Here is a 68,950-nt window from a genome sequence, read left to right on the forward strand (position 1 = left end):
TTAGCAGAGGGAATCCTCAATAGCCTGTACCTTCCTAGTGTCCATACAAAACCCCTCAGCAGACAAAATGACCCTAAAAAGGACAATTCCTGAGTAAAAAATGAACACTTCTCTGGTTTAGCAAATAGTGAGTTCTTTCTAAACCTCAGAAGAACTGTACAGAGGTGGCCCATGTGACTCTGTTTGTCAGAAGAATATATGAGGATGTCATCCTAAATAAATTACCATGAAATGCCCTATAAAATCTGAGAAAACATGATTCATGAAATTCTGAAATACTGCTGGCGTGGTAGTCAGGCCAAAGGGTATAACCAAATTCTCAAACAGACCCTCAGAGGTGAGAAATGCAGTTTTCCACTCATCCCCCTCCCTCATACAGATGAGATTGTATGCCCCCTGAGGTCCAACTTAAAGAACCACCTGGCCCACGACATTTGATTGTACAAATAGGGTATAAGTGGGAGGGGATAAGTGTTTCTTATAGTGATTTTATTAAATTCTTGAAAATCGAGGCATGGGCGTAAACCACCATCTTTTTTCTTCAAGAAAAAGAACCCTGCCACCAAAGGAGAGACAGATAGCCGAATGTGCCCCTTACTGAGGCTATCAGAGATATACTCCTTAATAGCGGCCCGCTCAGGGGCGGAGAGATTGTACAGATGGACTTTGTGCAATTTGGCACTGGGAACAAGATCAACAGCACAATTGAATGGGCGGTGTAGTGGTAGAACCTCAGCCTCCTTTTCAGAGAATACATCCTCAAAGTCCTTCAGGTACTCTGGAATACCCTCCAGACTGACATATGACACAGATACAGTACCAAGACATTTCTTAGAGAACAATTGGGACCCCATTTAAAAATGTCCCGAGATTCCCAGTTTATCACAGGATTATGTAATTGCAACCAGGGGAACCACAACACCTGTCTTGCAGGCAGATTGTCCATAACAAAACATGATATACATTCCTGGTGCAAGGAACTCACTTTAAGGAGAAACTCCTCTGAAACAAAGTTGATGCCATTCTTAGCCATTGGTGTTTAGTCAATGGCAACAACATGAATAGGAGTCTCCAGCCTAACTGTCGCTAACTTACACCTGGACACCAAGTCAGAGTTAACAAAGTTCATGGACGACCCGCAATCCACGAAGGCAGAAGTGGACATGGAGCTATTCACACAACAAAGTTCTACTTCCAACAACATTTTTGAAAATGCAGAAAAAGGTACCTGAGTGTCTGGGTGACGTCCATGACAATCACCCAGACTCAGCCACTTATTGGTAGGTGGACAGTAGGAGCAGTTATTTTTCCAATGTCCAGGATCTCCATGATAAAAGCACAATTTTCCTTCATGCCGCCATCTCCTCTCCTTCTCCTCGAGGTTTGCGGACCCCACCTCCATGGGTTCAGATGGCGGCAAAATGAGAAAAGCAGAGAGCAACGGAATCTCTCGCTGTGCGACACCTCTGTCCCGCAGCCTCTGATCCATATGGATAGCCTGAGTCATAGCTTCCTTCAATTAGCTGGAAGGTGTATGGAGAACAGAGCGTCCTTCAGACAATCCGCCAGTCCACACCTAAACTGACATCTCAGTGCGGAGTCTTCCCAGGACACTTCAGTGGACCATCGACGGAACTCAGAGCTGTACGACTCAGCTGAGCGCTTTCCCTGAACCAGACCCATAATAGTGTCCTCTGCCACACTGACATGGTCCGGTATGTCATAGATAAGCTCTAGGGCCTCAAAGAACCTATCTACCGACATCTTCTCAGGGGCAGTAGGGGGCAGCAAGAAAGCCCAAGATTAGGGACCCTCCTTTAGTAAGGAGATAATAATCCATACCCGCTGAGTCTCAGACGATCAAGGTCTAAGAGAAAATAATTTACAACTCTCCCTGAACGTACAAAATGCATCTTTTTCACCAGAAAAGGTGTCAGGAAGCTTAACCGAGGGTTTGGGAGAGTGCACAACAACATCAACTGAATCACCAGGTCGACTAACAGCATGATGGATGGTTTCCTGCACAGTCTTAACAGTTTTTTCTGTAAGAGAGTATGAGACGTGGCAAGGGCCCAATGTTCCACCGAAAAAACCCACATGTTCTGTGTCAACCTGGACACTTGATCTGCCAAGTTGTAAAGCGGATTCATGACCAGAGGAATAAAAAATGCAAAATCCCCTTTAAATGTGTGGGTCAGCTATAATGCAATGTACTGCTGCAGTGCAGTATAATGCAACCTCCACCAGGGGGTGCTGGTGAGGGAAGAGAGATTGCACACACACAGTGTAGTAACACAGTGCAGCAGCACAGGTGTCACAGGTAACGAGTGGTCATACAAGCCGAATCAGAAACTGTCAGGAGCAGAAGTACCAAAGGTCACAGCAATACATGTAGTCAGAGACAAGCCAGAAGTCAGAGCCTACGAGGAACGTAGTATCCTAAAACGTGAGACGTAAAGCGTAGTCGGGGTACAAGCCATTGAGAGAGTGTGGTATCAGACGGAAAACAAGAGGCAGAGTCCAGAGATCAGACCGTGTCATGTAGAAGTATGTGAAGTCAGAGGCAGAAGGATGACTAGGGTATAAGGGTTAGCGACTCTAGCCTGGAAGCATGAACTATAGCTGACACTGACCCGCAGGCTGCAGGGGACTGAAATAGTCCATCCAGCTCCAAAACGAGGCAGAGGGATTAACCCCCGCATGACCAGTCCAGAGAGAAGACAGCAGAAAAACTGCACTGGATCATGACATGTGCATTAGCTCTCAATCCTCTAGAATATAAACCTATAATATTGAATTTTGTCTGTGGGCAGTACTATGAGGTTACCATTATTTTTGATTTAACGCTCAGACCCCCAGAATTTAAACTCACAATATTGAATTCCAGGTACTGTTTACAATTATTATGCACTATTTGGTGCTCTTTCTGTTTAATCTTTAAAACCTGATGTTTCTGCTTATGTGTTTCTCACCTTGAACGTACTTTCATTTAGATTGATTTTGAATGTGAATTTATAAATTATTAATGAAACAAATAGATTGTACATTTTTGATTAACCCCTTACCTACAATTGACGTAATATTCCGTTCATGTGACCATGGACCTAATTACCATGGACGGAATATTACGTCATCGCGATCAGCGGCGCCCACGTGGTGAGCGCCGCTGATCGCGGCCGAGTGTCAGCTAATTATCATAGCTGACACCCGGCACAATGTGTCAGGGGAGGTCACGGACCGCCCCCAACGCGTTAACCCCTTGCACACCACGATCAAACACGATCGCGGTGTACCGGGGGTTAAAGGGAAGCATCGGCAGGGAGGGGGCTCCCTCCGTGCTTCCCTGAGCCCCCCACGGCAGCGCAATGTGCAGCGCTGCTGCGGAGGGCTCCTTTCCTGCAGGTCCCCGGATCCAATATGGCGACGGGGACCTCCGGGGGCCTGCAGGAAGCTGGCTTCCTCAGTGCCTGCAAAGCGCAGGCATGAGGAAGCCTGTGCAGTGCCTGTGATAGATCGCTGATCTGTCACAGTGATCTGTGATGTGACAGATCAGCGATCTGTCACAGGACAGTTATGTCCCCCCTGGGACATTGTAATAAAGTAAAAAAAAAATAAAAAAAAGTGTAAAAATAATAAAAAAAAAATCGCTAAATAAATTAAAAAAAAAAAAAAATATTCCCCAATAAATTCATTTTTTGGAAATAAAAAAAACCAAAACAATAAAAGTACACATATTTGGTATCGCTGCGTCCGTTACGACCCGCCCTATAAAACTGTCCCAATAGTTAACCCCTTAAGCGAACCCCTTAAAAAATAATGATTTATTATCATACCGCCGAACAAAAAGTGCAATAACGTGCGATCAAAAAGACGCATATAAATATCCATTGTACCGCTGAAAACGTCATCTTGTCCCGCAAAAAACGAGCTGCCATACAGCATCATCAGCAAAAAAATAAAAAAGTTATAGCTCGCAGAATAAAGTGATGCAAAAATAATTATTTTTTATATAAAATTGTTTTCATTGCATAAAAGCGCCAAAACATAAAAAAAGACCTAATGAGGTATCGCTGTAACCGTACTGACCCGAAGAATAAAACCGCCTTATAAATTTTACCGCACCCGGAACGGCGTAAATGCACCACCCAAAAGAAATTCATGAAACGCTGGTTTTTGTTCATTCTGCGTCCCAAAAAACGAAATAAAAAGCGATCAAAAAATGTCACATGCCCAAACATAATACCAATAAAAGCGTCAACTCGTTCCGCAAAAAATAAGACCTCACATGACTCGGTGGGTCAAAATATGGAAAAATTATAGCTCTCAATATGTGGTGATGCAAAAACTATTTTTACAATAAAAAGCGTCTTTTAGCGTGCGACAGCTGCCAAACATAAAAACCGCCATAAATAGTAAATCAAACCCCCCGTTATCACCCCCTTAGTTAGGGAAAAATAATAAAATTAAAAAAATGTATTTATTTCCATTTTCCCATTAGGGTGAGGGCTAGGGCTAGGGTTAGGGTTAGGGCTAGGGTTAGGGTTAGGGCTAGGGTTAGGGTTAGAATTGGGGGTTTCCACTATTTGCGCACATCAGGTGCTCTCCAAACGCAACATTGCGTCTGATCTCAATTCCAGCCAATTCTGAGTTGAAAAAGTCAAATGGTGCTCCTTCCCTTCCAAGCTCTGCCATGCACCCAAACAGTGTTTTACCCCCTCATATGGGGTATCAGCCTACTCAGGACAATTTGCAAAACAACTTTTGGGGTCCTATTTCTCCTGTTGCCCTTAGGAAAATAAAAATTTTGGGGCAAAAATATCATTTTTGTGGAAAAAATTGTTTTTGTTATTTTCACGCCTGGGCGTTATAAACTTCTGTGAAGCACTTGGGGGTTCAAAGTTCTCACCACACATCTAAATAAGTTCCTTGGGGGGTCTAGTTTCCAAAATGGGGTCATTTGTGGGGGTTTCTCTGCTCCCACTGCTCCCCTGAATACAGATATGTTCCTCACCATTATTATACTATTAGCCACTCAATAATCAAAATATAAAGTGATAAGCAGCACTGCTCCGCCATTAACTATAATCTCTGCAGCCCAATAATGTAAATTATTCAGCCTCCATCTCACAAATTAACTGTAAGGCTATGTGCACACGCTGCATTTTTATTATGGGAAATATGCAAGGATTTACAGTACAAACAAAGGAATGAGATTCCTGAAGTTTCTTGCACACGTTGCTTATTTTTTTCTTGCAAATTTGCAGCTGATTAAAATCTGCATAATGTCAATTCTTGCAACGTATTTTACCAGTACTGAGAGGGGGAAAATACGCAACAAAAGCATGGCAAAAACGTGGCAAAAAAAATTATTTTATGCAGCATTCTTCCTGCCAACACAATAGGACATGCAGGAGAATTTTCTCCTGCAAACGCTGAATGTGTGCACATAGCCATGTTATTTCTTCTGGGAAATTAATGGGAATGTGACTCGCACAATAGGTCCCTGAAGATCAGATTGGGATCTACATTTAGTTAACATAGTGTCATAGCCAATGCAGGGAAAAATTTCAGCTTTGTGATGGGAATATAATTAGATTATTTGTAGATGTCACAATGAGCGCCGGTATTTTTCAAAGGGACATTGACTCATAAAAACGGATCAAGAAGCAAGGGGTGATAACTCTCCACTATTGATTACTCTGCATATAGGAATCTTAAATAAAAAAATTCTGTCTCACCCAATGCAGAATCATGGTTTGCAAGGAGGAGATGCGTTCAATAAAATAATCAGCCAACAACTTTATCTACTACTACTTTTGATATGTAACCAACAAGCCCAATACCTCAGCTCTGAAGTGTAACCATCAAGCTCTGTACTGTAATTCTGCATCATTGCGAAGTTATACACCAGTTCTAGATTAAAACTGCTGTGTCCTGTATTAGCCACTAAGTCATCCTCCAGTGGGCTACCGAAGGTTGCCAAGAGCTAGAAGGACTGAGCCAAAGTATACACTAGCGAGGATCTTTAATATGCTCTTAACAGTAAGCTCCTCTTGATATGTCCAACATTACCTGTTCCAAACTGATCTCTTTGGCTCTTACCTCCTACAAAAAAAAGGTAAGGCCATGGGCATTACTATAGCGGTGGCAAACATGACAGCTGCTGTGGGGTCCTTGAAGCTGAAGTTGCCAAATTAATATCTTTTTGGAGGAATACATCCCTGGGTATGACTGAGTTTTCAATCTGAAGATCTGAGGACAACAAATTAAGGCAGGTGATTGACCAAAATACTCCATGAAAACCAATTTTACCCTTAGGATATGTTATTTTTTGGTAAAGTGACCAAAGGCGGTAGTCGTGGACGAGCTGCTGCTCCGTAATGCCCTTGCACTTTGCAGGGAAATCATGTCCCAGCCTCAATGTGCTGTCAAACGTGAGGTGCATCACACTCACTTGTAGGCCGCAGACCTCCTCTGTCGTTAGGCCTCCATTTTCAGCAGCCGCCTCACATAACTCAGGAGACACCTGGTTCATTTAACCATCAAAAGTTTACTGGAGAGTTCATGTTCATCAGATTGAACACCCAGTGTCAGGACCAACACTTCTTATTTCTTGTTTCATTAATAAAGTGCACCTTTAGCATCTCTTCTGGACTATCCCAATGTTTATGGGTTATGTCAGCCCCAGGGATTTCCTGTCCAGTCCTGAAGTACACTCGGGATCCGTTACCTTCCCTTCACGTGGTTCGACGTCCATCGTGAAAATACAAATGAAAAAAAGAGGGGAGTTGGAGCAGCATTGCAAGAGTAATACTGTCATGAACTACAGGGGGATCCATTTGTATATCCCACTGCTCTGCCAATGTGTCAGGAATACCAGGGGGGATATTTCATCACTCCCACCCTGTAATTCAATTTGTCGCGAACTGGGGGGTGTTTGGCTGCCCCCAGTTCCTTCTTAGGGGAATTTATTATCCCACTTTCCAGTTCCGGCTTGGAACTTGCAGCTCTCTGGTGCCCCCCTTACCCTCAGGTCAGTCAGGGAATTGCACCTAGGATAAGTAGTCGCCAGACGGGCCACCTCGCTGTGTATGGGCTAATGGGCAGGCTGCAGTGAGGGAACTGACTAATCCTGTCATAGGCGGGGTATACACTTATCAAACCCTGTCCATCACTGCCAGAGTCTCCCCAAAAGCCCAGTACACACTTCGCTGCCACCAGCCCCTTTAATTAATATTGGGTCAGGGCCCAGGGCTGACCCGAACAGTAGCCTAAATTTAGCCCCAGGAGACATGAAAGTATGTTATAGAGATAGGAGAAACGAAGCTAGTAATTTTATATTTTACTCCAAAAAGTAGGCAGCGTTTACAAAAACTATACGAGATATTATGGCAGCACGGTGGCTCAGTGGTTAGCGCTGCAGCCTTGCCTTGCTGGGGTCCTGGGTTCGAATCCCACCAAGGACAACATCTGCAAGGAGTTTGTATGTTCTCCCCGTGTTTGCGTGGGTTTCCTCCGGGTACTCCGGTTTCCTCCCACACTCCAAAGACATACTGATAGGGAATTTAGATTGTGAGCCTCATCGGGGACAGTGATGAAAATGTGTGCAAACTGTTAAGCGCTGCGGAATATGTTAGCGCTGTATAAAAATAAAGATTATTATTATTAGAAGGAGATAATTACAATAAATACAAAGCAACTACAAAATAAAAGGGATGAAAATAAAAAAAAAAACCTTACATTTGTCTTATATCATTCCATGGTAAGCCATGTGGCAGGGAGGAGGAGCATACGTCCCAATGCATCAGGCACAGTATCTGCTAGGTGACTTCCTAGGCCAAGAGAGACAGAGAGAGCAGCTCTAGTCCTACCTCTGTGTCTTATACCTGTGCTCAAACTTAAGGTACTCCCACTGTGCTGACCTCACTGGGTGGCTGGGGAACTCCCCCTTTTTGAACAGTTATGAAATACTCTATTACCTATATCTTTTAGGGTGAACCTAGTAGAAGAAAGACAAAACTATCATTATGCTCTGCTCAGCATGACATGGGGGTTCATTTAAGTATAAACACGAAGTGGATACATGACCTGATTACGGAGAAATCCATTCCATGGATTCTGTTAGGTTTGGATCATAGAGGATTCAATGGGTTATAGATCTATCGGTGGACATTCGGAATATGTAACTTTTATATCTCTATCACTAATTGGATTTAAGTTATGCCCTACTATTAAGTTTCCAAGAACAAAGAAATCACCATGTGGTTTCAGAGCTGCTCTGTGGGTGGCTGTCAGCTTCAGCAGCTCACATTACATCAGTGTGTGTAGCTGGAGTGAGGGGGGAGGAGAGAGCTACAGCCTGTGCAAGGGGCTGAGAGGGTGGGTTAAATCTGCAGCATGTGTGTGTGTCCGTAAAGCAATGGAATATTTTAGAGGTGTACTTAAAATATGGCATATTTATAATATTACGACACCTCCCTCTTTTGAACTGCGCTATGGAGGCAGTATCTCTCGGTACTCCTCCTCCATGTGCACCTCGGCAGGTTTGCCCCAGTGGGCAACCCATCGGCATTGCCATGCTCACGGCTCTTTTTGTGTTTCACTGCAAAGTCATACTGTTGGAGGGCAAGGCTCCAGCATTGCAACCTTCTGTTGGTACCAGACACAGATTACAGCCAGCTCAGGGGGTTATGGTCGGTCACCACAGTGAAAGTGTATGCGACCGTACAGGTAGGGCTGCAAACGTTGCAGGGCCCAGACTATGACCAGGCACTCCTTCTCTATGGTGGAATAGGCCACTTCCCTCGGCAGAAGCTTCCGGCTCAGGTACAACACGGTGTGCTCTTGGTTCCCCGAGTTGACCTGGCTAAGCACAGCACCGAGGCGATACTTGCTTGCATCGGTCCGTACCAGGAACAGTCAACTGCTGTCGATTGCTTTTAACACGGCAGCTAGGACCCGGCCCGTGGCCCTGGGCACCCATTGTAAAAAGGGGAAAGTTTATAAGTGATTCGTGACGCCACCTGTGGTGTTCGGCAATGTAGATGTAAACTGACGCTGTAGACAGATCCTCTGGAACATATGGTATGGGGCAGCAGTGATGTTATAGCCCTCCACAGGCAGGGCTGTAGTCCCAGGGCAGAGTAGGTGAAGTGACACTTAGATGGTGTAGTGTCGGGCGCAAGGGATGTAGCCGTGCTGGGCGTGTTGGCGCGGGAATAAGTGGAGGACACCAGGGTATGTAGTTCCAAAGCTTTACTCACAGTCTGTTGTGGTACAGGTGCCCGCATCCGTGCCTTGTCCTTCGGGTCAGGAGTTCAGCCAACTTCCAGGCAAGATGAAGTACCCCTTTCCAACACTCCTCCAACATATGTGCCTTCTCTGAACGTCTCCTCTTATAGCGCCTTTGAGTGAAGTACTCACAGTACTGAGTTACACTGGAGTTCCTCCTGTCAGATATTCCTATGAACTCTACTTGTACGGCAGACAGCTGTAGCCTGCTTCGGGGACTCCTTACTACCTAGTCCCGGCTCACTATCGTTGCTGTTGTCCCCCAAGTCTTGTGTGGGAATAAAGTGGTCACTACTTCTATTCCTCCGGTGTCTGCTGCAGGACCATTAGTATCCATACAACCTTGGGGACCGGGCCCCGGCCCTGCGCTGTGAACTTGGGAAGGGTTCTCTCTTCCAACCCTGATCCTTAGTCCTCCTATTCTCCTTACGTTCCGTACTAATCCTTCCTTCCAATGGAGAATCAAGCTTCCTTTCTCTGTCTCTTTCCTGTGCCAGCAGACCCAGATCACTGTGGCCTGCTGCAGCACTTCCTTCTTCCATCCCTTTCCCGGGGATCTTCTCTTTCTCACTCTCTGTCCTTCTACATCCTCACTCACTGACTGAATGAAAGACTGACTGACTGTCTCAACTCTTCCCGCTCTTTTATGCGAACTAAACTCCACCCACCTCCCAGCACGTTTCGTGTTCCAAGCAGGGAGCCACCAAGGGGTGCTATGCTACACTCCAAGCAGGGAGCCGCCGAAGGTGCTTTGCTACACTACTTTGTGGTGTGGGGTGCAGGTGTTGGAGTGTGGTCAGATGTCTCCATCTTACCTGGATGGTGGGGCACCACACCTCAGGAGGAGGTGCATTACCTCTGTGGCGACTGAACCCTCAGGGGCGCCACAGAAACTCTTACAAAATGCTAATAAAACGCATCCCTTTACAATCCTATGGGATTCCGCAGTTGCTGTGCCAATGCAGTGCGGAAACGCATAGCAGAAAAATCTGCAGCATGTCCATTAATTTAGTGGAATTGCGGTGATTCCGCTGCCATAGGATAGCATTGAAACGCTCACTTTACGCATGTGGCTATGCCCTGGGTACCATATTCCTATAAAAAATAGAATTAAAATGAAAAATAGGGATATACTTACCTTCTGTCGGCCCCCGGAGTCCTTAGCGGCGCTGCCGGCAAGTTCCATTCCCAGGCGTTCTTTGCGAGAATGACCTCTGATGACGTAGCGGTCACATGACCGCTACGTCATCCAAGGTCATTCTTGCAAAGCACGCCTGGGAACGGAACTTGCCGGCAGCGCTGTTGAGGACCGGGATCGGGGGCCACAAGGAGGTGAATATATCCATATTTTTTATTTTATTATTTTTAACATTCATCTTTTACTATTGATGCTGCATAGGTAGCATCAATAGTAAAACGTTGGTCACACTTGTCAAGCACTATGCTTGACAAGTGTGACCAACCTGTCAATCACTTTTCCAAGCGATCCTTCAAATTGCTTGCAAAAGCGCTTCAATTCCGCAAGCTAAAAACGCTTGCAAAACGCTTGTGGTTTGCGGAAAAACGCATGCGAATTCTGCATGCATTTTACCCGCGGTGAGGAGTTGCAGGAATGCTGCGGAGAATTCCGCTTTTCTGCAACTTGGGCACATAGCCTAAAAGCATCCAAGAACTAAAAGCAATCAAGCCATAATACAAAGTATAAATAAATAGCTGTTAGTACATGAAACAATTAAGTCTGCAAATATATATGACTCTGCCCGAAGTTATAACATGTTAATGAAGAATAATATAATGCCCAGTGGCAGGTCCATCCCACAGAGATAGAGTGAGAACAAGCTATCCCAGGAGATAAATACCTGATGTGCTGAATCTGTTGAAGTGATAACGGTTAGATCAAGGAACTGACTGGTAACCTGAAGGGAAAAGCTCAGCAGAGTGATCAAGTGGGATCGTAACGCGAGAAAGGCTTTATAAATTCAGGCAGAGTCATATGTATGTTTTTATGTCAACTCTCTATTGCACTTTTTATACAATAAATTTAGAGTTTTGCACCACTTGCCTCTCTTATATGCCCTTAATTGTGTGTATTACTGGGTTATTTGGTGTCAGTCCTATGCCTTCTACATTTTCCCCTGTACACCAGAAGATAAGGCACTTTTCATAGTACCTGTATGGAGCTTTGCATTCCGAACATTGCAGAAATCTTAACAAGGGATTCCAGTAAGGCCTCCTACTGCTCTAAACAATAGGTGCATGCTGGCCCTAGCAGCCCACTGTGCTTGAACTTGGTTACTATACGTCCCTATCTGAACCATACCGAGAAGCAATCCACTTTTACTAGCACTATTCCCTTCTCACTGTGGGCTAGTACAAAACATTAACTGTATCTTATTCTATGTTTCAGCTAACTACAGCCATTATTTTATATCCGTATGTGCTAAGCAAATTACACTCTCTTATGTCCTAAATCCTAATCTATATCTAACTCTATGTTGTACAGTACCAGCACTATGCATACTGCCGCGGTCCATACCACGATTTACTCTAAAACCTCAGGACATAGTTCACATTTCACATGACACAATGTATGTAAAAGACGCATAACATTAATCACACTATATCACATGTGATAAACACGGTGACTTCAGGGGCAGGAACACAATAGTACAGTCCACCACTCTCAGTGGCACCAGTGGCACTAAGGTTTCCTTTGCCTTGGGTAACATTCAGTTAGATTACCAAGCCTTGTATATAAACACCTTGGCCAACACAGAGGAGCATCTTCGCACCCAGTGCTTCTGATATGCCCGTGTGTGGCACCATAGAAGAGGTGTGGTCAGTGGTGTAAGTACAAAGTTATTGGCCACAGTGTGAACTTTCAAATGGGGCCCCCCATGCCAAAATACACGCACATCTCCGCGCCATACACCTTGTACAGTACACATGTGGCTCCGCTCCGTACACCTCGTACACACGCGGCTCCACTCCGTACACCTCATACACACATGGCTCCACTCACCTCTTACACACACGGCTGCGCTCCATACACCTCTTACACACACGGCTCCGCTCCGTACAACTCGTACACACATGGCTCCGCTCCTTACACCTCGTACACAGGCGACTCCACTCCGTACACCTCGTACACACATGGCTCCGCTCCGTACAACTCGTACACACATGGCTCCGCTCCTTACACCTCGTACACAGGCGGCTCCACTCCGTACACCTCGTACACACATGGCTCCACTCACCTCGCACACACACAGCTCTGCTCCGTACACCTCATACACACACAGCTCTGCTCCGTACACCTCATACACACACAGCTCTGCTCCGTACACCTCAAACACACACGGCTCCGCTACATCCACCTTGTAAACCCCTCCTGACCCCACACAGAAACTTTACCTCATCCAGCACTATGACAACCAGCACAGCAGAGTCCTGCAGACAATGAGGCACCTGATCATGTGACCCCTGACTCCTCTCCTCCTGTGACCTTATCCCAGGTCCTGTGTGCACAGAAAAGAACAGCCTAGGACGTCACTGTCGGCTGTGGGGGGCTGCGGTGGGTCTGTCTGGGAGGGCGAGGATGGGGTGCATGGGGGGGCGTGGTGGCTCAGTGCAGTGCATGAAGAATAGAATCACGGGCGGGACGCGGGGGGGATCAAAAACGGGACTGTCCCGTGAGAATCGGGATGGTTGGGAGATATCATGGTCTGACCTGCCTCCCCCTGGGCCCGGTCGCAGTGGCGACTGCTGCGACCGTGGTAGTTATGCCCCTGGGTGTGGTCAACGTTTTTGGCTCATACACCAAAGGTATTGGCTTGTTATCATGAACAGGAAAAAACCCTGAATGCCAGCGGGTGCCCTTGACTCCTCTGTGACTCTCACTTTGGCGCTGATATCAGATATATTACTTATTATAGATGTGCAATATCTGCAGTCTATGGATTACTATATGTACCCAAGACAGAAGTTTCATACAGCCCGGAGATGGGCTAAAGGCACAGGTCATTTCATGCGGGTATGGCGACATTTTCCAGAAATGTTGTATTTTGCATAAGACATTAGGAAAGCGGAAGAACTCTGCTGAGATTGCTTCTTTCTTCATCTGAATCCAATCTGAGAATATGACTGGAGCGCAAAGTACTTCTGTAGACGGATACATTATAGAATGGGGGATATATTAAGATATTGCCCTGATGACAGAGAAAGCACAAGCTCTGGATACAGGAAAGGAAAATCTACATTTTGCATTTGGCTGCATTAACATCAGGAGCTGCATTCAAAGTTAGGCTTCAAGCTGGATCCAACACATTTCTATTAGCTAAATATTTCTGTAAATGGGCTGAATACTGAAAGAAATGGCCGGAGTGAGCCACCTAACCCCCCCTGGAGGAGGCGTGGGCGGAGGCCAACATGACGGGGGGTTGGAAGTTAGTGAGGAAAGGGGAAGGGTTAAAGGGGAGGGGGAGCTAAGGGGTATTTAAGGCAGGGTCTGGGGGGTGCCCGCCGTCTGTTCCTGTTTTCCCAGCTCCTGAACAGTCCCACCCTCCCTCCCTTTTTCTTTTGGGTTGGTAGTACGTGATTCTATTTTGGATCATGGCGGTTTTGGGGGAGGGGGAGTCCTTGAAGTCGGTGGAAATTGGTTTTGGAGACTCTGTGGGTAGGGCCTCCTTCGTTTAAAGGTATGCTGGTCGTGATCTGGTGAAAGGTGGATGGGGAATTTTCCGTCGGAAGAGGGCGGATCCCCAAGGAGTTTGTGGACAACATCTATTGGTGTGCTGGTGCTCCCAAGCCTGTGGGGTAACGGCTGGGAGCAAATGGTCGGGGGTTGTTCACAATATTTGGACTATTTCACCACGATCTTGTGGCTTCAAGGACTTCTCCTTCCAGGGTTAAATTCATTGTACTCATGTTGTTTATGATACAATGTTTATTGTTTGGTTATTGTTATAATAAAAGGCTGCTGTGGCCATAAAATTCCAAAAGAAATACCGGTGTCTGTGTATTAGTGGGCGCCGAGGTGGGGGTGGTCATTTTATGGTCACGGTGGGGTTTTGGGGGTAAGTCATAGATGTTTGATATCCCCTTACGAGGTAAATACTTGACAATACCAACGTCATGATTGACAGCATGAAACTTGTTTGTGTAAGACATTTGTATTTAATGATGGATTTGTTTCCCCATCATTCAGGTTAGGGACAATTTGTATAGAAGCCAATTAACCTATCAGTATATTTTTGGAGTGTGGGAGGAAACCGGAGAACCCGGAGGAAACCCACGCAGACACGGGGAGAACATACAAACTCCATGCAGACGTACGTGGTCGGATTTGCTTCCACGACCCACGTACTGCAGACACCAGTGCTAACCACTGAGCCACCGTGCCGCCCATGAGATGTTACTATGGTGGAAGACTGAGATGTGACTTTCCACCAGTCTTCTGGAAGACTTGATCTATGTGTTGCCATCTTGGCCGGGCCTATGGTCGGACTGATGATAGAGCTGGGTGGTCACTGTTGGATCTTCTCAGGTTACAAGAACCAACTTGCTATTACAGTAGCCACACCATAACCTCTTGGTGTCGAGAGAATCCGTCCAACGTCCGACTCTGGGGTAGGAGATAAAGCTTACATTAAAGACTGATCCTAAATGTGCAATCACATCCAACATCAATGACAGAGACCTTTCATGTCTGCCTGCAGAAGCCGTGAAGGAGAGAGTGATAGTAACTAACACATTCAACCTAGGACCAGCATCAGGCTCCCGTCTATCCGTGGTTTATGTGAGTTATATCTTACCTGTACGGGCACTTTGGGCATACGTATATCACCGGGTAGTGGTACTCCCAACTGTGGAGGACAGTAATGGGTGGGAGGTCAGGGTGGTTCTCTGCGGCCTTCCCACAATATTGCTCCCATAGCTGGTGATGGGCATATTCTCCATTGCCATCGATGACCCAGCATGCAGCATGACACATTTCATGGATCATTGTGTCTCGGAGTCGTTCTGAGGACAAAGCAGCATTTAATTGCAATCAGGAGTAAGATGTATAGAAGATGTCAGACAACAAATCTATAAATTGTGCCTGATGTGGAGCCTACCTGCAGAATCGCAGACTTTATCCGATAACTGGATGATGGCGTAGCGCTGCCCATTATTCTCCCGGAAGCCGGTGCGAGCAGCCGTTTTACACAGCCTTTTATTCCAGCTTATGTCCATATATGCAGGAAGCTACAGCGTAAAGAAGGAGAAAATACAGAATATAGAGGTATATGCTATTTACACTGGATACACTAACCCTATCTCTAACCCTCCATTCAATATCCCCCATATTACCCTATACTTATAGAATATAGAGGTATATACTATATACACTGGATACTAACCCTAGGTCTGACCCTCCAGTCACTATCCCCATATCATCCTATACCTATAGAGGTATATACTATATACACTGGATACTAACCCTAAGTCTGACTTTCCAGTCACTGTCCCCATATCATCCTTATACCTATAGAGGTATATACTATATACACTGGATACACTAACCCTAGGTCTGACCCTCCAGTCACTATCCCCCATATTACCCTATACTTATAGAATATAGAGGTATATACTATATACACTGGATACTAACCCTAGGTCTGACCCTCCAGTCACTATCCCCCATATCATCCTATACCTATAGAATATAGAGGTATATACTATATACACTGGATACTAACCCTAGGTCTGACCCTCCAGTCACTATCCCCATATCATCCTATACCTATAGAATATAGAGGTATACACTATTTACACTAGATACACTAACCCTATCTCTAACCCTCCATTCAATATCCCCCTTATTACCCTATACTTATAGAATATAGAGGTATATACTATATACACTGGATACTAACCCTAGGTTTGACCCTCCAGTCACTGTCCCCATATCATCCTATACCTATAGAGGTATATACTATATACACTGTATACACTAACCCTTGGTCTGACCCTCCAGTCACTATCTCCCAAATTACCCTATACCTATAGAATATAGAGGTATATACTATTTAAACTGGATACTAACCCTATCTCTAACCCTCCATTCAATATCCCCATATTACCCTATACCTATAGAATATAGAGGTATATACTATATACACTGGATACACTAACCCTAGGTCTATCCCTTCATCCCTGTATCTCCCTATTCCGGGCTGTGTGTTATAACTTAATACCTTGTTCTCAAAGACGGTCCTGTTATAAAACTTGTACAGACGCCGTATCAACTTCTCTTTGTTCTCATGGAAGTTGGTGACATATATGGATTTGGGAGAAGACAGATCCCTCAGGAAACAGTAATTGGTGGGACGCTCCTGTCTCCTGGTCACAGAACATCAGAGAGGATCACACATCAATACTGGTTATATACTAAGGCCATACACGACCTACAGACACACAGCTGACAATTTATGGGATAAAATACCAATAACAGCGCCACCTAGCGACCAGATAGCATGAACATGACCCAGATAATATTGTTATATAGGAATACATTACCTCGCTGTCTTCTCTTCTACCAAGCTGGATCGGGGAGAATTGTGCTCTGGAGAAAAGAACAAATATCGTCATTTACTTCTGTGTCGTTCAGTTTTCCTATTCAATAAAAAGTCTCATTTCTTATTTGACAGGAAGGCGTTTATGATCCTTCCAGACACTTTATTACAGACCTGACTCTGTATTTAGCAGGTGGGAGCCAGAGCCGACATCTTCATATCCAAGGCTAATTGGAGACCTTGGAATAAGTGGACGATACTGAAATAAACACAAAGACCCAAACAGTGAGACTGAGGGAGAAGCAGCGATATAGCGGTATAATCACAGAATGCGGCGTCCACCGATCTCCGCCAGATGCCCGGAGCCGCAGACAGCGCTGGAGAGAAGTGAGCGCTCACCTGACGGAGATTCTCATCACCGCTGCCGTCCTGTATGTCGGACACAGAAACTGTGCGGCATTTTTTATCAACCGGAACCTGGGAAAGGAAAAGAGAAAAATAACGACATTTTTATAACTTGAAATTTCCATAAATCACAATCACTGAGAATTCCAGGCCTGGAACTACTGCTGTGCACTGAAATATGGGCACTACTAAATGTACCACAGGGCGGTATTACACGTCACAGCATGGGCACTGGTGGAGGAACACCCAGGAGGAAAAACTAAGACTAAATCATTTCCTATCGATGCTGCCACTCACCTGGTCAATAATGCCGTCATCCTCTGTATCAGACTCGATAATAAAGCGACGTTTGCGCATATTTTTACACATTTTGCTCAACAGAAAAAGCAAAACCTTCACTCCACAAACTCTAAAAACCCTCAAAGCCTGTGACAGCGAGCGGAACTTTTATCAGCTCTTCATACTGTGACATCACAACTTGTGTGACATCAACATTCCATGTAGAACACTGACGTGACATCACCAAGCGCATCACTTTTTTCCTCCCCTTCTTCCAAGAGCCATAACGTTATTATTTTTCCATCAATATAGCCATATGAGGGCTTGTGTTTGCGGGATGAATTGTACTTTTCAATGACACCATTCATTATACCACATAGTGCACTGAAAAACGGTGAAAAAAAATCCAAATGCGTTGAAAGTGCAAAAAAAAAGTGCAAAAAAGTGCAATTTCACCTTTGTTTTTTCTCTATTAACCGTGTTCACCATATGGTAAAACTGACTAGGATTGTGTGGACACTGACAGTTGGGGCCCCTGCTGAAGAAATGTGTCTGGGCCCCCCTCCTTTTATGTAGACAAAGCTTCAGATATATATATTGCCATACACACATACATATATACAGGGCCGGTTTTAGACAAATTGGAGTCATGAACAAAATTCAAAGTGGTGTCTCCAATCCTGAAATATTCCACAGACAATGTTCATGTAAAACAAGTACGTTTTACACCGATATCGGTATCACCAGTGTTTTCAGTGTGTCGTCCATGTGCCATCCGTGTTTTTCCAGTAGAGATACTGTAAAGGAACTTAGAAAGCTTCTCACATATTTTCAATGTAAAACTTGGACGGCACATGTACAGCACACGGACGGCACAAGGACGGCACACTACAACACAAGGACGGCACACTACAACACAAGGACGGCACACTACAACACAGGGACAGCACACGTACAGCACACGGACAGCACACGTACAGCACACGGACAGCACACGTACAGCACACGGACAGCACACGTACAGCACACGGACGGCATGTTTACACGCAGGGACGGTTTTAGGCAAAGTGGGGCCCTAGGTAAAAGTTTAAAACGGGGCCCCAAATGCTAACATATTGCACATCACACAGAAGCATTTCTGTTGTATTTACATGCGCTGAATTCAGGTCGCTAAACGAGTGTGATCGACAATATTACATAGTAACATAGTTATTAAGGTTGAAGGGAGACTTTAAGTCCATCTAGTTCAACCCATATCCTATCCTAACATGCCCTAACATGTTGATCCAGAGGAAGGCAAAAAAAACCCATGTGGCAAGCAGTAAGCTTCACATTAGGGAAAAAAATTCCTTCCTGACTCCACATACGGCAATCAGACTAGCTCCCTGGATCAACGCAATATTAAGGAAACTAGTGTATATACCCTGTAATATTATACTTTTCAAGAAAGGCATCCAGACCCTTCTTAAATTTTAGTAGGGAATCACTCATTACAACATCATATGGCAGAGAGTTCCATAGTCTCACTGCTCTTACAGTAAAGAATCCGCGTCTGTGAGTATGCTTAAACCTTCTTTCCTCCAGACGTAGAGGATGCCCCCTTGTCCCCGTCACAGGTCTAAGAGTAAAAAGATCATTAGAAAGGTCTTTGTATTGTCCCCAAGTGTAATAACCTGTCTTGGTATTGCAGACCCCCTAGTTCCCTAATAACCTTGGTCATTCTTCTCTGCACACGCTCCAGTTCAGCTATGTCTTTCTTATACACTGGAGACCAGAACTGTACACAGTATTCTAAGTGTGGTCGCACTAGTGACTTATATAGAGGTAAAATCATGTTCTCCTCATGAGCATCTATGCCTCTTTTAATGTATCCCATTATTTTAATTGCCTTTGCAGCAGCTAATATTGAAGTCGTTTGCCACTTGTTTCCTGGCCTCTTTACACTGACTGAGGAAGAATGATGGTAACAGAACAATCACTATCAGATCAATCTGTCCCCATACAGTATCATGTTATCAGCAGCATATCTGCAGTTTTCACCGGCAATGTGCTGCTGAGAACAATGATTTTTGTTCTGGCATAAACAATCCAATCACTTGATGAATATGCAGCATTTTGCTTGTTTAGTATAATACACCCCATAGGCCTTCATATAATATAATGTGCCCCATAGTCCTCCATACAGATATAATTCACTCCCCATAGTCCTCCATATAGTATAATACACTCCCTATAGTCCTCCATATAGTATAATACACTCCCTATAGTCCTCCATATATTAAAAGATACTCCCTATAGTCCTCCATATATTAAAATACACTCCTCAGTCCTCCATATAGTATAATACACTCCTCAGTCCTCCATATAGTATAATACACTCCTCAGTCCTACATATAATATAATATAATACACTCCTCAGTCCTACATATAATGCAATATAAAAAAACCAAAACAGGCAGAGATGCTTACCTGTATAGACATGTGCAAAATACAAGCCAAGGAGACACCATCACATGTTTCTCAACGCAAGCAATGACTAGCCAGGTCTTTCCCTTGGAAGGAGCAACCATGGGAAGGACAGTCTCCAATGAAGGAAACCACCTATGCCCAAACATGGTATCCATCCATAGACAGCTGTTTCGGGATACTGCCCCTCATCAGTTTGGAGTAGGAAACTGGCCAGTAGGAGCAATGTCTAGTAGAAGTCTGTGAAAAATGAGGATGAATGAACTCATGGAGATCAACATCTAACACTGCGGAGACACCATCACATGTCTTCTACTAGACATTGCTCCTACTGGCCAGTTTCCTACTCCACACTGATGAGGGGGAATACCCCGAAACAGCTGTCTGTGGATGGATACCATATTTTGGCATAGGTGATTTCCTTCATTGGAGACTGCCCTTCCCATGGTTGTTCCTTCCCGGGGAAAGACCTGGCTAGTCATTGCTTGCGTTGAGAAACGTGATGGTGTCTCCGCAGCTTGTGTTTTGCATATTTTTACATATTTCCCATAAGGGATGGGGGCTTTGCTCTAAAATCACTGCGTTGAGAAACATGTGATGGTGTCTCCGCGGCTTGTGTTTTGCATATTTTTACATATTTCCCATAAGGGATGTGGGCTTTGCTCTAGAATCACTGCGTTGAGAAACATGTGATGGTGTCTCCGCAGTGTTGGATGTTGATCTCCATGAGTTCATTCATCCTCATTTTTCACATTTTTTACCTGTATAGACAGGCCTCAATACAAATGCACTAACAGGGTGCAGCGGACCCAAGTAAAATGGCAACTGCACAGGTGCAATAATACCTAATGAAACAGCCAGCCTACAATCAGGGATTGGCCGTGTGGCCCACCAGTGCAAAAAAATTAATCCGTATGTGGCAAAGTTCACACAGGGAATCCAGAGCATATGGTTCACAGCCTCTTAGTAACACCATATGGGGGGGTTGCCCAGTGTTAACTATAATGCATCCCGTGTGAACAGAGGCCACACTTTACAGAACCATTTGGGTCCAACTGCACCCTGAAAGATAAAAAGTGCACAAAAACATATCAATATATGTAAGGTATTGGTTAAACTGGCAAGTGTAAGGAACTTTGACGTTAGTTTGCCAGCTTACGTATTATGGCCATAATATTAACCAATACCTTACATATATTGATATGTTTTTGTGCACTTTTTATCTTTTCAGGATGCAGTTGGACCCAAATGGTTCTGTAAACTGTGGCCTCTGTTCACACGGGATGCATTATAGTTAGCACTGGGTTTTCATATAATGCAATATACTCCTCAGTCCTCCATATAATAGAATACACTCTTCAGTCCTCCATATAGTATAATACACTCCTCAGTCCTCCAGGTGGTAGGTGCGAGGAAGACTCACCTGAGAAAGGCACCAACAGCTTCAGAAGCACCTTATGGAATACATTGGAGATCCGCAACGACGGAGGCAAGCACAGGCGAAAGGCCACAGGATTAATCACCTCTAAAATTTCATAAGGGCCAATAAACTTGGGGCCCAATTTAGCAGAGGGAATCCTCAATAGCCTGTACCTTCCTAGGGTCCATACAAAACCCCTCAGCAGACAAAATGACCCCTAAAAAGGACAATTCCTGAGTGAAAAATGAACACTTCTCTGGATTAGCAAATGGTGAGTTCTTTCTAAACTTCAGAAGAACTGTACAGAGGTGGCCCATGTGACTCTGTTTGTCAGAAGAATATATGAGGATGTCATCCAAATAAATTACCATGAAACGCCCAATAAAATCTGAGAAAACATGATTCATGAAATTCTGAAATACTGCTGGCGCGTTAGTCAGGTCAAAGGGTATAACCACATTTTCAAACAGACCCTCAGAGGTGAGAAATGCAGTTTTTCACTCATCCCCCTCCCTCATATGGATGAGATTGTATGCCCCCTGAGGTCCAACTTAAAGAACCACCTGGCCCACGACATTTCATTGAACAAATAGGGTATAAGTGGGAGGGGATAAGTGTTTCTTATAGTGATTTTATTAAAGTCTCGAAAATCGAGGCATGGGCGAAAACCACCATCTTTTTTCTTCAAGAAAAAGAACCCTGCCACCAAAGGAGAGACAGATGGCCGATTGTGCCCCTTACTGAGGCTATCAGAGATGTACTCCTTGATAGCGGCCCTCTCAGGGGCGGAGAGATTGTACAGACGGACTTTGTGCAATTTGGCATCGGGAACAAGATCAACAGCACAATCGAATGGGCGGTGTGGTGGTAGAACCTCAGCCTCCTTTTCAGAGAATACATCCTCAAAGTCCTTCAGGTACTCTGGAATACCCTCCAGACTGACATAAGACACAGATACAGGAACAAGACATTTCTTAGAGAACAATTGGGACCCCATTTAAAAATGCCCCGAGATTCCCAGTTTATCACAGGATTATGTAATTGCAACCAGGGGAACCACAACACCAGTCCTGCAGGCAGATTGTCCATAACAAAACATGAAATACATTCCTGGTGCAAGGAACTCACTTTAAGGAGAAACTCCTCTGAAACAAAGTTGATGCCATTCTTAGTCATTGGTGTTTAGTCAATAGCAACAACATGAATAGGAGTCTCCAGCCTAACTGTCCCTAACTTACACCTGGACACCAAGTCATAGTTAATAAAGTTCATGGACGACCCGCAATCCACGAAGGCAGAAGTGGACGTGGAGCCACTCACACAACAAAGTTCCTCTTCCAACATTTTTGAAAATGCAGAAAAAGGTACCTGAGTGTCTGGGTGACGTCCATGACAACCACACAAACTCAGCCACTTATTGGTCGGTGGACAGTAGGAGCAGTCCTTTTTCCAATGTCCAGGATCTCCGTGATAAAAAAACAATTTTCCTTCATGCCGCCATCTCCTCTCCTTCTCCTCGAGGTTTGCGGACCCCACCTCCATGGGTTCAGATGGCGGCAAAAAGAGAAAAGCAGAGAGCAACGGAACCTCTCGCTGTGCGACACCTCTCTCCCACAGCCTCCGATCCATACGGATAGCCTGAGCCATAGCTTCCTTCAATTAGCTGGAAGGTGTATGGAGAACAGAGCGTCCTTCAGGTAATCCGCCAGTCCACACCTAAACTGACATCTCAGTGCGGAGTCATCCCAGGACACTTCAGTGGACCATCGACGGGACTCAGAGCTGTACGACTAAGCTGAGCACTTTCCCAGAACAAGACCCATAACAGTGTCGTCTTCCACACTGACATGGTCCGGTTTGTCATAGATAAGCTCTAGGGCCTCAAAGAACCTATCTACCGACATCTTCTCAGGGGCAGTAGGGGGCAGCAAGAAAGCCCAAGATTAGGGATCCTCCTTTAGTAAGGAGATAATAATCCATACCCGCTGAGTCTCAGACGATCAAGGTCTAAGAGAAAATAATTTACAACTCTCCCTGAACGTACAAAATGCATCTTTTTCGCCAGAAAAGGTGTCAGGAAGCTTAACCGAGGGTTTGGGAGAGTGCACAACAACATCAACTGAATCACCAGGTCGACTAACAGCATGATGGGTGGTTTCCTGCACAGTCTTAACTAGAGTTGAGCGAAACGGGTCGGTCAATTTCAAAAGTCGCCGACTTTTGGCAAAGTCGGGTTTCATGAAACGAAACCCGACCCTAGGATGAGGTCGGCCACGAGGTCGGCGACTTACGCGCCAAAGTCGCGTTTCAAAAGTTTGTTTTGCGCTCTTTTTCAGCCAATCAGGATCCACGAACACTGTGGGCAACGTGATGACATAGGCACGGGTCACCACCATCCTTCAGAAGGGCATGCAAGAGATTGGCTTGCTTTGGTGGGCGTCACAGTGGGTATAAAAGGGCGTGCACGCCGACCGCCATCTTACTTCTGCCGATCTTAGCATAGGGAGAGGTTGCTGCTGATTCTGTAGGGAGAGCGTTAGGGAGGGAAGAAGAAAAAAAAACTGCTTCTGCTGTGATTGTGCCTGTACAACACACCAGTCACTGTGTGTGCAGTGCAAGGGGAGGCTATATTGTGGTGTATCAGTGGTGTTGGTTGTTGGGCTGCCTTCTAAGGCTTCCTGACAGCTGCATTGCTGTTTACCCACTGCTCTGCAAACTGCTTTTTAAAAAGCAATCCCAATTTTTTTTTTTTGTCCTGCTGAGGTACTGAGCGTGCATTTTTTCACACCATACAGCGGTGTACGCTCCTCACACAGTACCGTGTAACGGCTGTTATCACAGCCACAGTGAAGCTATCTGTGTCACTCTGTGAGAATAAGTCGAGGACATGTTCCGTTCTTACAGACCTGCACTCTAGGGAGATTCCTATTCTGGCCAATTCTACATACACCTTGTAGTTTGTGATACACTAGCCAATTTCTGCCTGTGACATAGCGCTCAGATATTCAGTGGGCCTCACACAATCCAAAAGTGTCCAGTGTCTGCAGAAATTTAAAATCTCACTTATCCTCTAGTCACTTTGGTCACAGCTGTGCCATCGAGCCTGTGACATAGCGCTCAGATATTCAGTGGGCCTCACACAATCCAAAAGTGTCCAGTGTCTGCAGAAATTCAAAATCTCACTTATCCTCTAGTCACTTTGGTCACAGCTGTGCCATCGAGCCTGTGACATAGCGCTCAGATATTCAGTGGGCCTCACACAATCCAAAAGTGTCCAGTGTCCACAGAAATTCAAAATCTCACTTATCCTCTAGTCACTTTGGTCACAGCTGTGCCATCGAGCCTGTGACATAGCGCTCAGATATTCAGTGGGCCTCACACAATCCAAAAGTGTCCAGTGTCTGCAGAAATTCAAAATCTCACTTATCCTCTAGTCACTTTGGTCACAGCTGTGCCATCGAGCCTGTGACATAGCGCTCAGATATTCAGTGGGCCTCACACAATCCAAAAGTGTCCAGTGTCTGCAGAAATTCAAAATCTCACTTATCCTCTAGTCACTTTGGTCACAGCTGTGCCATCGAGCCTGTGACATAGCGCTCAGATATTCAGTGGGCCTCACACAATCCAAAAGTGTCCAGTGTCTGCAGAAATTCAAAATCTCACTTATCCTCTAGTCACTTTGGTCACAGCTGTGCCATCGAGCCTGTGACATAGCGCTCAGATATTCAGTGGGCCTCACACAATCCAAAAGTGTCCAGTGTCCACAAGTGTCTGCAGAAATTCAAAATCTCACTTATCCTCTAGTCACTTTGGTCACAGCTGTGCCATCGAGCCTGTGACATAGCGCTCAGATATTCAGTGGGCCTCACACAATCCAAAAGTGTCCAGTGTCTGCAGAAATTCAAAATCTCACTTATCCTCTAGTCACTTTGGTCACAGCTGTGCCATCGAGCCTGTGACATAGCGCTCAGATATTCAGTGGGCCTCACACAATCCAAAAGTGTCCAGTGTCCACAGAAATTCAAAATCTCACTTATCCTCTAGTCACTTTGGTCACAGCTGTGCCATCAAGCCTGTGACATAGCGCTCAGATATTCAGTGGGCCTCACACAATCCAAAAGTGTCCAGTGTCCACAGTAATTCAAAATCTCACTTATCCTCTAGTCACTTTGGTCACAGCTGTGCCATCGAGCCTGTGACATAGCGCTCAGATATTCAGTGTGCCTCACACAATCCAAAAGTGTCCAGTGTCTGCAGAAATTCAAAATCTCACTTATCCTCTAGTCACTTTGGTCACAGCTGTGCCATCGAGCCTGTGACATAGCGCTCAGATATTCAGTGGGCCTCACACAATCCAAAAGTATCCAGTGTCCACTAGTGTGAGCAGAAATTCAAAATCTCCCCTGTTCTATAGACACCTTGTACCTTGTTTTACATTACTATATAGTTTGTTGGATTTTGTCTACATTTCTACCAAAAATGAGGAAGGCTGGTGGAAGAGGCCGTGGAATTGGGCGGGGGTTGGCAGCTGGTAATGATGGTGTTGGTGGTGGATCTGATGGTAGTGGCAAGAGCAAAATAGGACCGAATGCAGGAGGTGTTGAGCCTACGTCATCATCTGGCTCCATAAGGCTTCGAAGGCTTAGTTTTCTAGGAGTTGGCAAACCACTTTTAAAGCCAGAGCATCAGGAAAAAGTTTTGTCTTACATTGCTGACTCAGCCTCCAGCTCTATCGCCTCCTCTTCTTCAGTTGTAAAAAGTAAAAGCACTGAGTCGTCATTGGAGGCTCATGTTCATGAACCACACCTTTCCTTGTGTCCTTCACCCCAACCAAGATTGAAGGATGACGCAGGCCATACTACTGATTACTCCATGGAGCTGTTTTCACATACCATGCCTGGATTATCAAGTGAAATGGTGAATTACCCAGGCCAAGATGAATCTGACATGGAGTGCACTGATGCACAGCCACTGATGGATGATTCTGCTGGTACATTCACTCAGAGCACTACATTGTCCTCGCAGTGTACAGAGCCAGATTCTGACCCTGATGAGACTCAGGTGCCCCTTCCCGCACACTATACCACCATACACGGTGAAACAGAGGAAGGTGCACATGACATTGAAGAGGAGGTGATGGATGACCCAGTTGTTGACCCAGATTGGCATCCATTGGGGGAAGAGGGTGCTGCTTCCAATAGCTCAGATGAGGAGCATCCACAGCAGACATCGACATCGCAACAGCTGTTATCTGGCAGGCCCGGAGCACTCCAAAGACAGGTTCCAAAAATCAAAAGAGTTGCTGGACAGCTTGTCCAAAGGGTCAAAACATCACAGCGTGCTAGGCCGCAAAATGTCTGCCAAAGTAGGAAGAGTGCAGTGTGGCACTTTTTTGAACAAAATCCTCATGATCAGGCCAAGGTTATCTGTAAGACGTGCGCAAAGACCTTTAGCCGAGGGAAAAATCTGAAAAATTTGAATACCAGTTGCATGCTTAGACATTTAACCAGCATGCACTTGCAAGCGTGGACACAACACCAAACCTCAAGTGCCACATGTGCAACTGATCACAAAGAAGGTAGTCAGCAACGCTACATTGTTTCCCCCACTGTAAGCCCACCGGTTAGCACAGCAGCAAATGTTGAGGTGTCGTTGCAAGGCCACAGCAGTCAGGGAATCCCACTGTTATATCAACGAAAGACTGATTCTAGGCCATCAGAAAGAACACCAACTCCATCACCATCATCAACCCTCTCTCAGTCCGCCCTGTCCACCGCTACTTCCACCATATGCAGCTCTCAAGTCCAGCTCCCCCTCCCAGACACTATGAGTAGGTCAAGAAAGTACTCAGTCTCTCATCCGCGTACACTGGGTTTGAACGCCCACATTGCCAAACTAATCTTGTTTGAAATGATGCCCTTTCGGTTGGTGGAAAGCGCAGCTTTCCGGGAACTCATGGCCTATGCAGTACCACGCTATGACCTACCCAGTCGTCACTTCTTCTCTCGCAAAGCCATCCCAGCCCTCCACCATCATGTGAAAGACCGCATTGTCCATGCACTCAAGCAGTCAGTGTGTGGAAAGGTGCACCTCACAACTGATGCATGGTCCAGTCGGCATGGCCAGGGCCGTTACGTGTCCATCACTGCGCACTGGGTTAATGTGGTGGATGCAGGGTCCACAGGGGACAGCGGTGGTGGGACAGTGCTGCCTAGCCCACGGTATAGGAAACAGTTGGCTGTAGGCTTTCGACCCTCCTCCTCCTCCTCCAGAAGCGAAAGCTCGTCCACAGAGCGCAGTCGTACGAGCACTCCATCTGCAGCTGCCACTGTTGCACACGAGGTGTCCCCCTATCGAGCAGCTAGTGGAAAGCGTCAGCAGGCTGTGTTGCAGATGATGTGTTTGGGCGACAGACACACCGCCGAGGTGCTGGCCGAGTACTTGAAGCGACAAACTGAGTCATGGCTGGGCAGTGTACATCTTGAGGCAGGCAAGGTAGTTAGTGATAACGGCCGTAATTTTGTGGCAGCCATAGCCCTTTCAAAACTCAGCCACATACCTTGCTTGGCTCACACCTTGAACCTGGTGGTGCAGTGCTTCCTCAAAAATTATCCGGAGTTAACAGCCCTGCTCCAGAAGGTGCGAAGACTGTGCGCGCACATCCGCCGGTCGCCTGTACACTCCGTTCGTATGCAGAAGCTGCAGCGATTGCTCCACCTTCCCAACCACCGCCTCATTATCGACATTGCAACAAGGTGGAACTCCACCCTGCACATGGTGGAGCGGCTGTGCGAGCAGAGGCAGGCCATAATGCATTTGTGGGAGGATACACGGCCAGGCACTTTGAGAGCAGACATGGAGTTGACAGGTGTGCAGTGGTCGAAGCTGAAAGACCTCTGTAAAGTCCTTCAGTGTTTTGAGGAATGCACACGGCTGGTAAGCGCAGACGACGCCATCCTAAGCATGAGCATCCCACTTATGCGTCTGCTCATGCAAACTTTGACGCACCTTAAGGAGCAGGCTTCTGCAGCCAATGTTGATGAGGAGGAAGAGGAGGAGGGAATCCTTGATGACATTCAGCCACTGTCTGCTCAGGGACCTCTCCTGGACGAGGTGGAGGAAGAAGAGGAGGAGGAGGAGGATGATGGGGATGATTACTTAGGGGAGGAGGATGCATCTCGTGGGGCAAGTGAAAATGTTGGCGTGGCAAGGTCTGGTACAGGGTTTGTGCGTGACTGGAGGGATGTGGATTTGCCAGAAAGTGCTCCTCCAACCAGCACTCACAGTGCATCATTGAAACCGGGAACATTGGCCCACATGTCAGATTATGCCTTGCAGATCCTAAAAAGGGACCCCCGCATTGCCAAAATGATGAACGATGACGACTATTCGTTGGCCAGCATCCTGGATCCACGCTATAAAGGCAAATTACAAAACATCATGCCACAGGAGAACCTTGACCTAATATTGGCTAATAAACAAGCAACTCTGGTAAATCGGTTGCTTGAGGCATTCCCAGCACACAGCAGCGGTGATGGTTCTCACACGAGCCGTACGGGCCGGGGGCAGCTTGGCAGAGGTGTTCGTGGTGCACACAGCAGAAGTGGCGTTGGAGACAGGGGTTTCATGACAATGTTGTGGACTGATTTTTCAAGTACCGCTCACACAACTGGTAATACTGCATCGATGGAAAGTGACAGGAGACAGCAGTTGTCAACTATGGTTACAAACTACTTTTCCTCCCATATCGATGTTCTCCCACACAGGTCATTCCCCTTTGACTATTGGGCCGCTATACTGGACACCTGGCCTGAATTGGCACAATATGCCTTACAGGAGCTCGCTTGCCCAGCTGCAAGTGTGCTATCGGAAAGAGTCTTCAGTGCAGCTGGATCAATCCTGACAGAAAAAAGGACCCGTCTGTCAACCCAAAATGTGGATGATCTAACCTTCATTAAAATGAACCATGCATGGGTTTCCAAGGATTTTGTCCCACCTTCCCCTGATGGCACATAGGGTGACAGAAAAATGGCTTGCTTTGGTCCACCTCTTCCTGGGACTTGACCTATTTCGCCTTTTGCATCAGCTGAATGTCCAACATCAACATAGGCCACTTTCAAAAACTCCCTAACTGTGCTGCCTTCCCCCCCATGGCCGGGGTCACCACCTAGTGCACGACACCGTGCGAGTGCCGTTGCCCTGGACAGGTGGGTAGGCCGACTCTTGGGCGCGGGCACTGGCACAGGGTCCCTCATAGTGCAATCAAGTGTCTCTGACGGTGGTGGTGCACACCCGCCGTCAGACACACCGCCGTACTATGAGGGGCCCAGTGCCAGTACCGACGCCCACGAGTGGGCCCCCCTTGCTTGGGCAGGGCCCCAGCATTTGCAATCTTTACCTCTCCCTGCTCCTCCGCTGTGTAGTCTGGGTCGTCAAATCCATACTGTGCCTGACACCATTTGAGCCTGCCTCCTGATGTATAGACATATATTTTGAATGTGTACGCTATCCATACATGTTATCTGGGGATACAGTACCCTTTCTAACCTTTGTGCAATCACGTGCAATCCATACTGGGCCTAACACCGTCTGAGCCTGCCTCCTGATGTGTAGACATATATTTTGAATGTGTACGCTATCCATACATGTTATCTGGGGATACGGTACCCTTTCTAACCTTTGTGCAATCACATGCAATCCATACTGGGCCTAACACCGTCTGAGCCTGCCTCCTGATGTATAGACATATTTTGAATGTGTACGCTATCCATACATGTTATCTGGGGATACAGTACCCTTTCTAACCTTTGTGCAATCACGTGCAATCCATACTGGGCCTAACACCGTCTGAGCCTGCCTCCTGATGTATAGACATATATTTTGAATGTGTACGCTATCCATACATGTTATCTGGGGATACGGTACCCTTTCTAACCTTTGTGCAATCACATGCAATCCATACTGGGCCTAACACCGTCTGAGCCTGCCTCCTGATATATAGACATATATTTTGAATGTGTACGTTATCCATACATGTTATCTGGGGATACGGTACCCTTTCTAACCTTTGTGCAATCACGTGCAATCCATACTGGGCCTAACACCGTCTGAGCCTGCCTCCTGATGTATAGACATATATTTTGAATGTGTACGCTATCCATACATGTTTTCTGGGGATACGGTACCCTTTCTAACCTTTGTGCAATCACGTGCAATCCATACTGGGCCTAACACCGTCTGAGCCTTCCTCCTGATGTATAGACATATATTTTGAATGTGTACGCTATCCATACATGTTATCTGGGGATACGGTACCCTTTCTAACCTTTGTGCAATCACGTGCAATCCATACTGGGCCTATCACCGTCTGAGCCTGCCTCCTGATGTATAGACATATATTTTGAATGTGTACGCTATCCATACATGTTTTCTGGGGATACGGTACCCTTTCTAACCTTTGTGCAATCACGTGCAATCCATACTGGGCCTAACACCGTCTGAGCCTGCCTCCTGATGTATAGACATATATTTTGAATGTGTACGCTATCCATACATGTTTTCTGGGGATACGGTACCCTTTCTAACCTTTGTGCAATCACGTGCAATCCATACTGGGCCTAACACTGTCTGAGCCTGCCTCCTGATGTATAGACATATATTTTGAATGTGTACGCTATCCATACATGTTATCTGGGGATACGGTACCCTTTCTAACCTTTGTGCAATCACGTGCAATCCATACTGGGCCTAACACCGTCTGAGCCTGCCTGCTGATGTATAGACATATATTTTGAATGTGTACGCTATCCATACATGTTTTCTGGGGATACGGTACCCTTTCTAACCTTTGTGCAATCACGTGCAATCCATACTGGGCCTAACACCGTCTGAGCCTGCCTCCTGATGTATAAACATATATTTTGAATGTGTACGCTATCCATACATGTTATCTGGGGATACGGTACCCTTTCTAACCTTTGTGCAATCACGTGCAATCCATACTGGGCCTAACACCGTCTGAGCCTGCCTTCTGATGTATAGACATATATTTTGAATGTGTACGCTATCCATACATGTTATCTGGGGATACGGTACCCTTTCTAACCTTTGTGCAATCACGTGCAATCCATACTGGGCCTGACACCGTCTGCGCCTGCCTCCTGATGTATAGACATATCTTTTGAATGTGTACGCTATCCATACATGTTATCCGGGGATACAGTACCCTTTCTAACCTTTGTGCAATCATGTGCAATCCATACTGGGCCTGACACCGTCTGCACCTGCCTCCTGATGTATAGACATATACTTTGAATGTGTACGCTATCCATACATGTTATCTGGGGATACGGTACCCTTTCTAACCTTTGTGCAATCACGTGCAATCCATACTGGGCCTAACACCGTCTGAGCCTTCCTCCTGATGTATAGACATATATTTTGAATGTGTACGCTATCCATACATGTTATCTGGGGATACGGTACCCTTTCTAACCTTTGTGCAATCACGTGCAATCCATACTGGGCCTAACACCGTCTGAGCCTGCCTCCTGATGTATAGACATATATTTTGAATGTGTACGCTATCCACACATGTTATCTGGGGATACGGTACCCTTTCTAACCTTTGTGCAATCACGTGCAATCCATACTGGGCCTAACACCGTCTGAGCCTGCCTCCTGATGTATAGACATATATTTTGAATGTGTACGCTATCCATACATGTTATCTGGGCATACGGTACCCTTTCTCACCTTTGTGCAATCACGTGTAATCCATACTGGGTGTGAGAACGGCTGGCGAGCTGTTAAGCAAGCTACAGCACCTGTGGTTTGCACACGTAAGTTTTTCATTTTTTCAGGAATGACGGCTAGGCCTAATTCCGGAACTGCGGTTGACCTGCACTTACTGGGAAATCATCGTTCGCGGGTAATAATTGTAATCACAGATCCCCATCACTAACGTTGTTCAGCGGGATGTCTGCACCTGTAAGCGACAAACGCTGGCCTTTTCAATGTAGCGCACATGCAGCCACGGACATATAAGGGCATGACACACCAGTTATTGGCCAATCTCATGTGCCAGAGCCTCACGTGTCCCTCTAGTAAGCCGGACTCGGACTGCGGGGCATGACGGAGTCTCGTTCGTTAACGGAATTAAGCTTGCAATGTGTGCATTTGTTCTGTAGCTGGCATGGTTGAGGTTTCCCAGTTGGAGTCGAATTTAACCGTAGGCTCCACTCCTGGTGGTGCCCTTCTGGACATTCCTTTAAGGTTCAGCTTTGCAACCATACTGCCCACGTAAAACAAACACTTTGCCTTCATGAACGCTGTTTGGAGGGTCATGACTCGTGGGAATAACGCCGCCCAATCAGTTAACCTGCTAGAGAGATCCTTCGTTGCTCCCAAGCATGACATCACACTCCCTAGGAAGAAGGTAATGCCACTGTGGCGACCGTACTCCTGGGGGCGACACAAGTGCACTGATGCCCAGCCACTGCTCGATGAATCTGCTGGTACATTGACCCAGACCACTACATTCCCCTCGCACACTACACGGCCTGAATCTGACCCTGATGAAACTCAGGTTACCCTTCCCATATACAGTTCCATCTTACACAGTGACAAAGAGGAAGCTGCAGATGAAAGTGCAGGTTCGGCCCACCCGCCATCAGACACACCACCGTACTATCAGGGGCCCTGTGCCAGTGCCGTCGCCAATGAGTGGGCCCCCCCTGCTTGCTCAGGATCACAGCACTTGCAAAGTTGAAATACTGTGCAGTGAGATGGAAGATGGGGACGACGACGAGTCCAGACAAGTACAGGGATTCCCTAGTGAGGAGACTTATTTGATTGTTTTCAATGTTGGGACAGCAATTTTTGGGGAGCACTATACTCTGGAGAATGATAGATGGGGCCCACCATACACTGGAACATTCCAAAGGTGGACATCAGACACTGGAGCAGCATTTACAGGGCCCATTATACACTAGAGCATTAGAAATGGGGCCCATTATGTTTGGAGCATTATTTGGGCCCATAAGACAGTGGAGCTTCATCCATGGGGACCAACATATACTGTAGCATTATGTGGAGCTCATCATATACTGTTTCAAACATTATATGGGACCAATGATTCTGTATGGAGAAATAGATGGGCCTCGTCATGAGATGTAAAAAGTGAAGTATTTTTCATTGTACTATACCGCTATTTCTCTGCCGTATCGGAGCATGATGAGTTGTGGTATGTGTTAAAGGGGCGCTCTTTCGCCCAGGGCACATGAAAACCTGGAGCCAGCCCTCCCCCCCCACAACTGTAGCCAAATAACCCCCATTTTTCAGTGCGTAACTTGTATTATGAAGTTAATTAAGGTTGACACGCTTAAGTAAGAAGAATTGATGCTTTTGGCATTCAAATGGGCACTGTTGGTGTGTTTCCTGTCCTCCTCTCACTGCCGACTTTTATTCCCCATTGACTTACATTGTGTTTCGTGTTTCGGGACGACCCCGACTTTTCCCTATAATCGGACGATCTTGCTCGACCCGACTTTTGGAAAAGTCGGGTTTCACGAAACGAAACGCGACCCTAAAAAACCAAAAGTCGCTCAACTCTAGTCTTAACAGTCTCCGTCAGTTTTTTCTGTAAGAGAGTATGAGACGTGGCAAGGGCCCAATGTTCCACCGAAAAAACCCACATCTTCTGTGTCAACCTGGACACTTGATCTGCCAAGTTGCAAAGCGGATCCATGACCAGAGGAAAAAAAAATGCAAAATCCCCTTTAAATGTGTGGGTCAGCTATAATGCAATGTACTACTGCAGTGCAGTATAGCGCCACCTCCACCAAAGGCTGCTGGTGAGGGAAGAGAGATTGCACACACACAGTGTAGCAACATAGAGCTGCAGCACAGGTGTTACAGGTAATGAAAGAGTGGCCAGACAAGCCAAATCAGAAACTGTCAGGAGCAGAAGTACCAAAGGTCACAGCAATACATGTAGTCAGAGACAAGCCAGAAGTCAGAGCCTACCAGGAACGTAGTATCCAAAAACGTGAGACGTAAAACGTAGTCGGGGTGCAAGCCATTGAGAGAGTGTGGTATCAGAGACGGAAAACAAGAGGCAGAGTCCAGAGATCAGACCGTGTCATGCACAAGTATGTGAAGTCAGAGGCAGAAGGATGACTAGGGTATAAGGGTTAGCGACTCTAGCCTGGAAGCATGAACTATAGCTGACACTGTCCCGCAGGCTGCAGGGGACTGAAATAGTCCATCCAGCTCCAAAACGAGGCAGAGGGATTAACCCCCGCATGACCAGTCCAGAGAGAAGACAGCAGAAAAACTCTGGACTGGATCATGACATGTGCATTAGCTCTCAATTCTCTAGAATTTAAACCTATAATATTGAATTTTGTCTGTGGGCAGTACTATGAGGTTACCATTATTTTTGATTTAGCGCTCAGACCCTGTGATAATTATGTGATATGAATGATGCATGATTGATATTAGAAAAGGTATCCAGATGGTACGTAGGTGATCACGGGTCTTATTATTCCTTTTCAAAAGTATTCAGTACAACATTACAAGAGACTGGGGATTTGACCGCTGAATGACCTCTCTGAGTACATGATTAGAACATGCAGAAGGAATGTGAAAACAACCATACAGCGCTTGCATAACACGAGCAGAGCACGAGTTGAAATGTTCACTGCGCAGCTGTACAGCTTGTGTAAACATTACTTGTAGAAGTTGTAGTGCGCAGGACTAGATTTATATCTACGAACAGTTTGTATATAACCGAGGGAATTTCCACTGGCGAGTAGGGACGTTCCAGGAGACTTATGGACGCATATCTTCTGTGATGGAGTTTTACGGGATATTTCCTCCTCGCCAATCGAGTCCCCCGATAGAAGAGTGATGCTACAATATCCGGTAATATATTGATGCTTACTTTCTCTATGAATAGATGATGTATTGATCATGTAATGTTAGACTAGTGCTGCTAAAATTCATGTGCAAATTTATGTTAATTCATTAAAATCTCTGATTTTAATAGAATAAAATACTATTGTTTTACTCAGCACAGACTTCTTGTCCCTTGCCTAATTAGTATATTAGTGAGCGCTACGTATGTAAGGACCATAAGTCCATCATATTGACTCGGTAAGACAGACCCCCAGAATTTAACCCCTTCACCCCCAAGGGTGGTTTGCACGTTCATGACCGGGCCAATTTTTACAATTCTGACCACTGTCCCTTTATGAGGTCATAACTCTGGAATGCTTCTATGGATCCCGGTGATTCTGACACTGTTTTCTCGTGACATATTGTACTTCATGATAGTGGTAAAATTTCATTCAAATAACTTGCGTTTATTTGTGAAAAAAATGGAAATTTGGCGAAAATTTTGAAAATTTCGCAATTTTCCAACTTTGAATTGTTATGCCCTTAAATCACAGAGATACGGCACACAAAAAACTTGATAAGTAACATTTCCCACATGTTTACTTTACATCAGCACAATTTTGGAACCAAAATTTTTTTTGTTAGGAGGTTATAAGGGTTAAAAATTGACCAGCGATTTCTCATTTTTGCAACACCATTTTATTTTTATGGACCACATCACATTTGAAGCCACTTTGAGGGGTCTATATGATAGAAAATACCCAAAAGAGAAACCATTCTAAAAACTGCACCCCTTAAGGTGCTCAAAACCACATTCAAGAAGTTTATTAACCCTTTAGGTGCGTCACAGGAATTTTTTGAATATTTAAAAAAAAAATGAATATCTAACTTTTTTTCACAAAAAAAAATACTTCAGGTTCAATTTTTTTTATTTTACCAAGGGTAACAGGACAAATTGGACTGCAAAAGTTATTGTGCAATTTGTCCTGAGTACGCTGATACCTGATATGTTGGGGGGAACCACTGTTTCGACGCATAGCAGAGCTCAGAAGGGAAGGAGCGCCGTTTGACTTTTTCAATGCAAAATTGGCTGGAATTCAGATCGGACGCCATGTCACGTTTGGAGAGCCCCTGATGTACCTAAACAGTGGAAACCCCCCACAAGTGACCCCATTTTGGAAACTAGACCCCCCAAGGAACTTATCTAGATATGTGGTGAGAACTTGGAACCCACAAGGGCTTCACAGAAGTTTATAACGTACAGCGGTACAATTAAAAAATCATATTTTTTCCACAAAAATGATCTTTTCACCCCCAATTTTTAGTTTCCCAAGGGTAACAGGACCCTAGAAGTTATTGTGCCATTTGTCCTGAGTACGCTGATACCCCACATGTGGGGGTAAACCACTATTTGGGCGCATGGTAGAGCTCAGAAGGGAAGCAGCGCCATTTGACGTTTTTGGCTGGAATTGAGATCGGACACCATGTCGCGATTGGAAAACCCCTGATGTACCAAAACAGTGAAAACCACCCACAAATGACACCATTTTGGAAACTAGACCCCCCAAGGAACTTATCTAGATGTGTGGTGAGAACATTGAACCCCCAAGGGCTTCATAGAAGTTTATAACATACAGCTGTACAATTAAAAAATCATATTTTTTCCACAAAAATGATCTTTTCACCCTCAATTCTTATTTTTCCAAGGGTAACAGGACCCTAAAAGTTATTGTGCAATTTGTCCTGAGTACGCTGATACCCCACATGTGGGGGTAAACCACTATTTGGGCTCATGGCAGAGCTCGGAAGGGAAGCAGCGCCATTTGATGTTTTTGGCTGGAATTGAGATCTGACACCATGTCGCGTTTGGAAAGCCCCTAATGTACCAAAACAGTGGAAACCCCCCACAAATGACACCATTTTGGAAACTAGACCCCCAAGGAACTTATCTAGATTTGTGGTGAGCACTTTGAACCCTCCAGTGCTTCACAGAAGTTTATAACGCCCGGGCGTGAAAATAAAAAATTCGTATTTTTTCCACAAACATGATCTTTTAGTCACCAATTTTTTTATTTTCCCAAGGGTACCAGGAGAAATTGGACCCTAAAAGTTGTTGTCCAATTTGTCCTGAGTACGCTGATATCCCATATGTGGGAGAAAACTACTGTATGGGCACATGTCGGGGCTCGGAAGGGAAGTAATGACGTTTTGGAATGCAGACTTTGATGGAATGGTCTGCGGGTGTCATGTTGTCTTTGGAGAGCCCCTAATGTACCTAAACAGTGGAAACCCCCCACAAATGACCCCATTTTGGAAACTAGACCCCCTAAGGAACTTATTTAGATGTGTGGTTAGCACTTTGAACCCCCAAGGGCTTCACAAAAGTTTATAGTGCCCGGGCATGAAAATAAAAAAATCGTATTTTTTCCACAAACATGATCAATTAGTCCCCAATTTTTTTTATTTTCCCAAGGGTAACAGGAGAAATTGGACCCCAAAAGTTGTTGTCCAATTTGTCCTGAGTACGCTGACACCCCATTTGTGGGAGAAAACTACTGTATGGGCACACGTCGGGGCTTGGAAGGGAAGTAGTGACGTTTTGGAATGCAGACTTTGATGGAATGGTCTGCGGGTGTCATGTGCGTTTGGAGAGCCCCTGATCTACCTAAACTATTGAAACTCCCCACAAGTGACCCCATTTTGGACACTAGACCCCCCACGGAACTTATCTAGATGTGTGGTGAGCACTTTGAACCCCCAAGTGCTTCACAGTTTATAATGCCCGGGCATGAAAATAAAAAAATCATATTTTTTCCACAAGCATGATCAATTAGTCCCCAATTTTTTTATTTTCCCAAGGGTAACAGGAGAAATTGGACCCCAAAAATTGTTGTCCAATTTGTCCTGAGTACGCTGATACTCTACATGTGGGGGTAAAACACTGTTTGGGAGCATGGCAGAGCTTGGAAGGGAAGGAGCACCATTTGACTTTTTCAACTCAGAATTGGCTGGAATTGAGATCAGACGCCATGTTGCATTTGGAGAGCACCTGATGTGCCCAAACAGTGGAACCCCCCAATTCTAACTCCAACCCTAATGCCAACACACCCCTAATCCTAATCTCAGCCCTATCCCTAACCCTAGCCCTAACCCTAACCCTAGCCCTAACCCTGGCCCTAACCCTAGCCCTAGCCCTAACCCTAATGGGAAAATGGAAATAAATACATTTTCTTTTAATTTTATTATTTTTCCATTACTAAGGGGGTGATAACGGGGGGTTTGATTTACTATTTATGGCGGTATTTATTTTTGGCGGCTGTCGCACGCTAAAAGACGCTTTTTATTGTAAAAATAGTTTTTGCATCACCACATATTGAGAGCTATAATTTTTCCGTATTTTGACTCACTGAGTCATATGAGGTCTTATTTTTTGCGGGACGAGTTGACGTTTTTATTGGTACCATTTTCAGGCACGTGACATTTTTTGATCGCTTTTTATTCCAATTTTTGGGACGCAGAATGAACAAAAACCAGCGTTTCATGAATATCTTTTGGGGGGGTGCGTTTACACCGTTCCGCGTGTGGTAAAATTGATAAAGCGGTTTTATTCTTCGGGTCAGTACGGTTACAGTGATACCTCATTTAGGTCTTTTTTTATGTTTTGTCGGTTTTATGCAATGAAAACTATTTTATATAAAAAATAATTATTTTTGTATCGCTTTATTCTGCAAGCTATAACTTTTTTATTTTTTCGCTGACAATGCTGTATGGTGTCTCGTTTTTTTGCGGGACAAGATGACGTTTTCAGCGGTTCCATGGATATTTATATGCGTCTTTTTGATCGCGCGTTATTGCACTTTTTGTTTGGCGGTATGATAATAAATCATTATTTTTTGCTTCGTTTTTTATTTTTATTATTTAAGGGGTTCGCTAAAGGGGTTAACTAATGGGATAGTTTTATAGGGCAGGTCGTTACGGACACGGCGATACCTAATATGTGTACTTTTATTGTTTTGTTTTTTTTTACTTAAAAAAAATGGATTTATTGGGGGAATATTTTTTTTTTTCTAATTTATTTGGCGATTTTTTTAAAAATTATTTTAACACTTTTTTTTTTTTTAACTTTATTACATAGTCCCCGGTGGGACATCACTGTCCTGTGACAGATCGCTGATCTGTCACATCACAGATCACTGTGACAGATCAGCAATCTGTCACATGCACTGCTGCAGACTTCCTCATGCCTGCGCTTTGCAGGCACTGAGAAAGTCAGCTCCCTACAGGCCCCCGTCGCCATCTTGGATTCGGGGGCCTGTAGGGAAAGAGCCCCCCCCGCAGCAGCGCTGCACATTGCGCTGCCGTGGGGGGCTCAGGGAAGCACGGAGGGAGCCCCCTCCCTGCCAATGCTTCCCTTTAACCCCCGGTACACCGCGATCATGTTTGATCGTGGTGTGCAAGGGGTTAACGCGGGATAATCAGCTGACACCCGGCCGCGATCAGCGGCGCTCACCACATGGGCGCCGCTGATCGCTGTAGACGTACTATCCCGTCAATGGGCATAGGGGCCCGGGTCCCATGGACGGGATAGTACGTCTGATGGCAGGAAGGGGTAAAACTCACAATATTGAATTCCAGGTACTGTTTACAATTATTATGCACTATTTGGTGCTCTTTCTGTGCAATCTTTAAAACCTGATGTTTCCGCTTATGTGTTTCTCACCTTGAACGTACTTTCATTTAGATTGATTTTGTATGTAAATTTGTAAATTATTAATGAAACAAATAGATTGTACATTTTTGATTAAAAAGGTGACAATTTTTTCATTGTCTAAAAGGTTTTTTACCTTGGGCGTTTGGACTCTAGCATCTCTTATGCGTTCTAACTAATGGGGAGTCGCCCACTCATCATGTTTGTGATTTATTAGTGATTATTAGCAGGTATGATACCTTTTGTTGTAATAATAAGGCTACATTCCTGTATCCGTGTGCCATATCAGTGTGCTGACCACTTTTACAGATGCACTGAGCATGTCCTATTCTGATCTGCAAAATCGGATCAAAACAAAACATTCTCTGACCCTTACGGATCTCATTTTCAGAGCTGTGATTTTCAAGGACTTGTAAATGGATCTAGAAAACTCTACGAGTCCATGTGCCGTCCAATAAAACAATCTGGTAGCACACCACCCAAATGTAAAAATGTAGAATAAGGGATTTTACAGATAACATCATCACTCCAAGTCACACAGTGCAGATACAGAATAAAATTTACATTCAACTTACCGCTTTTGTCTCATCTGATTAGAGCCTTTTTCTGCTGTTTCTCCTCCATCTGGTCAGACCCTCATGTCAACATCTCCCAGCCACGACTCGTCTTGTCACAATGATCGTCGCAGCCCTGAAAATAACAAGGACACATATATTGTATACATACATGTGTCTCTCCCACACTGCTCCCCTGAATACAGATATGTTCCCCACCATTATTATACTATTAGCCACTCAATAATCAAAATATAAAGTGATAAGCAGCACTGCTCTGCCATTAACTATAATCTCTGCCGCCCAATAATATAAATTATTCAGCCTCCGTCTCACAAACTAACTGTAAGGCTATGTGCACACGCTGCATTTTTATTATGGGAAATATGCAAGGTTTTACAGTACAAACAAAGGAATGAGATTCCTGAAGTCTCTTGCACACGTTGCTTATTTTTTCCTTGCAAATTTGCAGCTGATTAAAATCTGCATAATATCAATTCTTGCAGCGTATTTTATCAATACTAATGAGAGGGGGAAAACACGCAACAAAAGCATGGCAAAAAAAATTATTTTATGCAGCATTCTTCCTGCCAACACATTAGGACATGCAGGAGAATTTTCTCCTGCCAACCCTGAATGCGTGCACACAGCCATGTTATTTCTTCTGGGAAATTAATGGGAATGTGACTCGCACAATAGGTCCCTGAAGATCAGATTGGGATCTACATTTAGTTAACATAGTGTCATAGCCAATGCAGGGAAAAATTTCAGCTTTGTGATAGGAATATAATTAGATTATTTGTAGATGTCACAATGAGCGCCGGTATTTTTCAAAGGGACATTGACTCATAAAAACGTATCAAGAAGCAAGGGTAATAACTCTCCACTATTGATTGCTCTGCATATAGAGATCTTAAATTAAAAAAAATCTGTCTCTTCCAATGCAGAATCATGGTTTGCAAGGAGGAGATGAGTCCAATAAAATAATCAGCCAACAACTTTATCTACTACTACTTTTGATATGTAACCAACAAGCCCAATACCTCAGCTGTGAAGTGTAACCATCAAGCTCTGTACTGGAATTCTGTATCGCGAAGTTATACACCAGTTCTAGATTAAAACTGCTGTGTCCTGTATTAGCCACTAAGTCATCCTCCAGTGGGCTACCCAAGGTTGCCAAGAGCTAGAATAACTGAGCCAAAGTTTACACTAACGAGGATCTTTAATATGCTCTTAACAGTAAGCCTCTCTCGATATGTCCAACATTCCATGTTCCAAACTGATCTCTTTGGCTCTTACCTCCTACAAAAAAAAGGTAAGGCCATGGGCATTACTATAGCGGTGGCAAACATGACAGCTGCTGTGGGGTCCTTGAAGCTGAAGGTGCCAAATTAATATCTTTTTGGAGGAATACATCCCTGGGTATGACTGAGTTTTCAATCTGAAGATCTGAGGACAACAAATTAAGGCAGGTGATTGACCAAAATTCTCCATGAAAACCAATTTTACCCTTAGGATATGTTGTTTTTTGGTAAAGTGACCAAAGGCGGTAATCGTGGACGAGCTGCTGCTCCGTAATACCCTTGCACTTTACAGGGAAATCATGTCCCAGCCCCAATGTGCTGTCAAATGTGAGGTGCATCACACTCACTTGTAGGCCGCAGACCTCCTCTGTCGTTAGGCCTCCATTTTCAGCAGCCGCCTCACATAACTCAGGAGACACCTGGTTCATTTAACCATCAAAAGTTTACTGGAGAGTTCATGTTCATCAGATTGAACACCCAGTGTCAGGAAAAACAATTCTTATTTCTTGTTTCATTAATAAAGTGCACCTTTAGCATCTCTTCTGGACTATCCCAATGTTTATGGGTTATGTCAGCCCCAGGGATTTCCTGTCCTGAAGTACACTCGGGATCCGTTACCTTCCCTTCACGTGGTTCGACGTCCATCGTGAAAAAAAAAAAATAAAAAAAAGAGGGGAGTTGGAGCAGCATTGCAAGAGTAATACTGTCATGAACTACAGGGGGGATCCATTTGTATATCCCACTGCTCTGCCAATGTGTCAGGAATCCCAGGGGGGATATTTCATCACTCCCACCCTGTAATTCAATTTGTCGTGAACTGGGAGGTGTTTGATTGCCCCCAGTTCCTTAGGGGAATTTATTATCCCACTTTCCAGTTCCGGCTTGGAACTTGCAGCTCTCTGGTGCCCCCCTTACCCTCAGGTCAGTCAGGGAATTGCACCTAGGATAAGTAGTCGCCAGACGGGCCACCTCGCTGTGTACGAGCTAATGGGCAGGCTGCAGTGAGGGAACTGACTAATCCCGTCATAGGCGGGGTATACACTTATCAAACCCTGTCCATCACTGCCAGAGTCTCCCCAAAAGCCCAGTACACACTTCACTGCCACCACCCCCTTTAATTAATATTGGGTCAGGGCCCAGGGCTGACCCAAACAGTAGCCTAAATTTAGCCCCAGGAGACATGAAAGTATGTTATAGAGTAAAAGGAGAAACAAAGCTAGTAATTTTATATTTTACTCCAAAAAGTAGGCAGTGTTTACAAAAACTATACGAGATATTATAGAGGGAGGTAATTACAATATATATAAAGCAACTACAAAATAAAAGGGATGAAAATAGAAAAAAAACCTTACATTTGTCTTATATCATTCCATGGTAAGCCATGTGGCAGGGAGGAGGAGCATACGTCCCAATGCATCAGGCACAGTATCTGCTAGGTGACTTCCTAGGCCAAGAGAGACAGAGAGAGCAGCTCTAGTCCTACCTCTGTGTCTTATACCTGTGCTCAAACTTAAGGTACTCCCACTGTGCTGACCTCACTGGGTGGCTGGGGAACTCCCCCTTTTTGAACAGTTATGAAATACTCTATTACCTATATGTTTTAGGGTGAACCTAGTAGAAGAAAGACAAAACTATCATTATGCTCTGCTCAGCATGACATGGGGGTTCATTTAAGTATAACCACAAAGTGGATACATGACCTGATTATGGAGAAATCCATTCCATGGATTCTGTTAGGTTTGGATCACAGAGGATTCAATGGGTTATAGATCTATCGGTGGACATTCGGAATATGTAACTTTTATATCTCTATCACTAATTGGGTTTAAGTTATGCCCTACTATTAAGTTTCCAAGAACAAAGAAATCACCATGTGGTTTCAGAGCTGCTCTGTGGGTGGCTGTCAGCTTCAGCAGCTTACATTATATCAGTGTGTGTAGCTGGAGTGAGGGGGGAGGAGAGAGCTACAGCCTGTGCAAGGGGCTGAGAGGGTGGGTCAAATCTGCAGCATGTGTGTGTGTCAGTAAAGCAATGGAATATTTTAGAGGTGTACTTAAAATATGGCATATTTATGATATCGCGACACCTCCCCCTTTTGGACTGCGCTATGGAGGCAGTATCTCTCGGTACTCCTCCTCCATGTGCACCTCGGCAGGTTCGCCCCAGTGGGACAACCCATCGGCATTGCCATGCTCACGGCTCTTTTTGTGTTTCACTGCAAAGTCATACTGTTGGAGGGCAAGGCTCCAGCATAGCAACCTTCTGTTGGTACCAGACACAGATTACAGCCAGCTCAGGGGGTTATGGTCGGTCACCACAATGAAAGTGTATGCGACCATACAGATAGGGCTGCAAACGTTGCAGGGCCCAGACTATGACCAGGCACTCCTTCTCTATGGTGGAATAGGTCACTTCCCTCGGCAGAAGCTTCCGGCTCAGGTACAACACGGTGTGCTCTTGGTTCCCCGAGTTGACCTGGCTAAGCACAGCACCGAGGCGATACTTGCTTGCATCGGTCCGTACCAGGAACAGTCAACTGCTGTCGATTGCTTTTAACACGGCAGCTAGGACCCGGCCCGTGGCCCTGGGCGCCCATTGTAAAAAGGGGAAAGTTTATAAGTGATTCGTGACGCCACCTGTGGTGTTCAGCAATGTAGATGTAAGCCGACGCTGTAGACAGATCCTCTGGGACAGATGGTGTGGGGCAGCAGTGATGTTATAGCCCTCCACAGGCAGGGCTGTAGTCCCAGGGCAGAGTAGGTGAAGTGACACTTAGATGGTGTAGTGTCGGGCGCAAGGGATGTAGCCGTGCTGGGCGTGTTGGCGCGGGAATAAGTGGAGGACACCAGGGTATGTAGTTCCAAAGCTTTACTCACAGTCTGTTGTGGTACAGGTGCCCGCATCCGTGCCGTGTCCTCCGGGTCAGGAGTTCAGCCAACTTCCAGGCAAGATGAAGTACCCCTTTCCAACACTCCGCCAACATATGTGCCTTCTCTGAACGTCTCCTCTTATAGCGCCTTTGAGTGAAGTACTCACAGTACTGAGTTACACTGGAGTTCCTCCTGTCAGATGTTCCTATGAACTGTACTTGTACGGCAGACAGCTGTAGCCTGCTTCGGGGACTCCATACTACCTAGTCCCGGCTCACTATCGTTGCTGTTGTCCCGCAAGTCTTGTGTGGGAATAAAGTGGTCACTACTTCTATTCCTCCGGTGTCTGCTGCAGGACCATTAGTATCCATACAACCTTGAGGGCCGGGCCCCGGCCCTGCGCTGTGAACTTGGGAAGGGTTCTTTCTTCCATCCCTGATCCTTAGTCCTCCTATTCTCCTTACGTTCCGTACTAATCCTTCCTTCCAATGGAGAATCAAGCTTCCTTTCTCTGTCTCTTTCCTGTGCCAGCAGACCCAGATCACTGTGGACTGCTGCAGCACTTCCTTCTTCCATCCCTCTCCCGGGGATCTTCTCTTTCTCACTCTCTGTCCTTCTACATCCTCACTCACTGACTGAATGAAAGACTGACTGACTGTCTCATCTCTTCCCGCTCTTTTATGCGAACTAAACTCCACCCACCTCCCAGCATGTTTCGTGTTCCAAGCAGGGAGCCACCAAGGGGTGCTATGCTACACTCCAAGCAGGGAGCCACCGAAGGTGCTTTGCTACACTACTTTGTGGTGTAGGGTGCAGGTGTTGGAGTGTGGTCAGGTGTCTCCATCTTACCTGGATGGTGGGGCACCACACCTCAGGTGGAGGTGCATTACCTCTGTGGCGACTGAACCCTCAGTGGTGCCACAGAAACGCTTATAAAACGCTAATAAAACGCATCCCTATACAATCCTATGGGATTCCGCAGTTGCTGTGCCAATGCAGTGCGGAAACGCATAGCAGAAAAATCTGCAGCATGTCCATTAATTTAGTGGAATTGCGGTGATTCCGCCGCCATAGGATAGCATTGAAATGCTCACTTTACGCATGTGGCTATGCCCTGGGTACCATATTCCTGTAAAAAATAGAATTAAAATGAAAAATAGGGATATGCTTACCCTCTATTGGCCCCCGCAGTCCTCAACGGCGCTGCCGGCAAGTTCCATTCCCAGGCGTTCTTTGCGAGAATGACCTCTGATGACGTAGCGGTCACATGACCGCTACATCATCCAAGGTCATTCTTGCAAAGCACGCCTGGGAACGGAACTTGCCGGCAGCGCCGTTGAGGACCGGGATCGCCGCTGAGGAGATCGGGGGCCACCAGGAGGTGAATATATCCATATTTTTTATTTTATTATTTTTAACATTCATATTTTACTATTGATGCTGCATAGGTAGCATCAATAGTAAAAAGTTGGTCACACTTGTCAAGCACTATGCTTGACAAGTATGACCAACCAGTCAATCACTTTTCCAAGCGATCCTTCAAATTGCTTGCAAAAGCGCTTCAGTTCCGCAAGCTAAAAACGCTTGCAAAACGCTTGTGTTTTGCGGAAAAACGCATGCGAATTCTGCATGCATTTTACCCGCGGTGAGGAGTTGCAGGAATGCTGTGGACAATTCCGCTTTTCTGCAACTTGGGCACATAGCCTAAAAGCATCCAAGAACTAAAAGCAATCAAGCCATAATACAAAGTATAAATAAATAGCTGTTTGTTTCATGTACTATTAAGTCTGTATATACATATGACTCTGCCCGAAGTTATAACATGTTAATGAAGAATAATATAATGCCCAGTGGCAGGTCCATCCCACAGAGATAGAGTGAGAACAAGCTATCCCAGGAGATAAATACCTGATGTGCTGAATCTGTTGAAGTGATAACGGTTAGATCAAGGAACTGACTGGTAACCTGAAGGGAAAAGCTCAGCAGAGTGATCAAGTGGGATCGTAAAGCGAGAAAGGCTTTATAAATTCTGGCAGAGTCATATGTATGTTTTTATGTCCATTCTCTATTGCACTTTTTATCCAATAAAGTTAGAGTTTTGCACCACTTGCCTCTCTTATATGCCCTTAATTGCGTGTATTACTGGGTTATTTGGTGTCAGTCCTATGCCTTCTACATTTTCCCCTGTACACCAGAAGATAAGGCACTTTTCATAGTACCTGTATCGAGCTTTGCGTTCCGAACATTGCAGAAATCTTAACAAGGGATTCCAGTAAGGCCTCCTACTGCTCTAAACATTAGGTGCATGCTGGCCCTAGCAGCCCACTGTGCTTGAACTTGGTTACTATACGTCCCTATCTGAACCATACCGAGAAGCAATCCACTTTTACTAGCACTGTTCCCTTCCCACTGTGGGCTAGTACCAAACATTAACTGTATCTTATTCTATGTTTCAGCTAACTACAGCCATTATTTTATATCCGTATGTACTAAGCAAATTACACTCTCTTATGTCCTAAATCCTAATCTATATCTAACTCTATGTTGTACAGTACCAGTACTATGCATACTGCCATGGTCCATACCACGATTTACTCTAAAACCTCAGGACACAGTTCACATTTCACATGACACAATATATGTAAAAGATGCACAACATTATTCACACTATATCACACGTGATTGGTGACTTCAGGGACAGGAACACGATAGTACAGTCCACCACTCTCAGTGGCACCAGTGGTACTAGGGTTTCCTTTGCTTTGGGTAACATTCAGTTAGATTACCAAGCCTTGTATATAAACACCTTGGCCAACACAGAGGGGCTTCTGATATGTGTTGTGAGTTCATTTTCCCCTCCGTCACTGAGGCCTGGTGAACTCCCTATTCTAGTGAAGGAAGGTAGTGAGCCTGATTATCAGGCACCTGGGACTAATGAAGACGATTGGCTGAGTGGAGTCACTGACTGGATTTAAGGCAGCCTACGCCCTTTCTGCCCTGCGGGTGATTTCTCTGTGGACTCTTGGACACCAGTCTGATTCCTGCTCTCCTAAAGCTAAGTTTTCTGTTTTGCCTTTTTGCATCTAAGATTTGTTTTTTTGTTTTTCTTGCTTTTTGGATTCTGCCACTCCCTGCTGGAGTGTGCAGTGTTCCTAGAGCTCTGTCTTCTGAAAGTTCCTGAGTGCTGATTTAGTTTTTGAAGCTTAGTTGCTTCAGGGCCATTTTTATATCAGCTTGTTGGCTTTTGTCTCTGATAGGGTTTTGGCAGATTGCAGACAGCAGCCTTCCTATCCGTTCCTATCTAGGTAGTTTTTGGGCCCCGTCTTTGCTCAGCCTGTCTTTCTGTCTGTGTAAGTGTTTTCATCTTGCTTCACCGTCATTATATGTGGGGGGCTGCCTATTGCTTTGGGGTCTGCTCTGGGGCAGTTAGATTTCCCCTTTCCTTCTTTAGGCCTATGTATCTCTCCGGCTGTGATCGAGGGGTCTAGGTCATCGTAGGAACCCCCCACGGCTACTGCTAGTTGTGTTGATAGGTTCAGGGGTCTGCAATCTGATAGTTGCCAACTTCTTCGGTTTTCAGGACTAGCTAGCATTTCTGTTTTTGCCTCCTACGGTGACTCAATCATAACAGATATGCCTGTGTGTGGCACCATAGAAGAGGTGTGATCAGTGGCGTAGCTACAAAGTTATAGGCCACAATGTGAAATTTCAAATGGGGCCCCCCATGCCAAAATACACGCACATCTCCGCTCCGTCCACCTCATACACACCCGGCTCCTATCCGTACACCTCGTACACACGCGGCTCCGCTCCATACACCTTGTACACACATGACTCTGCTCCGTACACCTCGTACACACGCGGCTCCGCTTCGTACACCTCATACACACATGGCTCCACTCACCTTGTACACACACGGCTGCGCTCCGTACACCTCTTACACACACGGCTCCTCTCCGTACACCTTGTACACACATGGCTCCGCTCCGTACACCTCGTACACAGGCGGCTCCGCTTCGTACACCTCGTACACACACGGCTCCACTCACCTCCTACACACACGGCTCCGCTCCGTACACCTCATACACACATGGCTCCGCTCTGTACATACATGGCTCCACTCACCTCGCACACACACGGCTCCTCTCCGTACACCTCGTACACACACGGCTCCGCTCCATACACATTGTACACACACACGGCTCCGCTCCATACACCTCATACACACACGGCTCCACTCACCTCGTACACACACTGCTCTGCTCCATACACCTCCTACACACACGGCTCCGCTCCGTACACCTCGAACACACATGGCTCCACTCACCTCGCACACACACGGCTCCTCTCCGTACACCTCGTACATACACGGCTCCGCTCCGTACACCTCATATACACACGACTCCACACACCTCGTACACACAGAACTCTGCTCCGTACACCTCGTACACACACAGCTCTGCTCCGTACACCTCATACACACACGGCTCCACTCACCTCGTACACACACTGCTCTGCTCCATACACCTCATATACACACGACTCCACACACCTCATACACACACAGCTCTGCTCCGTACACCTCATGCACACACAGCTCTGCTCAGTACAACTCATACACACACGGCTCTGCTACATCCACCTTGTAAACCCCTCCTGACCCCACACAGAAACTTTACCTCATCCAGCACTATGACAACCAGCACAGCAGAGTCCTGCAGACAATGAGGCACCTGATCATGTGACCCCTGACTCCTCTCCTCCTGTGACCTCATCACAGGTCCTGTGCGCACAGAAAAGAACAGCCTAGGACGTTACTGTCGGCTGTGGGGGGCTGCGGTGGGTCTATCTGGGAGGGCGAGGATGGGGTGCATGGGGGGGCGTGGTGGCTCAGTGCAGTGCATGAAGAATAGAATCCCGGGCGGGACGCGGGGGGGGATCAAAAACGGGACTGTCCCGTGAGAATCGGGATGGCTGGGAGATATCATGGTCTGACCTGCCTCCCCCTGGGCCCGGTCGCAGTGGCGACTGCTGCGACCGTGGTAGTTACGCCCCTGGGTGTGGTCAACGTTTTTGGCTCATACACCAAAGGTATTGGCTTGTTATCATGAACAGTAAAAAACCCTGAATGCCAGCGGGTGCCCTTGACTCCTCTGTGACTCTGACTTTGGCGCTGATATCAGATATATTACTTATTATAGATGTGCAATATCTGCAGTCTATGGATTACTATATGCACCCAAGACAGAAGTTTCATACAGCCCGGAGATGGGCTAAAGGCACAGGCCATTTCATGCGGGTATGGCGACATTTTCCAGAAATGTTGTATTTTGTATAAGACATTAGGAAAGTGGAAGAACTCTGCTGAGATCAGGGCTGTGGAGTCGGAGTCGGAGTCGTGGAGTCGGAGCTCATTTTGGTGGAGTCGGAGTCGGAGTTGGAGTCGGTATAAAATGGACCGACTCCGACTCCTAAAATAAATAATAAATGGGGTACAGTAATTCAATGCAGGATGTGCTGAATATTTTTTCATAGGAATTTGGGAAAGTTATGAAATGTCCTATAAATGGCTGTTCTATTCCTGATCTAAGGCTACATTCACACACAGCGTTTTTCCTGTGTTTTTTGAGGATACGTTTTTCAGCTGCAAAAGCTGATCATCTTTTTAAAAAACCGCATCACCTGAAAGGTTTTTGAGCTCATAGATAATGTTTTCAATAGCAAAAGCAGATTAGAAATCTGCTCTATCCATTTATCCATATCTGTCTATCCATATCGTATCTGTACCAAAAAGAATGAAAACCGGGTAGTACACCAATATATATTCTGTTCTATCTAAATATCTTGATTATGGGATCATAAAAATGATTAAATGTCTGAGGTTCATATTGTACTACAATAAATTTTTCACTTAAATATAAGCAATATGTGTGGGAGTCGGAGTCGTGGAGTCGGAGTCGGAGTTGGAGTCGGAGTCGGTGTAAGAGAAATTGAGGAGTCGGAGTCGGAGTCGGAGTTGCAGGTTTGGCTTACCGACTCCACAGCCCTGGCTGAGATTGCTTCTTTCTTCATCTGAATCCAATCTGAGAATATGAGTATGGAGCGCAAAGTACTTCTGTAGACGGATACATTATAGAATGGGGGATATATTAAGATATTGCCCTGATGACAGAGAAAGCAAAAGCTCTGGATACATGAAAGGAAAATCTACATTTTGCATTAGGCTGCATTAACATCAGGAGCTGCATTCAAAGTTAGGCTTCAAGCTGGATCCAACACATTTCTATTAGCTAAATATTTCTGTAAATGGGCTGAATACTGAATGATTGACAGCATGAAACTTGTTTGTGTAAGACATTTGTATTTAATGATGGATTTGTTTCCCCATCATTCAGGTTGGGACAATTTGTAAAGAAGCCAATTAACCTATCAGTATATTTTTGGAGTGTGGGAGGAAACCGGAGAACCCGGAGGAAACCCACGCAGACACGGGGAGAACATACAAACTCCATGCAGACGTACGTGGTCGGATTTGCTTCCACGACCCACGTACTGCAGACACCAGTGCTAACCACTGAGCCACCGTGCTGCCCATGAGATGATACTATGGTAGAAGACTGAGATGTGACTTTCCACCAGTCTTCTGGATGACTTGATCTATGTGTTGCCATTTTGGCCGGGCCGATGGTCGGACTGATGATAGAGCTGGGTGGTCACTGTTGGATCTTCTCAGGTTACAAGAACTAACTGGCTGTAACAGTAGCCACACCATAACCTCTTGGTGTCGAGAGAATCCGTCCAACGTCCGACTCTGGGGTAGGAGATAAAGCTTACATTAAAGACTGATCCTAAATGTCCAATCACATCCAACATCAATGACAGAGACCTTTCATGTCTGCCTGCAGAAGCCGTGAAGGAGACAGTGATAGTAACTAACACATTCACCCCAGGACCAGCATCAGGCTCCCGTCTATCTGTGGTTTATGTGAGTTATATCTTACCTGTACGGGCACTTTGGGCATACGTATATCACCGGGTAGTGGTACTCCCAACTGTGGAGAACAGTAATGAGTGGGAGGTCAGGGTGGTTCTCTGCGGCCTTCCCACAATATTGCTCCCATAGCTGGTGATGGGCATATTCTCCATTGCCATCGATGACCCAGCATGCAGCATGACACATTTCATGGATCATTGTGTCTCGGAGTCGTTCTGAGGACAAAGCAGCATTTAATTGCAATCAGGAGTAAGATGTATAGAAGATGTCAGACAACAAATCTATAAATTGTGCCTGATGTGGAGCCTACCTGCAGAATCGCAGACTTTATCCGATAACTGGATGATGGCGTAGCGCTGCCCATTATTCTCCCGGAAGCCGGTGCGAGCGGCCGTTTTACACAGCCTTTTATTCCAGCTTATGTCCATATATGCAGGAAGCTACAGCGTAAAGAAGGAGAAAATACAGAATATAGAGGTATATGCTATTTACACTGGATACACTAACCCTATCTCTAACCCTCCATTCAATATCCCCCTTATTACCCTATACTTATAGAATATAGAGGTATATACTATATACACTGGATATTAACCCTAAGTCTGACCCTCCAGTCACTGTCCCCATATCATCCTATACCTATAGAGGTATATACTATATACACTGGATACTAACCCTATGTCTAACCCTCCATTCACTATCCCCATATCATCCTATACCTATAGAATATAGAGGTATATACTATATACACTGGATACACTAACCCTAGGTCTGACCCTTCCTCCCTGTATCTCCCTATTCCAGGCTGTGGGTTATAACTTAATACCTTGTTCTCAAAGACGGTCCTGTTATAAAACTTGTACAGACGCCGTATCAACTTCTCTTTGTTCTCATGGAAGTTGGTGACATATATGGATTTGGGAGAAGACAGATCCCTCAGGAAACAGTAATTGATGGGACGCTCCTGTCTCCTGGTCACAGAACATCAGAGAGGATCACACATCAATACTGGTTATATACTAAGGCCATACACGACCTACAGACACACAGCTGACAATTTATGGGAGAAAATGCCAATAACAGCGCCACCTAGTGACCAGATAGCATGAACATGACCCAGATAATATTGTTATATAGGAATACATTACCTCGCTGTCTTCTCTTCTACCAAGCTGGATCGGGGAGAATTGTGCTCTGGAGAAAAGAACAAATATCGTCATTTACTTCTGTGTCGTTCAGTTTTCCTAATCAATAAAAAGTCTCATTTCTTATTTGACAGGAAGGCGTTTATGATCCTTCCAGACACTTTATTACAGACCTGACTCTGTACTTAGCAGGTGGGAGCCAGAGCCGACATCTTCATATCCAAGGCTAATTGGAGACCTTGGAATAAGTGGACGATACTGAAATAAACACAAAGACCCAAACAGTGAGACTGAGGGAGAAGCAGCGATATAGCGGTATAATCACAGAATGCGCCGTCCACCGATCTCCGCCAGATGCCCGGAGCCGCAGACAGCGCTGGAGAGAAGTGAGCGCTCACCTGACGGAGATTCTCATCACCGCTGCCGTCCTGTATGTCGGACACAGAAACTGTGCGGCATTTTTTATCAACCGGTACCTGGGAAAGGAAAAGAGAAAAATAACGACATTTCTATAACTTGAAATTTCCATAAATCACAATCACTGAGAATTTCAGGCCTGGAACTACTGCTGTGCACTGAAATATGGGCACTACTAAATGTACCACAGGGCGGTATTACACCTCACAGCATGGGCACTGGTGGAGGAACACCCAGGAGGAAAAACTAAGACTAAATCATTTCATATCAATGCCGCCACTCACCTGGTCAATAATGCCGTCATCCTCTGTATCAGACTCGATAATAAAGCGACGTTTGCGCATATTTTTACACATTTTGCTCAACAGAAAAAGCAAAACCTTCACTCCACAAACTCTAAAAACCCTCAAAGCCTGTGACAGCGAGCGGAACTTTTATCAGCTCTTCATACTGTGACATCACAACTTGTGTGACTTCAACATTCCATGTAGAACACTGACGTGACATCACCAAGCGCATCACTTTTTTCCTCCCCTTCTTCCAAGAGCCATAACGTTATTATTTTTCCATCAATATAGCCATATGAATGCTTGTGTTTGCGGCATGAATTGTATTTTTCAATGACACCATTCATTCTACCACATAGTGTACTGGAAAAAGGTGAAAAAAATCCAAATGCGTTGAAAGTGCAAAATAAAAGTGCAATTTCACCTTTGTTTTTTTTCTATTTACCGTGTTCACCATATGGTAAAACTGACTAGGATTGTGTGGACACTGACAGTTGAGGCCCCTGCTGAAGAAATGTGTCTGGGCCCCCCTCCTTTTATGGCGACAAAGCTTCAGATATATATATTGCCATACACACATACATATATACAGGGCCGGTTTTAGACAAATTGGGGTCATGAACAAAATTCAAAATGGTGTCTACAATCCTGAAATATTCCAACAACAACACTGTTAGGCCATGTCCATGTAAAACAAGTACGTGTTACACCGATATCGGTATCACCAGTGTTTTCAATCAGTGTCTCGTCCATGTGCCATCCGTGTTTTTCCAGTAGGGATACTGTAAAGGAACTTAGAAAGCTTCTCACATATTTTCAAAGTAAAACATGGACGGCACATGTACAGCACACGGACGGCACAAGGACGGCACACTACAACACACGGACGGCACACGTACAGCACACGGACGGCATGTTTACACGCAGGGACGGTTTTAGGCAAAGTGGGGCCCTAGGTAAAAGTTTAGAATGGGGCCCCAAATGCTAACATATTGCACATCACACAGAACAATTTCTGTTATATTTACATGCGCTGAATTCAGGTCGCTAAAAGAGTGTGATCGACAATATTACATAGTAACATAGTTATTAAGGTTGAAGTAAGACTTTAAGTCCATCTAGTACAACCCATATCCTATCCTAACTTGCCCTAACATGTTGATCCAGAGGAAGGCAAAAAAAACCCATGTGGCAAACAGTAAGCTTAACATTAGGGAAAAAAATTCCTTCCCGACTCCACATACGGCAATCAGACTACCTCCCTGGATCAACGCAATATTAAGGAAACTAGTGTATATACCCTGTAATATTATACTTTTCAAGAAAGGCATCCAGACCCTTCTTAAATTTTAGTAGGGAATCACTCATTACAACATCATATGGCAGAGAGTTCCATAGTCTCACTGCTCTTACAGTAAAGAATCTGCGTCTGTGATTATGCTTAAACCTTCTTTCCTCCAGACGTAGAGGATGCCCCCTTGTCCCCGTCACAGGTCTAAGTGTAAAAAGATCATTAGAAAGGTCTTTGTACTGTCCCCGCATATATTTATACATTGTAATAAGATCACCCCTAAGCCTTCGATTTTCCAAACTAAATAACCCCAAGTGTAATAACCTGTCTTGGTATTACAGACCCCCAGTTCCCTAATAACCTTGGTCGCTCTTCTCTGCACCCGCTCCAGTTCAGCTATGTCTTTCTTATACACCGGAGACCAGAACTGTGCACAGGATTCTAAGTGTGGTCGCACTAGTGACTTATATAGAGGTAAAATTATGTTCTCCTCATGAACATCTATGCCTCTTTTAATGCATCCCATTATTTTAATTGCCTTTGCAGCAGCTAATATTGAAGTCGTTTGACACTTGTTTCCTGGCCTCTTTACACCGACTGAGGAAGAATGATGGGAACAGAACAATCACTATTAGATCAATCTGTCCCCATACAGTATCATGTTATCAGCAGCATATCTGCAGTTTTCACCGGCAATGTGCTGCTGAGAACAATGATTTTTGTTCTGGCATAAACAATCCAATCACTTGATGAATATGCAGCATTTTGCTTGTTTAGTATAATACACCCCATAGGCCTTCATATATTATAATATGCACCACAGTCCTCCATACTGTAAAATGCACACCCCATAGTCCTCCATATAATATAATGTGCCCCATAGTCCTCCATACAGATATAATACACTCCCCATAGTCCTCCATATAGTATAATACACTCCCTATAGTCCTCCATATATTAAAATATACTCCTCAGTCCTCCATATAGTATAATACACTCCTCAGTCCTCCATATAGTATAATACACTCCTCAGTCCTACATATAATATAATACACTCCTCAGTCCTATATATAATGCAATATAAAAAAAACAAAACAGGCAGAGATGCTTACCTGTATAGACATGTGCAAAACACAAGCCGCGGAGACACCATCACATGTTTCTCAACGCAAGCAATGACTAGCCAGGTCTTTCCCCAGGAAGGAACAACCACGGGAAGGGCAGTCTCCAATGAAGGAAACCACCTATGCCAAAACATGGCATCCATCCACAGACAGCTGTTTTGGGGTATTGCCCCTCATCAGTGTGGAGTAGGAAACTGGCTAGTAGGAGCAATGTCTAGTAGAAGACTGTGAAAAATGAGGATGAATGAACTCATGGAGATCAACATCCAACACTGCGGAGACACCATCACATGTTTCTCAACGCAGTGATTCTAGAGCAAAGCCCCCATCCCTTATGGAAAATATGTAAAAATATGCAAAACACAAGCTGCGGAGACACCATCACATGTTTCTCAACGCAAGCAATGACTAGCCAGGTCTTTTCCTGGGAAGGAACAACCATGGGAAGGGCAGTCTCCAAAGAAGGAAACCACCTATGCCAAAACATGGTATCCATCCACAGACAGCTGTTTCGGGGTATTGCCCCTCATCAGTGTGGAGTAGGAAACTGGCCAGTAGGAGCAATGTCTAGTAGAAGACTGTGAAAAATGAGGATGAATGAACTCATGGAGATCAACATCCAACATTGCGGAGACACCATCACATGTCTGTGGATGGATATCATGTTTTGGCATAGGTGGTTTCCTTCATTGGAGACTGCCCTTCCCGTGGTTGTTCCTTCCCAGGGAAAGACCTAGCTAGTCAATGCTTGCGTTGAGAAACATGTGATGGTGTCTCCGCAGCTTGTGTTTTGCATATTTTTACATATTTCCCATAAGGGATGGGGGCTTTGCTTTAGAATCACTGCGTTGAGAAACATGTGATGGTGTCTCCGCGGCTTGTGTTTTGGATATTTTTACATATTTCCCATAAGGGATGGGGGCTTTGCTCTAGAATCACAGCGTTGAGAAACATGTGATGGTGTCTCCGCAGTGTTGGATGTTGATCTCCATGAGTTCATTCATCCTCATTTTTCACATTTTTTACCTGTATAGACAGGCTTCAATACAAATGTACTAACAGGGTGCAGCGGACCCAAGTAAAATGGCAACTGCACAGGTGCAATAATACCTAATGAAACAGCCAACCTACAATCAGGGATTGGCCGTGTGGCCCACCAGTGCAAAAAAATTAATCCGTATGTGGCAATGTTCACACAGGGAATGCAGAGCATATGGTTCACAGCCTCTTAGTAACACCATATGGGGGGGTTGCCCAGTGTTAACTACAATGCATCCCGTGTGAACAGAGGCCACAGTTGACAGAACCATTTGGGTCCAACTGCACCCTGAAAGATAAAAAGTGCACAAAAACATATCAATATATGTAAGGTATTGGTTACACTGGCAAGTGTAAGGAACTTTGACGTTAGTTTGCCAGCTTACGTATTATGGCCATAATATTAACCAATACCTTACATATATTGATATGTTTTTGTGCACTTTTTATCTTTTCAGGATGCAGTTGGACCCAAATTGTTCTGTAAACTGTGGCCTCTGTTCACACGGGATGCATTATAGTTAGCACTGAGTTTTCATATAATGCAATATACTCCTCAGTCCTCCATATAATATAACACACTCTTCAGTCCTCCATATAGTATAATACACTCCTCAGTCCTCCAGGTGTTGGGTGCGAGGGAGACTCACCTGAGAAAGGCACCGACAGCTTCAGAAGCACCTTATGGAATACATTGGAGATCCGCAACGACGTAGGCAAGCACAGGCAAAAGGCCACAGGATTAATCACTTCTAAAATTTCATAAGGGCCAATAAACTTGGGGCCCAACTTAGCAGAGGGAATCCTCAATAGCCTGTACCTTCCTAGTGTCCATACAAAACCCCTCAGCAGACAAAATGACCCTAAAAAGGACAATTCCTGAGTAAAAAATGAACACTTCTCTGGTTTAGCAAATAGTGAGTTCTTTCTAAACCTCAGAAGAACTGTACAGAGGTAGCCTATATGACTCTGTTTGTCAGAAGAATATATGAGGATGTCATCCAAATAAATTACCATGAAATGCCCTAAAAAATCTGAGAAAACATGATTCATGAAATTCTGAAATACTGCTGGCGCGTTAGTCAGGCCAAAGGGTATAACCAAATTCTCAAACAGACCCTCAGAGGTGAGAAATGCAGTTTTCCACTCATCCCCCTCCCTCATACAGATGAGATTGTATGCCCCCTGAGGTCCAACTTAAAGAACCACCTGGCCCACGACATTTGATTGTACAAATAGGGTATAAGTGGGAGGGGATAAGTGTTTCTTATAGTGATTTTATTAAATTCTTGAAAATCGAGGCATGGGCGTAAACCACCATCTTTTTTCTTCAAGAAAAAGAACCCTGCCACCAAAGGAGAGACAGATAGCCGAATGTGCCCCTTACTGAGGCTAACAGAGATATACTCCTTAATAGCGGCCCGCTCAGGGGCGGAGAGATTGTACAGATGGACTTTGTGCAATTTGGCACTGGGAACAAAATCAACAGCACAATTGAATGGGCAGTGTAGTGGTAGAACCTCAGCCTCCTTTTCAGAGAATACATCCTCAAAGTCCTTCAGGTACTCTGGAATACCCTCCAGACTGACATATGACACAGATACAGTACCAAGACATTTCTTAGAGAACAATTGGGACCCCATTTAAAAATGTCCCGAGATTCCCAGTTTATCACAGGATTATGTAATTGCAACCAGGGGAACCACAACACCTGTCTTGCAGGCAGATTGTCCATAACAAAACATGATATACATTCCTGGTGCAAGGAACTCACTTTAAGGAGAAACTCCTCTGAAACAAAGTTGATGCCATTCTTAGCCATTGGTGTTTAGTCAATGGCAACAACATGAATAGGAGTCTCCAGCCTAACTGTCCCTAACTTACACCTGGACACCAAGTCAGAGTTAATAAAGTTCATGGATGACCCGCAATCCACGAAGGCAGAAGTAGACGTGGAGCTATTCACACAACAAAGTTCCACTTCCAACAACATTTCTGAAAATGCAGAAAAAGGTACCTGAGTGTCTGGGTGACGTCCATGATAATCACCCAGACTCAGCCACTTATTGGTCGGTGGACAGTAGGAGCAGTCCTTTTTCCAATGTCCAGGATCTCCGTGATAAAAACACAATTTTCCTTCATGCCGCCATCTCCTCTCCTTCTCCTCGAGGTTTTCAGACCCCACCTCCATGGGTTCAGATGGCGGCAAAATGAGAAAAGCAGAGAGCAACGGATGCATCTTTTTCGCCAGAAAAGGTGTCAGGAAGCTTAACCGAGGGTTTGGGAGAGTGCACAACAACATCAACTGAATCACCAGGTCGACTAACAGCATGATGGGTGGTTACCTGCACAGTCTTAACAGTTTTTTCTGTAAGAGAGTATGAGACGTGGCAAGGGCCCAATGTTCCACCGAAAAAACCCACATCTTCTGTGTCAACCTGGACACTTGATCTGCCAAGTTGCAAAGCGGATTCATGACCAGAGGAAAAAAAAATGCAAAATCCCCTTTAAGTGTGTGGGTCAGCTATAATGTAATGTACTGCTGCAGTGCAGTATAATGCAACCTCCACCAGGGGGTGCTGGTGAGGGAAGAGAGATTGCACACACACAGTGTAGTAACACAGTGCAGCAGCACAGGTGTCACAGGTAACGAAAGAGTGGTCAGACAAGCCGAATCAGAAACTGTCAGGAGCCGAAGTACCAAAGGTCACAGCAATACATGTAGTCAGAGACAAGCCAGAAGTCAGAGCCTACCAGGAACGTAGTATCCTAAAACGTGAGACGTAAAGCGTAGTCGGGGTACAAGCCATTGAGAGAGTGTGGTATCAGACGGAAAACAAGAGGCAGAGTCCAGAGATCAGACCGTGTCATGTAGAAGTATGTGAAGTCAGAGGCAGAAGGATGACTAGGGTATAAGGGTTAGCGACTCTAGCCTGGAAGCATGGACTATAGCTGACACTGACCCGCAGGCTGCAGGGGACTGAAATAGTCCATCCAGCACCAAAACGAGGCAGAGGGATTAACCCCCGCATGACCAGTCCAGAGAGAAGACAGCAGAAAAACTCTGCACTGGATCATGACATGTGCATTAGCTCTCAATCCTCTAGAATTTAAACCTATAATATTGAATTTTGTCTGTGGGCAGTACTATGAGGTTACCATTATTTTTGATTTAGCGCTCAGACCCCCAGAATTTAAACTCACAATATTGAATTCCAGGTACTGTTTACAATTATTATGCACTATTTGGTGCTCTTTCTGTGCAATCTTTAAAACCTGATGTTTCTGCTTATGTGTTTCTCACCTTGAACGTACTTTCATTCAGATTGATTTTGTATGTGAATTTGTAAATTATTAATGAAACAAATAGATTGTACATTTTTGATAAAAAGGTGACAATTTTTTCATTGTCTAAAAGGTTTTTTACCTTGGGCGTTTGGACTCTAGCATCTCTTATGCGTTCTAACTAATGGGGAGTTGCCCACTCATCATGTTTGTGATTTATTAGTGATTATTAGCAGGTATGATACCTTTTGTTGTAATAATAAGGCTACATTCCTGTATCCGTGTGCCATATCAGTGTGCTGACCACTTTTACAGATGCACTGAGCATGTCCTATTCTGATCTGCAAAATCGGATCAAAACAAAACATTCTCTGACCCTTACGGATCTCATTTTCAGAGCTGTGATTTTCAAGGATTTGTAAATGGATCTATAAAACTCTACGAGTCCATGTGCCGTCCAATAAAACAATCTGGTAGCACATCACCCAAATGTGAAAATGTAGAATAAGGGATTTTACAGATAACATCATCACTCCAAGTCACACAGTGCAGATACAGAATAAAATTTACATTCAACTTACCGCTTTTGTCTTGTCTGATTAGAGCCTTTTTCTGCTGTTTCTCCTCCATCTGGTCAGACCTTCATGTCAACATCTCCCAGCCACGACTCGTCACAATGATCGTCGCAGCCCTGAAAATAACAAGGACACATATATTGTATACATACATGTGTCTCTCCCACACTGCTCCCCTGAATACAGATATGTTCCCCACCATTATTATACTATTAGCCACTCAATAATCAAAATATAAAGTGATAAGCAGCACTGCTCAGCCATTGATTGCTCTGCATATAGGGATCTTAAAATAAAAAAAATCTGTCTCATCCAATGCAGAATCATGGTTTGCAAGGAGGAGATGAGTCCAATAAAATAATCAGCCAACAACTTTATCTACAACTACTTTTGATATGTAACCAACAAGCCCAATACCTCAGCTCTGAAGTGCAACCATCAAGCTCTGTACTGTAATTCTGTATCGCGAAGTTATACACCAGTTCTAGATCAAAACTGTTGTGTCCTGTATTAGCCACTAAGTCATCCTCCAGTGGGCTACTCAAGGTTGCTAAGGGCTAGAATAACTGAGCCAAAGTATACACTAACGAGGATCTTTAATATGCTCTTAATAGTAAGCTCCTCTTGATATGTCCAACATTACCTGTTCCAAACTGATCTCTTTGGCTCTTACCTCCTACAAAATAAAAGTAAGGCTATGGGCATTACTATAGCGGTGGCAAACACGGCAGATGCTGTGGGGTCCTTGAAGGTGCCAAACTAATATCTTTTGCATGTTGCATTTCGGCACGCACGGCGCACCTTCAAAAGTGCGCAGCGCACGGCAAAATCCTGCTAGCGCACGGCCAGAGCACGATCTGCACACCCTATGCTAAAGATAGGGTGCGCAGATTGCAAGCATCCATGTGCGCTAGTAGGTGGCGATGACCGGATGGGTGGGGCTTAGCGGCGGCCGTGCACAGGCCGTCGCGCCATAAAGCGCAAATGTGAAACCGGCCTTATGTCCTAAATCCTAATCTATATCTAACTCTATGTTGTACAGTACCAGTACTATGCATACTGCCATGGTCCATACCACGATTTACTCTTAACCCTTGGGACATAGTTCACATTTCACATGACACAATATATGTAAAAGTCGCATAACATTATTCACACTATATCACATGTGATTGGTGACTTCGGGGACAGGAACACAATAGTACAGTCCACCACTCTCAGTGGCACCAGTGGCACTAAGGTTTCCTTTGCCTTGGGTAACATTCAGTTAGATTACCAAGCCTTGTATATAAACACCTTGGCCAACACAGAGTGGCATCTTGGCACCCAGTGCTTCTGATATGCCCGTGTGTGGCACCATAGAAGAGGTGTGGTCAGTGGCGTAACTACAAAGTTATGGGCCACGGTGTGAACTTTCAAATGGGGCCCCCCATGCCAAAATACACGCACATCTCCGCTCCGTCCACCTCGTACACACCTGGCTCCACTCTGTACACCTCGTACACACGCGGCTCAGCTCCATACACCTTGTACACACGCAGATCTGCTCCGTACACCTCGTACACACGTGGCTCCGCTCCGTACACCTCGTACACATGCGGCTCCGCTCCGTACACCTCGGACACACATGGCTCCACTCACCTCATACACACACGGCTGCGCTCCGTACACCTCTTACACACACGGCTCCGCTCCGTACAACTCGTACACACACGGCTCCACTCCGTACACCTCGTACACATATGGCTCCTCTCCGTACACCTTGTACACACATGGCTCCGCTCCATACACCTCGTACACAGGCGGCTCCGCTCCGTACACCTCATACACACATGGCTCCGCTCCGTACACACACGGCTCCACTCACCTTGTACACACACGGCTCCTCTCCGTACACCTTGTACACAGATGGCTCCGCTCCGTACACCTCGTACACAGGCGGCTCTGCTCCGTACACCTCATACACACATGGCTCCGCTCCGTACACCTCTTACACACACGGCTCCGCTCCGTACACACACGGCTCCACTCACCTCGTACACACACGGCTCCTCTCCATACACCTTGTACACACAAGGCTCCGCTCCGTACACCTCGTACACAGGCGGCTCCGCTCCGTACACCTCATACACACATGGCTCCGCTCCGTACACCTCATACACACATGGCTCCGCTCCATACACACATGGCTCCACTCACCTCGCACACACACGGCTCCGCTCCATACACCTCGTACACACACGACTCTGCTCCATACACATTGTACACACACACGGCTCCGCTCCATACACCTCGTACACACATGGCTCCACTCACCTCGTACACACACAGCTCTGCTCCATACACCTCATACACACATGGCTCCGCTCTGTACACCTCATATACACACGACTCCACACACCTCGTACACACACAGCTCTGCTCCGTACACCTCATGCACACACAGCTCTGCTCCATACACCTCATACACACACGGCTCCGCTACATCCACTTTGTAAACCCCTCCTGACCCCACACAGAAACTTTACCTCATCTAGCACTATGACAACGAGCACAGCAGAGTCCTGCAGACAATGAGGTCCCTGATCATCTGACCACTGACTCCTCTCCTCCTGTGACCTCATCACAGGTCCTGTGCGCACAGAAAAGAACAGCCTAGGACGTCATTGTAGGCTGTGGGGGGCTGCGGTGGGTCTATCTGGGAGGGCGAGGATGGGGTGCATGGGGGGGCGTGGTGGTTCAGTGCAGTGCATGAAGAACAGAATCCCAGGCGGGGTGAGGGGCGGGATCAAAAACGTGACTGTCCCGTGAGAATCGGGATGGTTGGGAGATATCATGGTCTGACCTGCCGGGCCCCTGACTCCCCCTGTGGAGACTGCTGCGACCGTGGTAGTTACGCCCCTGGGTGTGGTCAGCGTTTTTGGCTCATACACCAAAGGTATTGGCTTGTTATCATGAACAGGAAAAAACCCTGAATGCCAGCGGGTGCCCTTGACTCCTCTGTGACTCTCACTTTGGCGCTGATATCAGACGTATTACTTATTATAGATGTGCAATATCTGCAGTCTATGGATTACTGTATGCACCCAAGACAGAAGTTTCATACAGCCCAGAGATGGGCTAAAGGCACAGGTCATTTCATGCGGGTATGGCGACATTTTCCAGAAATATTGTATTTTGCATAAGACATTAGGAAAGCGGAAGAACTCTGCTGAGATTGCTTCTTGCTTCATCTGAATCCAATCTGAGCATATGACTGGAGCGCAAAGTACTTCGGTAGACGGATACATTATAGAATGGGGGATATATTAAGATATTGCCCTGATGACAGAGAAAGCACAAGCTCTGGATACAGGAAAGGAAAATCTACATTTTGCATTAGGCTGCATTAACATCAGGAGCTGCATTCAAAGTTAGGCTTCAAGCTGGATCCAACACATTTCTATTAGCTAAATATTTCTGTAAATGGGCTGAATACTGAATGATTGACAGCATGAAACTTGTTTGTGTAAGACATTTGTATTTAATGATGGATTTGTTTCCCCATCATTCAGGTTAGGGACAATTTGTAAAGAAGCCAATTAACCTATCAGTATATTTTTGGAGTGTGGGAGGAAACCGGAGAACCCGGAGGAAACCCACGCAGACACGGGGAGAACATACAAACTCCATGCAGACGTACGTGGTCGGATTTGCTTCCACGACCCACGTACTGCAGACACCAGTGCTAACCACTGAGCCACCGTGCTGCCCATGAGATGATACTATGGTGGAAGACTGAGATGTGACTTTCCACCAGTCTTCTGGATGACTTGATCTATGTGTTGCCATCTTGGCCGGGCCGATGGTCGGACTGATGATAGAGCTGGGTGGTCACTGTTGGATCTTCTCAGGTTACAAGAAGTAACTTGCTATTACAGTAGCCACACCATAACCTCTTGGTGTCGAGAGAATCCGTCCAACGTCCGACTCTGGGGTAGGAGATAAAGCTTACATTAAAGACTGATCCTAAACGTGCAATCACATCCAACATCAATGACAGAGACCTTTCATGTCTGCCTGCAGAAGCCGTGAAGGAGACAGTGATAGTAACTAACACATTCACCCCAGGACCAGCATCAGGCTCCCGTCTATCTGTGGTTTATGTGAGTTATATCTTACCTGTACGGGCACTTTGGGCATACGTATATCACCGGGTAGTGGTACTCCCAACTGTGGAGGACAGTAATGGGTGGGAGGTCAGGGTGGTTCTCTGCGGCCTTCCCACAATATTGCTCCCATAGCTGGTGATGGGCATATTCTCCATTGCCATCGATGACCCAGCATGCAGCATGACACATTTCATGGATCATTGTGTCTCGGAGTCGTTCTGAGGACAAAGCAGCATTTAATTGCAATCAGGAGTAAGATGTATAGAAGATGTCAGACAACAAATCTATAAATTGTGCCTGATGTGGAGCCTACCTGCAGAATCGCAGACTTTATCCGATAACTGGATGATGGCGTAGCGCTGCCCGTTATTCTCCCGGAAGCCGGTGCGACCGGCCGTTTTACACAGCCTTTTATTCCAGCTTATGTCCATATATGCAGGAAGCTACAGCGTAAAGAAGGAGAAAATACAGAATATAGAGGTATATGCTATTAACACTGGATACACTAACCCTATCTCTAACCCTCCATTCAATATTCCCCATATTACCCTATACTTATAGAATATATGGATTTGGGAGAAGACAGATCCCTCAGGAAACAGTAATTGGTGGGACGCTCCTGTCTCCTGGTCACAGAACATCAGAGAGGATCACACATCAATACTGGTTATATACTAAGGCCATACACGACACACAGCTGACAATTTATGGGAGAAAATGCCAATAACAGCGCCACCTAGCGACCAGATAACATGAACATGACCCAGATAATATTGTTATATAGGAATACATTACCTCGCTGTTTTCTCTTCTACCAAGCTGGATCGGGGAGAATTGTGCTCTGGAGAAAAGAACAAATATCGTCATTTACTTCTGTGTCGTTCAGTTTTCCTAATCAATAAAAAGTCTCATTTCTTATTTGACAGGAAGGCGTTTATGATCCTTCCAGACACTTTATTACAGACCTGACTCTGTACTTAGCAGGTGGGAGCCAGAGCCGACATCTTCATATCCAAGGCTAATTGGAGACCTTGGAATAAGTGGACGATACTGAAATAAACACAAAGACCCAAACAGTGAGACTGAGGGAGAAGCAGCGATATAGCGGTATAATCACAGAATGCGCCGTCCACCGATCTCCGCCAGATGCCCGGAGCCGCAGACAGCGCTGGAGAGAAGTGAGCGCTCACCTGACGGAGATTCTCATCACCGCTGCCGTCCTGTATGTCGGACACAGAAACTGTGCGGCATTTTTTATCAACCGGAACCTGGGAAAGGAAAAGAGAAAAATAACAACATTTCTATAACTTGAAATTTCCATAAATCACAATCACTGAGAATTTCAGGCCTGGAACTACTGCTGTGCACTGAAATATGGGCACTACTAAATGTACCACAGGGCGGTATTACACGTCACAGCATGGGCACTGGTGGAGGAACACCCAGGAGGAAAAACTAAGACTAAATCATTTCATATCAATGCCGCCACTCACCTGGTCAATAATGCCGTCATCCTCTGTATCAGACTCGATAATAAAGCGACGTTTGCGCATATTTTTACACATTTTGCTCAATAGAAATTGCAAAACCTTCACTCCACAAACTCTAAAAACCCTCAAAGCCTGTGACAGCGAGCGGAACTTTTATCAGCTCTTCATACTGTGACATCACAACTTGTGTGACTTCAACATTCCATGTAGAACACTGTTGTGACATCACCAAGCGCATCACTTTTTTCCTCCCCTTCTTCCAAGAGCCATAGCGTTATTATTTTTCCATCAATATAGCCATATGAGGGCTTGTGCTTGCGGCATGAATTGTATTTTTCAATGACACCATTCATTCTACCACATAGTGTACTGGAAAAAGGTGAAAAAAATCCAAATGCATTGAAAGTGCAAAAAAAAATTGCAGAAAAGTGCAATTTCACCTTTGTTTTTTCTCTATTTACCGTGTTCACCATATGGTAAAACTGACTAGGATTGTGTGGACACTGACAGTTGGGGCCCCTGCTGAAGAAATGTGTCTGGGCCCCCCTCCTTTTATGGAGACAAAGCTTCAGATATATATATTGCCATACACACATACATATATACAGGGCCGGTTTTAGACAAATTGGGGTCATGAACAAAATTCAAAATGGTGTCTCCAATCCTGAAATATTCCACAGACCCCACTGTTAGGCCATGTCCATGTAAAACAAGAACGTGTTACACAGATATCGGTATCATCAGTGTTTTCAATCAGTGTGCGTCCATGTGCCATCCGTGTTCTTCCAGTAGGGATACTGTAAAGGAACTTAGAAAGCTTCTCACATATTTTCAAAGTAAAACATGGATGGCACATGTACAACACACGGACGGCACACGTACAGCACACGGACGGCACAAGGACGGCACACTACAGCACACGGACGGCATGTTTCCACGCAGGGACGGTTTTAGGCAAAGTGGGGCCCTAGGTAAAAGTTTAGAATGGGGCCCCAAATGCTAACATATTGCACATCACACAGAACAATTTCTGTTGTATTTACATGCGCTGAATTCAGGTCGCTAAACGAGTGTGATCGACAATATTACATAGTAACATAGTTATTAAGGTTGAAGGGAGACTTTAAGTCCATCTAGTTCAACCCATATCCTATCCTAACTTGCCCTAACATGTTGATCCAGAGGAAGGCAAAAAAAACCATGTGGCAAGCAGTAAGCTTCACATTGGGGAAAAAAATTCCTTCCCGACTCCACATATGGCAATCATACTAGCTCCCTGGATCAACGCAATATTAAGGAAACTAGTGTATATACCCTGTAATATTATACTTTTCAAGAAAGGCATCCAGACCCTTCTTAAATTTTAGTAGGGAATCACTCATTACAACATCATATGGCAGAGAGTTCCATAGTCTCACTGCTCTTACAGTAAAGAATCCGCGTCTGTGATTATGCTTAAACCTTCTTTCCTCCAGACGTAGAGGATGCCCCCTTGTCCCCGTCACAGGTCTAAGAGTAAAAAGATCATTAGAAAGGTCTTTGTACTGTCCCCGCATATATTTATACATTGTAATAAGATCACCCCTAAGCCTTCGATTTTCCAAACTAAATAACCCCAAGTGTAATAACCTGTCTTGGTATTACAGACCCCCAGTTCCCTAATAACCTTGGTCGCTCTTCTCTGCACCCGCTCCAGTTCAGCTATGTCTTTCTTATACACCGGAGACCAGAACTGTACAACAGTATTCTAAGTGTGGTCGCACTAGTGACTTATATAGAGGTAAAATTATGTTCTCCTCATGAGCATCTATGCCTCTTTTAATGCATCCCATTATTTTAATTGCCTTTGCAGCAGCTAATATTGAAGTCGTTTGACACTTGTTTCCTGGCCTCTTTACACCAACTGAGGAAGAATGATGGGAACAGAACAATCACTATTAGATCAATCTGTCCCCATACAGTATCATGTTATCAGCAGCATATCTGCAGTTTTCACCGGAAATGTGCTGCTGAGAACAATGATTTTTGTTCTGGCATAAACAATCCAATCACTTGATGAATATGCAGCATTTTGCTTGTTTAGTATAATACACCCCATAGGCCTTCATATATTATAATATGCACCACAGTCCTCCATACTGTAAAATGCACACCCCATAGTCCTCCATATAATATAATGTGCCCCATAGTCCTCCATACAGATATAATACACTCCCTATAGTCCTCCATATAGTATAATATACTCCCTATAGTCCTCCATATATTAAAATATACTCCTCAGTCCTCCATAAAATAAAATGCACTCCTCAGTCCTCCATATAGTATAATACACTCCTCAGTCCTACATATAATATAATACACTCCTCAGTCCTATATATAATGCAATATAAAAAAACAAAAC

At 45.2% G+C, this 68,950-nt stretch overlaps 1 protein-coding gene and 1 long non-coding RNA gene across 2 annotated transcripts; both read right to left on the minus strand.

Annotated features, from left to right (window-relative positions):
* Positions 1 to 51,481: 51,481 nt before the first annotated feature.
* LOC141096596 (germ cell nuclear acidic protein-like) lies at positions 51,482 to 52,891 on the minus strand. The gene is made up of 5 exons (XM_073583338.1): positions 52,836 to 52,891; positions 52,573 to 52,717; positions 52,057 to 52,186; positions 51,754 to 51,961; positions 51,482 to 51,563 (listed from the first exon to the last, which is right to left on the minus strand). Exons 1-5 carry the CDS (start codon positions 52,889 to 52,891, stop codon positions 51,482 to 51,484), a joined length of 621 nt encoding a protein of 206 aa, XP_073439439.1.
* A 1-nt stretch (position 52,892) lies between these two features.
* LOC141096628 (uncharacterized) lies at positions 52,893 to 53,350 on the minus strand. The gene is made up of 3 exons (XR_012233733.1): positions 53,290 to 53,350; positions 53,065 to 53,149; positions 52,893 to 52,940 (listed from the first exon to the last, which is right to left on the minus strand). It is a non-coding gene; the product is annotated as an uncharacterized lncRNA (long non-coding RNA).
* Positions 53,351 to 68,950: the final 15,600 nt, after the last annotated feature.

This window comes from Dendrobates tinctorius, unplaced genomic scaffold, assembly GCF_039654945.1.
Source record: "Dendrobates tinctorius isolate UK_male_01 unplaced genomic scaffold, ASM3965494v1 ptg000075l, whole genome shotgun sequence".
NCBI classification, from domain to species: Eukaryota; Metazoa; Chordata; class Amphibia; order Anura; family Dendrobatidae; genus Dendrobates; species Dendrobates tinctorius.

Excerpts from the sequence above, each read along its gene's own strand:
- LOC141096596 (XM_073583338.1), bottom strand. The coding sequence starts at position 52,891 with ATGTATTCCTATATAACAATATTATCTGGGTCATGTTCATGCTATCTG. Across the intron at positions 52,187-52,572 it reads GGACCGTCTTTGAGAACAAG|CTTCCTGCATATATGGACAT; the intron begins GTATTAAGTTAT and ends TTTACGCTGTAG. Across the intron at positions 51,962-52,056 it reads TAAAGTCTGCGATTCTGCAG|AACGACTCCGAGACACAATG; the intron begins GTAGGCTCCACA and ends CTTTGTCCTCAG.